The sequence below is a fragment of the Malus sylvestris genome, chromosome 16 (assembly GCF_916048215.2).
Source record: "Malus sylvestris chromosome 16, drMalSylv7.2, whole genome shotgun sequence".
Lineage (NCBI taxonomy): Eukaryota > Viridiplantae > Streptophyta > Magnoliopsida > Rosales > Rosaceae > Malus > Malus sylvestris.
In genome coordinates this window covers 29,193,634-29,265,722 of record NC_062275.1, presented here as the reverse complement: position 1 = coordinate 29,265,722, position 72,089 = coordinate 29,193,634, and the positions used below count along the sequence as shown (strand labels likewise).

Genomic DNA, 72,089 nt, shown 5'->3' with positions numbered 1-72,089 from the left:
TGAAGTCCTAGATTAGTTAGAAAGTGTGTTTGTTTATATTTTTAAGTGTTTTGGTACAAGTTAAAACCCAAATTCGTCCAAATTGGTGTTTTGTGTTCAAAACTGCCCAGAAAGTGGTTTTTAGGCAGTTTTGAGTGTTTGGTTGCTGTTTTGATTCTTTTGGTTCGTTTTAGTATTTTAACGTGAGTTTTGCATTCTTTGAGTCTAATCTAGTGCTTTAAACTTTGTTTTTACATTTCTAAGTCAGTTTTCAAGTGTTTAGCAATCCCTCCTAATCCCCGGTCTAGAACAATCCCTATTTACATACTTTGCTACAATTGATAAAAAGAGGGTTTGATTTTGTGTGTTAACTTATTTTTCACATCAAAATTCCTTCATTTTACCAAGAGACAGATACATTTGGTGACTTAGCGAGTAGCTAAATGAGGTAGGAGATGATGCAATGGGTGTCTGAATGGCCAAGATCTCATCACTTGGTAAAACTTGACTTCCACTTCCCACTTGTTGATAGAGGTTAACCATATGGGGGTTCCCTTGGTATGTCCTTGCTTCGGCGGAGGCGTGGTTGTAAACCTGTGCCATCACCTCAAAGTAAGTCTTCCAAGTGTTGGCATTGATCATGTACTTGAAGAAATAATCACGTAGGCCTTGAGGGTGGTCTTGTCATTTGCCTCAGCGTAGCGAGAATACTCATGGCTGAAGCGACCAGCATACTCTCGTAGTGACTCGTCCGGCTTCTGGCGAATAGTGTATAAGTCATTTGTAGAATGCAAGCGACCGGTCTAGAAGATGTGTTGAGACACAAACAGTTTCCTCAGTTCCTCAAATGAGTCTACTATCTCAGGTGGAAGACGGCAATACTGCTAGAGAAGGTGGAGGGGAAGAGAAGACATCGCTCTTCATCGATATGCATCTGATATGCCATGGTGGACTCAAAGAGATTAAGGTGTTTAATTGGGTCCTCCCTTCCAGTATATAGTTGTAAACCAAGCTTTTGTTTTGTCTTTGCTTGAAGGGGGTGTCGATGATCCTCCTTGTGAGAGGGCCAGGCCTGGGTTGGTTCCAGTCAGGTATCTCGGCCTGACGTTTGGCCTTCAACTTGTTTACTTCTTCAAGGAGCTGTAGGACAAGGGGGTCCTGAGTGGAGCCATGTACCACTGGAATTTTCTTTCGTAAGTCTTCATCACCTTTTGGAAGTAGGAAAGTTTGAGTAAGGGCGTGTGGTTTTTTCTTAAACTCGCTGTATTGACTTTTAGGGCAAGTCTGTCTGGAATACATCAGAGTCCCCTGTACCTTCATGTTCCTCTAGGACCTGTTGTTCCATCCTTAGATTGGCAGCGGGCCTGGGTTGTGGGAGGAGACCGAGTCTTTCAGAAACCTTTGGGTCATTGATCTTTGAGCATATGTGGAGGGGATTCTCTCGACGTTGCTTTAGGAAGTCTCGGCAATCACAATAAACGGCTTTCGATCCTTCCAACCCTTCTGCAAGGAGGTGTCTTCCTCCACTTCTCCTGTTTCGGGTCGAAGCATCTGGGTTGAGAGAAGTCTCATGTTGATCAATGTTTTGATGATTAGCTCGCTCCTTATCAAGGATACCCATGTCAAAGGGAGGTGACCCTCCGTGCTGGGGGGTACCTAGATAATGGTTGATGTCCACAGGGGCAACGAGCTCACGTATTTAAGTGCGCCTAGTTTCGTGGAGCGTCTCAAAGAGTTTCTTATACTGCTCCTGGAGGACCTCGTTCTTCATTGCTATCTTGTTGTTCTAAGCTTCTAGCTCATCGACTTTAGCTTGAAGAATAACCTTTTTTCCTTCCTTCTTTCATTGCTTCGCACTAGGTGCAAGAAGGGTGTCATTCTGTGTGCTGTGGCTTCCTTCGCTCCCTATGTTGGAAAGGGATGCCTGGTCAAAAGAGAGTGTACGAATGGTGGAAACCAACTTAACAAAGCTAAAGAGAGTGGGAATAAGTGTCGTTCCCACAGACGGCGCCAAATGTTGATGCACAAAATCAGTAAGGACTTTGGTACAACAGAAAGTGTTAAGTTTGTGACATTCACTAGATTGCTCCGGTCACTAGTATGGATAAGTATGTAAATGATAGAGACAGGGAAGCAAACACAAGATGTACGTGGTTCACCCAGATTGACTACATCCACGGAGTAGAGGAGTTCTCATTAATTGTGAAGGGTTTACACAAGTACATAGGTTCAAGCTCTCCTTTAGTGAGTACTAGTGAATGATTTAGTACAAATGACATTAGGAAATATTGTGAGAGAATGATCTCTATTTATAGAAGAGAGTTTCTAGTTTCACTGACATTGACACGTGTCGTGTTGTGATTGGCTTCTGATGTTGACACGTGTTGCGCTATGATTGGCTTCTGATGTCAACACATGTTACGTTGTGATTGGCCTCCTAGTTGGAGGGAAACTCTTCTGGGTCCTTGACGGTATAACGTTGACCAGTGCTCAGTAGTTTAGGGATTGGTCAAGTATGGTACAAACATATTGTTTCAGAAAGGGGAATTGAGGTTAATAAATCGAAAATAGATCTTGTACGCTACTTACCCTCTCCTACTTCGGTTAGAGAGGTTTTTTCTTTTCTTGGACATGCAGGATTCTATAGGCAATTCATCAAGGATTATTTAAAGATCTCCAACCCCCTATGCCGTCTCCTTCAAAAGGATGTCCCATTCAAATTCAACGAGGAATGTGAGAAAGCTTTCAAACACCTCAAGGAGATGCTCACTTCGACCCCCATCATTGTTCCACCAGATTGAAGCCTTCCTTTTAAGCTTATGTGCGATGCTTCCGATTATCAATTAGGGGCTGTTTTAGGACAAAGGAAGGACAAGCAACCACACGTCATATATTATGCCTCTCGGACCTTGAATGACACTCAATTGAATTATTCCAAAATGGAAAAAGAACTTCTTGCTGTTGTTTTTGCTTTAGATAAGTTTCGTTCTTATTTACTTGGTACTAAAGTTATAATCTATTCTGATCATGCAGCGTTGAAGTACTTACTTACGAATAAGGAGGCCAAACCAAGGCTTATTCGCTGGATGCTTCTTCTCCAAGAGTTCGATATCGAAATCCGGGACAAGAAAGGAAGTGAAAACATGGTGGCTGACCACTTAAGCCGTATGGTGCATGAAGAAGATGTCCATGCCATGCCTATCCCAGAGACTTTCCCAGATGAGCAGTTGCTGTTCATTGAGGTAAGTATGCCATGGTATGTTGATTTAGTGAATTATTTGGTGTCTAAACAAGTTCCAAGCACTCTAAACAAGCACCAACGTGATAAACTTAAGAAAGAGGCACGTTTTTATGTGTGGGATGATCCTTACTTATGGAAATATTGCCTTGATCAAATCATTCGTAGGTGTGTGCATGATTCTGAATTTAAATCGATTTTAACTTTTTGTCACACTTATGCATGTGGAGGTCACTTTGGCACTCAAAGAACTACACGTAAAGTACTTGAATGTGGTTTTTATTGGCCTACTATCTTTAAGGATGCTAGAAATTTTTGTATCACATGTGATCGTTGTCAAAGAACCGGAAACATTGGTTCAAGAGACCAAATGCTGCAAGCCCCTATATTTTGTGTCGAAATTTTTTATGTTTCGGCCATTGATTTCATGGGTCCTTTTCCTTCATCTCATGGTTTTGTTTATATTTTACTTGCGGTTGATTATGTTTCGAAATGGGTGGAAGCAAAACCCACCCTTACTAATGATTCCAAAGTGGTTGCAGATTTTGTGAAAACTAACATATTTGCTAGATTTGGAATGCCAAGAGTTCTTATAAGTGATGGGGGTTCCCATTTTTGCAATCGAACCATTGAGGCCCTGTTCAAGAAGTATAACGTTACACATAAGGTGACAACACCTTATCATCCTCAAACAAGTGGGCAAGCCGAGGTTTCTAATCGAGAGATCAAACAGATTTTAGAGAATACCGTTGGGCCAAATCAGAAAGATTGGAGCTTGCACTTGAATGATGCATTGTGGGCATATTGTACGGCCTACAAAACACCAATTGGGATGTCCCAATTTCGGGTCATCTATGGGAAACTATGCCATCTCTCGGTTGAATTGGAGTACAAAGCACATTGGGCCGTCAAAACTTTCAATTTGGACTTAGGTGCGGCTAGAAGTACTAGGAAGCTTCAATTGAATGAACTTGAAAAGATTCGGAACGAGGCATACGAGAATGCTCTCATCTGCAAAGAGAAGTCAAAGGCATTCCATGACAAGATGATTCGTGGCCAGACGTTTGTCATAGGGCAGAAAGTGTTACTCTTCAATTCCCGCCTTCGATTGTTTCCTGGTAAGTTACGTTCTAAGTGGATGGGCCCTTTTGTTGTTACTAATATCTTTCCTCATGGTGCAGTCCAGATTCAAAGTTTTAAGACCGGAAAAAACTTCAAGGTGAATGGACATCGTTTGAAGCCATGTTACGAGCACTTTGAGGAGCATGCAGTGGAGGACATACCCCTCTAGGCTGTGGGCCCCAATGAAGCTTAAATGGAGGTATCATCCGGCTGGAAGACGTTAAAGCAAGCACTTCTTGGGAAGCAACCCATGCGAATAAAGAAGAACTAGGACCTCCGGCATCATAACCAGATTTGCGTTCTTAAACTCTACTCTTTATTGCTTTTACTTTGCCATGTTTGTCATGTTTGTTAATTGTGTTTTTTGCTTGCTTATGTGTGCAATTATGTTAAAACATTGAGGACAATGTTTGGTTTAAGCGTGGGGGGGAGGGGTAAACAAAGTGTTTTTATTGCAAATTCGTGGGTTTTTATCACCTAGCACCACTAGAGTTGTTTTTCACTGTTTTTAAGTGTTTTAGTGTGTTTTGAAAGAAAAATCCGAAAATTTGAAAAAAAATAGAAAAAGTTTTGAAAAACCCAAAAATAGTCGTTTTAGAGCGTTTTTGTGTGTTTGTGTCTTAGGATACCTTCCAACACAATGATGAGGATTTGGTTTTTAATTGCATGACTGTTGAAGAAAGTTACAAACATGGGTGGAAGTTTGATATGCTCTTTGGTTTATGCTTGGTTGTAGTTGTCATTAACGAATTCATATGTAATCACAAAAGAAAAAAATCAGTTTTTGTAACATGCTTGAAGGAAGGAACTCAAACTAACGCTACAACCCTAAGAGACTTGAGCCTAAATGTTATTTTGAGAGTTATTAATATGTGATTTCTTGTTTTCTAAAGTCGTTGCATGATCTCATTATTCTTTGCTTGGTTACTACTTAGAATGCGTTTTATCACTTTAGTTCCAAATACTAGAACTCATGCCCATTTTATTCAAAGCTTAAAATTGAGTGCATAACATATAACAAGATGAAGTTGTTTAGTAGTTACCACCATAGCCAAAAAGCCTTCATCCCATGCATTTGTTTTGTAGGTTTAACCCCTTTGAGCTTTATTTAGCCTATTTTCGTTGTTAGCCACATTATCCCTACCTAGCCTAGAATAGGACTATCCATACCCTTGTTCTTAAAGTATAGTGGAGCATGACTTAGAGGGAATCCCTTTTGATCAAACATATTGCAGAAATCAAGTGTGGGGGAAGGATATGTACATGGGTAGAAAGAAAAAAAAGAAAAAAAAAAGGAAAAAAAATGTGCAAAGAAGAAAAAAGTGGAAAAAGAAAACAGAAAGAAAAAAAATGAGTTGTGAAATAAGTGAGAATGAACTCACAAGTATTGGTTGTTGAAGAAAAGGGTCCAAAAAGTTTGAATATGACCCTAAGTTGTATGAAATCCCCTTAGTGGTTCAAGTTATTTACTGCATTCAAGAGTGAATTCTAAGTGTCAATTTCATTACTTTGCTTACTATTGCTTTAAGAACGTTTGTTTATCCTTAACCTTTCTTTGTTAGCCAATACCCTTAACCCAGTTACAACATTAGACTTTAATCTTGGTTGTTATGTGTTTCAATATGTGGAGCTTGGGATTGGTATGAGCATATGGTATCCCTGGATCTCGCGTCTAAGTAGTGGCATTCCATTCATGAGATCATACATATGTACATACATTGATAATTCCAGAAAGTGCTTTCTTTGATTATAACATATGTGAGTGTTAGTCTACATGTTTACATCAATCTTCTCACATATACCTAGTATAGGGAGTGTAGTCAGAAAATCTGTGCGAAAATAAAGTCTATATCCAGTGAGGAATTGAGGGAACTCTCTAAGGCATGTTACTGCCATCAAAACCATGTTTTAAATTGATTAAATGCGAGCTAGTAAGTGGTGATTGTGATTAAGTATGCGCTCAAGGGTGAGGATAACTAAAATCTATGGGAGTAGTGATTTTTAACATGTCATGTTTCATTGGAAATCCCTGAGGCCAACGTTGGAAGGTTTATGTTATGTTTTGTTTGTTTTGTTTGTTTTGTTTTGCTCAAGGACTAGCAAAAGCTAAGTGTGGGGGAATTTGATAGGAGCATATTTATGCGACTTAGTTAGCTTGTTTTCATGCATTTATGTTGGCAGTTCTTACTTATTATAGTGTTTTAAGCTATTTTCGTGTGTTTTAAGCATTTTGGAGCAGTTTTGAGCATCAAATGGATAACATACGTGGGGAGCACTTTGGAGGGACGTTTTTGAAGTTCAAAAGGCTAGGAATATGATAAGGAGATGAAGAAAATAAATTCAAGTTTTGGAAGATAAGGAATCAGCTCAAAAGAGGAAACATTATCCAAAAACTTATCCAACCTTATCTTATCCAAACAAACCTTATCTTATCTTATCCTTGCCTAATCTAGCTTTATCCTATCTTATCTTATCTAAATCAGTTTGTGCCTTAAATCCAGCTGGAAGAAGACCTAAAAACCTGATTTCTAGAAGGCCTATCCTTTCCCTATATTCATGCCGCACCCTTGTGTTCTAAAATCCCTAAATTGGTGCCGTGACCACCCTTTCTAGAAGGCCCTATAAATCTGGCGTTTTTCCTTATTATAGAAGCCTTAGAATCTGCTGGAAACCTTAATCCTTTTCCTTTTGGATTTCTGCCAAACCCCAGTTTTATTCCTCAAGGATTGTGCAATCCAAATCCTTAGGGATTATGCCATGTATTTCAGCCTATAATTACACATCCCTGCCGCATAAATCAAACCACCCACGCCCTTATACATTCAGATATAATTGAAAGATTTCAGAGAGTTTTAAAGGTGCACTTGCATGGAGGAAGGAGAAGGAGAAGCTTGTGCCGTGGCTTGCAATCCAAAGGAGAGTTCGAAATCTGCCATTGGAATTGCTGGGGCGTTCTTGGTTCTTTCTATCCTTAGATTTGTTTCAATGTTGCTTTTAATTTGGTTTCATGTTTTTAAAGACATGAGGAACTAATCTCTTTTTAGTTGGAGGTGAATTCGAAGCCATGATTATATGTTTTATATGAATTGATTACATCCAGTTATTGTTTCTAAAGTCGTGAATGTGATTTGCTTATCTGAGTTATTAAAACTTATTTATGTATGTTAATTGAGGATGCATACTTAGTTTGCATACATAAATTTGACGCTAGAGTATAAGAGAGTTTCACCTAATCGTTATGACTTATATTCACAAGTAGTAAAGGTTGCTAATCACAATCGTGTTAAGTAAAATCCTTGGCAGGAGTATAATGCTTTTCATTGTTACGAATGCCTCGTCAATGCTTATGATTTCCAAAGAACTTAAAGACCTTTGATATGTTTTCTATCAAGCTTTTCATAGTTAGGGAACTTGAGAAGGATAATTTGGTTGTGATGCGTATCCCGTCCAATTCAATGAAATAAAGGAAATCTGATGGTTAATTTGTGCTATCACAGTTAACTTGGGATTTTGTCATTCATGGTTTAAGGGAAAAAGATTGGAAATTGGTTTGTATGCGTATGTCATGTGTGGAGAAGTATCATCTGGCAAAGTTTTCATCATTCGAATCACTTAATTCACTTTGTTTTGCAATCTATTTTGTTTAGTTAATTTTTGTCCAAATCAATCCCCCTTCTAATTAAGTGTCTTAGATTAGTTAAAAAGGTGTTTCAATCTGTCCAAATTAGTGTTTTGAGTCTCACTAGTTTTAAATTCGTCCAAAGAGTCCTTAGAATCTGTTTTGAGTCTTTTTGATTATTTTGTGCTGTTTTGAGTTAGTTTAGTTTGTTTTGAGTCATATAAGTCTATTTAAGAGTCTTATAGTTTAGTTTTCTGTTTTTAAGATTAATTTTGTGTTTTTAAGTCAGTTTTTAGTAGATTAGCATCCTTATTTAATCCCCGGTCTAGAACAATCCCTACTTACATCTTTGCTACAATTGTCATCAATAGGGTTTAATTTGTGTGTCAAGTTAATTTTCACATCATGACCAGCGACATTCACTACTTATAAATATAAGTTTGTAACGAATATGTGAAACTCCCTTATATCCTAGCATCAAATTCCTGCATGCAAACTAAGTAGGCCTCCTTAATCAACATACACAAATAAGTTCTGAATGAAACAGTTAAGTAAATTGCATTCACGATTCACAAAATTATAACTGGAAGTAATCAACTCATATCTCATATATAATCATGGTTTCAAAGTCTCCTCTAGCTAAAATGAGTTTAGCCTCTCATGTTCACAGGAAAACAAAGAGAATTTAAATAAAACATTGAGAACTAAGATAGATTACACCTAAAAACGTCCAGCAATCCAACTTGAATAGCCAATACGTCCAAGGCTACTCCTTCTTCTTCTTTGTTGCGGCACAAGGTGGCAGTGGTGGTTGAAGTGATGAATTATGGTGAAGGATGGCTGAAAGTATGAATGGTAGTGAATGGATCTCTTGATGGATGCGGCACACACTTAAATATATAGCAAAGTATGTCAAAACCATAGGGAATTAAGGCTAGGGTGCGGCAGAAAATAAAGGGAAAGAAAGAATAAAGTTTTAATTATTGTAGAAGGATTTTAACTCTAAATCCACAAGAGAAAAGGCTAAGTCAAATCAGAATCCAAGGGAAAAGGGTAAGGGGATATGTGGCAAGGGTTTAGGAAAGAGGAAAGGGTATGTGCAACAAGGAAAAGGGAAGGAAAGTGGATGCCTTGCACGGCAAAGGAAAGGGAAAGGGAAAGGTGGTGTGGCATCCCTTTGTGGCTGGGATTAGGTATTCTAGAACCTTACATTAAGTGTCCTAATATCTTTGGGAACCCTCCTTGTGGCTGGAACTCAGTCGGATTAGGATTAGGAAAGGTTAAATCAAAATAAGGTAACTTGACTAATGTTTCCTCTATTCTTGCTAAGTTTCCTTGTCTTCTTTTGTCTTGAATTTATTTCCTTCATCTCTTTGCTCATTCCTAACCTCCTTTGGTCTTCAATTTTGTACATCCTTCTTGCTCCAAGCATGTGCAATCCATTCCAAGCCCAAAAATGCTCCAAAAGGCACCAAAATGCACTTTCTTGCTACTTTAGCCCTTTGAACCTACAAACATACGAAAATAGCTTAAAATACTAAAATAACTAGGAACTAATAACATAAATGCAAGAAAATAAGTTAACTAAGTCGCATAAATATATTCCTATCAACATAAGAGAAGTAAGATTCACCATTTGAGCTTGAAGATTAGCAATTGCCATGTCTTGCTTCTCTAGTACCTGAAATCAAAGAAATAAAACTAAATCAAATATCAAAAGAAAAATAAACATAAAATGTTGAAGTTCCTTTCGAGTGTAAATATAAGGATAGTATAGTGGCACAAGTAAGGGTGTCGAACCATATGTTGGAAATGTGCCCTAAAACCAATCATATGATGATACTTTACGGACATTTCACATGTTAAACTAATCTAGTTTAATATCAAGGGCAAACATTATTGTTTGAGCCGTCTCATATAAATGTTATATGCTTAAACGATAAGTCCAAGGAATATGTGATTGGGAGAATGCAATCTAAAGAAGTTAGATTCATGAGACCATTCTTTCGTAAACACATCCTAAACGTTCCTGATCATAGGATTGCCAATTAGGCATTGACAGTCCGTTAAGATCAGTACGTGTTGTGTCTTCTCTCAGGGAGAGGGACTAGTCTCGAAACATTGGTGTGAGTGACATCAAGACAAGTACGTAGGTGCTCAATAGAGAATGAGTTCACTGAACACGATCAACGAAGAGTTCTCATATTCATGTCACATGAGAACTCATGGTTGGGATAATGCAAAGTAGTCATTTGACCTGAGGCATCACGTTTGTCTTGTGGTTAAGTCCTTGATCTTTGATTATGTCAAAGTCACCCCATTCGCGGGTGTCCACGGCATCATTGGGGTTAAGCCACTTAGCTATGGAGGCAAGTGAATGCGCAACAAGGGATCTCTAACCTTCAAACCGTTTGGGGGAGAATACTCTATGATATGATTTAGAATCTCTGGCCAGAGTATGAATGAGATTTAGGAAAGTCGTTCCAAATCACATTCAAGGTAATCATATGAGCACACGAATTACATTGGATAGTAGACATGAATAAACTATCAAACCAAACAATGTGGTTAAGAGTATTATATTAGAGAAAGACCGTATTGCATTTGTAATCCTAAACTGAATAGGTTCTCTACCTCTTCTGATTAGCTTGGGTAACCATGATATGCTGCTAGGTGTCACTCTTGGTTTGTGGAAGCCCTAAACGTGTATAATCACTAAAGGGAGAATTGAAAGTAAGTTTCAATTCACAATTGATTTGAAAGAGTTCTAATCGCCCACTGCCTCGCTAAAAGGAACCTAATGGATCGTACACCGTGTAAGGTGGAGATTGAAGAAACAATGGAAATGAGTAAGAATAATTAAATGGTTTAATTATTTATGGCAAGGATTAATTAATATGTTAATTAATCAAACGAATAAGTTCGTTAAAGACCTCGGGATAGTTTTGGACCTTAAGGCCCAATGGGCTTCGAACGTCAAGCCCATTGACTTAAGTTGTATGACAATTTAATGAATAAAGATTCACAAAGGCCCAAAAGCCCAAATCCCTTATATGGCCGGCCATGTGTGTTGAATTAGGGTTTTTGGTTCTTTAGGTCATTTAAAGAAGTGACTATATAAAGAACTTTATAGACTAAAATTCATTATGGGTTCTTTTGGAGAAAATTGGAGAGAACATGTCTCTCCTTTTCTCTCTAGGAGGCCGGCCCCCTTGGAGGGTGTATCTAGCAATCCCACTACTCCAAGGTCACTCATTTCTACTTAAATCTAACCTTGGTGTGGAGACTTAGAGGTTCTCTATTTTGAGAACTTGGAGAACCATATTCTTCCATCCAAATCCATGCATCTAAGAAGCAAGGAATGAAGGCCCTCTCTTTGGGTGATTAGCCTTTGCTTATGCAAAGAGGAATCTACAAAGGTATAATTTCTCAACTCAATCCTTTTGAGTTGAGTCTTGGTTCACCAATCTACTAGGCTTTGAATTTCATGGGTAATGTTTTGTTTTTGAATGCACGCAAGCATGATTCCGCCTTTTAATTGTTAAATGCATGCTATAGATGTTATTCAAATGAACATGTTTTCACAAAATCATCCTTCAAGTGGTATCAGAGCCTAGGTCTAGTAGTTGGTGAATCCTTTTGGGTTTTGTAGTTCATAGTTTGTGATTTAAAAGTTGTAATTGTTACAAGCTTTATTCTTGCTTCTTTGAATGTAAATTTTGCTAGAAAATTTGCCATCTCAAATGTTGTAGATGTAGTTCTTATGAGCATGAATATTGGAGCTAAAATTTGGTGCCATGTTTTTGGGAATTTTTGGCCAAATCCAAAGGGTGGATTTTTGGGTTCTTGTTTGACTTGTTAAAAGTGTTTTCAAGTAACTTTTGGAACCCCTATGTACCCTAGTTTGGTTATATGTTATTTCCCTAAAGTTTGAATGGTTTTGGGATGTTTTTGGAGTAAAAATGTTCATGGAAATGTTTTGGGTTATTCATGAATGTTCTTCATTGTTCTTGACATTTTTGCCAAGAACAAAAAGTTTGATGTTTTGATTCAAAGTTTTGGTTAATTTCATAAAGTCTTTGTTTTAAGTTGGTTGGTGTGACTTTTCCATCATCAAAAACATTTATTTGAAAAGGTGATGGAAATGTTGTAAGAGTGTTTAATTTATGTACATAATTGTTTTTCTTTCTTACACACATGTTCACACCAACCAATTTCAACTTGCAAGGCTTTATGACTTAGTTGAAAAAATTTCCAAATTTTGTGGCTTCAATTTTTCCCTCCCTCTCTCCTAAAACCGGCCCTCCCTCAAGTGGGAGTACTTTTGGGGCTTTTATGCAATTACATAAAGTTTTGATACTTTTGTGTATTTGCACTTTGGCCCAAAAGTTTACGTTTTTACGTATAGGTCCAAAAACGCTAAAGGACAAATTGTTTTGCACCTTTAATGAAGTTTTTGCATTATTAAAATTTTGGGTTCTAGTTGTAATTACATGAAGTAGTGGACTTTTGTGTTTTTACAAAGTGACCCCAAAAGTTTTGCAATATAGCCCAAAAGTTGAGGTTAATTGCTTTATAGCCCAAAAGGTTGTGGTTGTTGCATGATGGTCCAAATTAGGTTGAGAACAAAATTGTTTTGTCTCCTTAAATGAGAATTGGATTTTCATTTCATTTAGCTCCATTTAAATCAATCTTATGGATACAAAAACCAAATGAAAATGTTGCATTCAATTTAATTAGTTAAAGTGTTAATTAATTAAAGGGTGATTATGAACCTAAGCCTACGATAATTGAGCTATGTGAAAGGCCGTTTGAAATTTGTTTGAACCATGGGAATGTGTAGATTAGATTTTGGTTGTAATTTGATTTGATCAAATGTTGTAAAAGAGCATAAGCTCTTCTTTACTTTAAAGTAATTTGTTTTATGCAAATGTTGTAATGAGCATAAGCTCACCTTTACTTTGAAGTACTTCTTTCTTGCTTTATTTGATATGCATGAAAATGAAGTAGTTGGGTCCAACGTCCTAAGACAACACGCCTTAATGTGATTAAACGCGTAACTAAAATCAATCACCATCCCTAGACCGAGATTCAACACTAGGCTCGTGTTGAATCTAAACAAAGGTTCATAATCATCCTAAGGCCCTAAGGCAACTATATAGTCCATCAATGAATGCAAACCTTATGTTAGTAGTATCATATACTCTTGCTTTAAAAACCGTTTTATAAGCATAGTGGGAGTATTATATACAACTAAAAACAATCATATGGACCAATAGTTGTAATAGGACCAAAATTGTTTTAATAAAGATTAAAATGTATGTTTATATGTGATGAGACCTAAAACCCTCAACCAAACCATTATTAAGTTGATAAGCGTGAGAGTGCTTTGAACACTCTTTCGTGGCCTTCCACCGTGGTAGGCTCCAATCGTTTATGACTTGTACACCGCCTTCACCCTATCATGGGGGAGTGCAAAGTGCATGCTTATACTCAGGAGGAGTCTATATACATACTTGATGAGGTGAGTGTAGGCAACGAGGATGGCCAACATCATAACATTGTGAAGCTATTCTTGAACCCCTTCATGAACTAAGCATGGTAGGAATGACTTAACTAAGTGCAATGGAGCCAACATCATATCATTGTGAGGTAACATTCTCTAGAGGCCAAATTGATGGGTACTTGCAAGAGATGCAAATGAGTAAGCTGTTGATGATATGTTTTAATCCTTCCCAATGCTAAAACATATTGAGTATAATAGCACAAGTAAGGGTGTCGAATCCACAGGGACTAATTGGACCTATACAATCACTTGTTTTGCAAGAACCATATTAAATGACTTAAACTAAGCAACTTAGACAGATTTGTTGTTGTAACTTAAAAACTCACAAGAATGATGACAACACAAGTAAAGGAATCGACAAGTAATAAAATGGAATAATACCAATGGAGATGGAACTAGGGATTCGGTTTCACCATAGCTAAATCAATCCCATGTTTGTTAAATCAGTTTATGCTCATTCATTTACCTATTTCTTGAGTTTGTTTCACTTAGATATGATCAACCATATGATGTGTGGATTTGATCAAATCATCCTAGTCAAGAACCAAATTGTGATGTGCAACTTTGGTTCTCAACCAAGGATGTTTTATACATAAGAAACTTTCACAAAACCAAAGGGGACACACGGCAGGATGTTTGCCAAACATCTCCTTCAATCACTCCCAAATCTGCCAAAATTATGCATGATGTGTGCTTCTAATTTTGGCTACACAACCTGTGGTTAATTCAAGTGGTGATCAAGCATTAAAATCAACACACAAAGTCACAATAAAATCAGAGAATGAAACAAGAAATAGAAGGATCAAATGAGCATTATGAATTAACTACATGGGTTTCTTGCTAGGCTACATCGAATCCCTAAGAAGAGATTAGTTACATTTCATGTTTACAAACGTTTTAACATAGAAATACATAACATGAATGAACATGGAATTGAGAAGAAGAAACCCTTGAAGCAAAACTGATGTTGAAATCCTTCAAGAATGGCCTTCGGTCTTGATTCTACAATTGTGATGTAACATGAAAGATGAGCAGTTTGTGGATGGGTGGTTTGTGCGAATGGGAGAGAAGATGGACAGAAAGTGGAATTGCTAAGTGTGTGAATGGTGTGACCGAGAGAGCTCCCCAAGAAGTGAGATTGCATGGACTTTTTAAAAATGAAGTCTCTTGGGAGAACATGCGGATGATAGTAGAATAATGGAGCTGCCAATCAGAAATGATGATGGAATGAGGTGATTTCTGGACTAGCAAGGCACGGCACAAGGGAACCCAAGCATGCTTGTGCTTATTTAATTTGAAGATGCATGTGCAATGGCTGCAAGGTTGCAGTGGACAAGCTGGAATTGTTCCCACATGCTGGAAAAGGGAATGAATGTGCACGGCATGGCTTTGCTTTGAGGTGTACAAGTGGCTGAATGGATTAGATTAATAGAAACACATGTGTTGCTGCAAAAGAGGGCTGGAAATGCAAAGAGATGCACGGCATGGCTGTGAACATGCATGTGGCTGCATGTTTTGGAGATGTGGATGTGGCATAATGTGAATTAAGTAATGGAAGTGCATGTTCTTGCTGCCAAAAGGAGCTGGAATTGCAAGGGAATGCACGGCACAAGGTGTGTGTAACCCCTAATTTAATTCCAATGCTCTTGCTATGTTTGAAACCGAATGCACCACCTTACATTTCCACATGTGTTCCTGAAATTCCAGCAGCCAAAGTAGGTCTATATTCTTCATTTGTGACTTCAAATTACTCCTCAAAAACCTTCTTCACGCTAGGGATGATGATCAGCTACCAAAAGGGTTGATTTTACTTCATTTGCAATCCAATTGATCCTAAAACACACTTGGCTGCACACTAACACCAAATAATGTAAAAACACAACTAGTTTGATCCAAAACATCACAAAACTACCAAATAAGGATGATATAAATGTACATAAAATGTATACATCAAATACCCCCAAACCTGGTATTTGCTAGTCCTCGAGCAAACTTAAAACTAAAACACACACAACACACACAACATTCATGTATGTTGGTTAAAACATGCTTTACACCAAATAATAAGAACCAAAGGAAACTTTGTTATACAATCAAACTCAAAAGCTTCCTACTCCAAAGAATCATATCAATTGTGATGTATAAAAATATTTCTCCATGTCTTACAACTTCAAGGCCACCATACCCAAATGCTTAAGAGAGAAATCGCCTCAACTCTACTCCTCACAGTTTCCACTCAACTTCTTTCTCAGATCCTAAGGTTTAGTCTCTCCACAACATATATGAGTGAAATTATGTAAAAGAAATCAAAATTCTCACATATGAAATCTGAAATGGAAGCACAATTTCTGATTAGATCTCATGAAATGAATCAAATGCTAAGAATATAGATAACCCACACACTTATCATCACTCATGAATATATACTCAATGATCAGCTAGGTCTTTCTCAAGATTGTAATGTAAGGCTTAGGTTAAAGGTTAAGAAAGAAGGGATATGAAATACTAGAGCTTGGGGCATACCAAAGTGTCCTTGAGGATCATGCTCTTCACTTGCATTTGCTTTCTTTCTTCTTTTGTTTTTGGCGTCCAGGCCCTAAACCTTATAATGAGGAAATTTGGAACTTGTATCCACTTTGATCTTCTTTTTTTTTATGTAACTTTTATTTTTAGAAACAACTTCCACAAAGGTGCCCTTGGTACACGCCACAATCTTGATTTATCATTTTTATCTTTCATCAAATTAGTATTCCCCAAACTATAAGGTATGGCTTGTATTGAGCTAGAATGGGTAAAGTATGGTGCGGGTGAATGAAAGAATTAGGCTAAAGTGTTTGGCTGCAACAAGGGTGAATGGAGCACACAAAAGGATAGGATTTAAGCCTTTTAGTAGTTAAAACATGCATAGCCTAACATCATTTCATTGAGTTCATTCATGAATGATACTAAACACATGGTATCTGCAAAGTAGAGTAATTCTTAGCATCCAAACAAAATAGAAATAATGAGATCATTTAAAGTGAAATTGAAAGAAAAGATAGGAGTTGAAACACTTTAAACCCTCACAACGACGCAATTAGGCTCAAAATAACTCACTAGGGTAGTCTCCACTATTCTTCTTCACGAATTTGAGTATGGTACCTCTATCATCATATCTTCAAGAGTTACATCTTTATACAAGACACAAGATACAAAACTTTTTCATAGCAACCCAAAAGTTTGTTTGCAAACATAGTCCTCATAAGCATTCGTATTAGTAAGCAAAAGCACACTTAACCAAAACAACACAAAAACAAACCTTCCATCCCATAATACCCCCAAACCTATTGTAAGCATTGTCCTCGATGCTTAAAATTGGTTGCAATTCAAGTAGGTAAATAATATGGAATGGTAACAACATAAACACAACATGAAGATAGAATACAAACCACACTAGGTTGCCTCCTAGCAAGTGCTTTATTTAATGTCTAGGCAAGACATGGAAGTTTGTTCATGGTGTTGTAAACTCAAGAAAATCGACAATTTGATATACTTGCTCTTCCTCCAATTTTTCCAAATATGGTTTCAATCTCTGTCCATTGACTTTGAAAGAGGTGCCATTTTTCATGTTCTCTATCTCCACAGCTCCGTGGGGAAATGTTTGCAACACTTTGAATGGTCCTACCCACCTAGACTTCAATTTACCTGGAAAAAGTTTCAAACGTGAGTCATACAAAAGTACTTTCATACCTTGGTGAAACTCCTTCCTTAGGATGGCTTTGTCATGATAGAGCTTAGTCTTTTCCTTGTAAATTTTGGCATTCTCGTATGCCTCATTTCTGAGCTCTTCCAACTCATTAAGTTGGAGCTTCCTTGCTATTCCAGCATCCTTGTAATCAAAGTTGAACTTCTTAATGGCCCAATATGCTCGGTGTTCAAGCTCCATTGGCAAATGACAAGCTTTCCCAAACACAAGGCGATAAGGACTCATGCCAATGGGAGTCTTGTACGCTGTTCTATATGCCCATAGTGCATCATTCAACCTCAATGACCAATCCTTCCTGCTAGGGCTCACAGTCTTCATCAAAATGTTCTTGATCTCCCTATTGCTAATTTCCACTTGTCCTGAAGTTTGAGGATGGTACGGGGTTGCCACTTTGTGGTTGATGTTGTACTTCTTCATCAATGATTCAAAGGGTTTGTTGCAGAAATGGCTACCACCATCACTAATAATAGCTCTTGGCGTTCCAAACCTACAAAAAATCACATCTTTAAGAAAGTGCAAAACAACCTTATGATCATTAGTTCTTGCAGCAATGGCTTCAACCCATTTGGACACATAATCTACTGCCACTAATATGTATAAGTAGCCAAAAGATGATGGAAATGGTCCCATGAAATCGATTCCCCAAACATCGAAGAGCTCTACCACCAAAATGTTGTTCAATGGCATCTCATTTCTTCGGCTAATGTTCCCCATCTTCTGGCACCTATCACAATTAGAACAAAAATCAAAAGCATCTTTGAATAAAGTAGGCCAAAAGAAACCAGATTGTAAAACTTTAAGAGATGTCTTTTTGGCACCAAAATGTCCTCCACATGCCAAAGTATGACTGAACGTTAGAATGCTTTGTTGCTCACTCTCTGGGACACACCTCCTAATGATTTGGTCAGGGCAATATTTAAACAAATATGGTTCGTCCCAAACGTAGTGCTTTACCATGGCAAGGAACTTTTTTCTTTCCTGAAAAGAAATGTCATTTCTCATTACACCACAAGCAAGATAATTAACGAAATCAGCATACCATGGTTCTTTTTCTTGAACAACCAGGAGTTGTTCATCTGGAAATGATTCATTTAGAGGCAAAGTTGGTCCAACTCCATGGTTCTCATCAAGTCGTGACAAATGGTCAGCCACAACATTATCACTTCCCTTTTTATCTCGAACCTCCAAATCAAACTCTTGTAGTAAGAGTATCCATCTAATTAAGCGTGGTTTAGCATCCTTCTTTGTCATCAAATACCTAAGGGCTGCATGATCAGAAAACACAATAACTTTAGATCCCACAAGGTATGACCGAAACTTCTCTAAAGCAAAAACAATAGCAAGCAACTCCTTTTCAGTTGTGGAATAGTTAAGTTGAGCATCATTTAGAGTCCGGCTTGCATAGTAGATCACGTGTGGAAGCTTGTTCACCCTTTGCCCTAAAACTGCACCAATAGCATAGTCAGAGGCATCACACATTAATTCAAAAGGTAAAGACCAATCTGGTGCCATAATGATAGGGGCCGAGGTTAATTCTTGCTTCAAAGTATTGAATGCATCCATACAAGCTGTATCAAAATGAAATGCAACATCTTTAGCTAACAGATTGCATAATGGACGAGTGATCATTGAAAAGTTCTTAATGAAACGTCGATAAAAACCCGCATGTCCCAAGAAACTTCTCACTCCCTTCACGGTTGTGGGAGCTGCCATATTGGTGATGATGTCAATTTTGGCTTTGTCTACCTCCATTCCTTTGCTAGAGATTACATGTCCCAACACAATTCCTTGTTTTACCATGAATTGGCATTTTTCCCAATTGAGAACCAAATTTGTTTCCTGACATCTTTGAAGTACTAAAGAGAGATGGTTAAGACATTCATCAAAAGAAGAACCAAACACTGAAAAGTCATCCATAAATACCTCAATGAATCTTTCTACCATGTCAGAAAAGATTGCTAACATGCATCTTTGGAATGTTGCTGGAGCATTGCAAAGTCCAAACGGCATTCTCCTATATGCAAATGTGCCAAAGGGGCAAGTAAATGTAGTTTTCTCTTGATCCTCTGGAGCAATTGCAATTTGATTGTAACCTGAGTAACCATCCAGAAAACAATAGTGTGAGTAACCTGCCAATCTCTCAAGCATTTGATCTATAAAAGGCATAGGAAAGTAATCTTTTCTAGTGCTAGAATTCAACTTCCTGTAGTCGGTGCAAACACGCCAACTAGCCGTGGGCTTTGTGGGCACAAGTTCTTTGTTTTCATTCTTCATCACTGTGATTCCCACCTTCTTGGGTACCACCTGAATAGCACTCACCCATTTGCTATCAGAAATGGGATATATGATTCCCACATCTAACAACTTCAACACTTCATTCCTCACAACTTCCTTCATGTGTGGATTGAGTCTTCTTTGTGGTTCACGGGTTGTCTTTGATCCATCCTCCAAAAGAATCCTATGCATGCACATGGTAGGGCTTATTCCCTTGATATCTGCAATAGACCACCCAATAGCTGATTTTGGACTCTTTTAACACCCTCATTAGTTTATCTTCTTCATTTGGATTCAGGTCAGAAGCTATGATAACAGGAAGAGTTTCAAATTCAGCTAGATATGCATATTTAAGATGTGGTGGAAGTGGTTTAAGTTCAAGTTTTGGTGCCTTAACAATGGAAGGTATTAAATGTGACCTAGATGATTCTAAATGCTCAACAAGAGGTGAAACATTTAAAGGATACGGTGCCAATGCTTCCAAGGTAGCTACCACTTCCATGAGTGCATCTTCTACATCAAACTCATCTTGAGATTGAGTCAAAACAGTTTGTAATGGTTCATTAGATTGTGCCTGCAAGAACTTAGAGAAAACAATTGAATCAAGCACATCAATGGCATAGCACTCAAGAGATGAAGAAGGATGAGAAAGAGACTCAAACACTTTAAATTGCACGGTCTCTCCTAGCACTGTCATAGTGAGGAGTCCATTTTGCACATCAATGATGGTCTTGGCCGTGGCCATGAATGGTCTTCCAAGCAAAATAGGCAACTCTCGGTCATGTATAGGCGCTTCTTCCATGTCCAACACTACAAAATCCGCAGGCAAGATTAGTTTATCAATTTGAACTAGAATATCCTCTACTATACCTCTTGGATACTTCACGGATCTGTCCGCAAGTTGTAATGAAATGGTGGTGGCCTTCAATTCCCCCAAACCTAGTTGAAGATACACAGAATAAGGCATTAAGTTGATGCTAGCACCCAAATCAAGCATTGCCTTTTCAACTTTATTTTCTCCTATGGTAATGTTGATAGAGAAACTTCCTGGATCCTTGAGCTTTGGTGGGAGTTTTCTTTGCAACACTGCACTTACATTCTCAGACACCACTACCTTCTCATGTGGTCCATACTTCCTTTTGTAGTTGTTTAACTCTTTGAAGAATTTCCCATAAGCTGGCATGTTCCTAATGACATCAAGCAAAGGTAAGTTAACATTCACTTTACTTAGAATATCAAAAATGTCTTTAAATGACTTATCCTGCTTGCTCTTGGCAAGTCTTCCAGGGAATGGTATTGGTGGAGTGTAAGGCTTCTCGGCCTTGTGAAGATTTGGTGCTTCAAATGAGGAATTGGCATGGCTTGGTTCCTCATTTGGTTTCTCATTTTCTCCTTGAGTAACCCCTGCATTCACATGATCAAATTCATTAGTAACTTCATTGCCAACTCTATTATTGATAACCTTACCATTTCTAAGTGTAGTGATTGCTTTGGCTTTCTCTTGGTTCCTTTGGAGTATCACGGGTTGGCTTGGAAACTTTCCAACCTCTCTTTGGTTCAAGGCATCAGCAATCTGTCCCAATTGTGTCTCCATTTTGTTTAAAGCCGCCGAATGTTGTTGGAAAGTGCTATTTGTGGCTTGTTGGAATTGCCAGGTGTTTTGAGCTAACAACTTAACCGTATCCTCAAGTGTAGGGGCAGGTTTTGGTTGGAAGTTTTGGAAATTGTTGTTCTTCCATGAAAGGTTGGGATGATCTCTCCACCTTGGGTTATACGTGTTTGAATACACATCATTCCTTGGCCTTTGATTGTAAGAATTCATGAGGTTCACTTGCTCTTGGACAAATTCGGGGTAGGCTTCCCTAGATGGACATTGATGAGTAAGGTGGTTTGGTATGTTGCAAATGGCACACACCTCATTTGCTTTTGGTACCATGTTGAGCACGGCTTCAAGCTTCTTTTCTAGGTTAGCTACCTGCAATGAAAGTTCATGATTAGAGCTTGTTTCATATATTCCAACTTTCTTACCCCTTAAATCTTTGTGTTGAGCACTAGATCCCAACATCTCATAAATGTTGTATGACTCTTGAGCATTCTTTTTCTTCAAAGCTCCACCTGCTGCATTATCCACAGTTGATTGACAAGTTTGGGTTAGTCCATCATAAAAAATTTGCATTTGTAAGTGAAGAGGTAACCCATGGTGTGGACATTGCAACAAGAGGCCTTTAAAACGCTCCCAACACTCATTGAAAGGTTCTCCATCATCTTGTTTGAAGTTGAAGATTTGTCCCCTTAATGTGGCTGTCTTTTGGGTGGAAAAGAACTTCTCCAAGAACTTCTTAGCCACGGCATCCCAAGTGATGAGGGAACCCGGTGCTAGAGTCATCAACCAACTCTTGGCCCTATCTTTCAATGTGTAAGGAAACACTCTCATCCTCAAATTTGCTTCACTTACTCCCTGCAAAGGTAAACCACTTACAACGTTATAAAATTCCTTAACATGAGCTAAAGGATCTTCATTAGGTAAGCCATAAAAAGAGGGAAGCATATGGAAATGTGAAGATTTAAGATCATAGTTTCTAGCTTCGGTGGGCAGCAAGATGCATGAAGGAGAATTTGGTATGATTGGTTGAGCAAAGTCTTCCAAAGCTCGAAGCTCATCTTGGTTGTCCGCCATCTCTTCTTCTCTTTCCCAATTAATGTGCTCAGATCCTAAACTTGTTGAACTAGATGAGTTCCCTTCCTCTTCTTCACGGAAATTGGATGAACTTGTTGGCACAAAGTTGTCAAAAGTGTTGCTCTTTAACCGTTCAATTCTTTGGCCTAACTCAACAAGTCTATTTGACATAAACTACCTGAAAACAAAATAAAACAAGTTTGAATATAAATTAGTACTCTTCTTAAAATGAAAATAACAAGGGTTCATAACTAAACAAGCAATTACAAGGGACTGAAATCAGTCCCCGGCAACGGCGCCATTTTTGTTGATGATATGTTTTAATCCTTCCCAATGCTAAAACATATTGAGTATAATAGCACAAGTAAGGGTGTCGAATCCACAGGGACTAATTGGACCTATACAATCACTTGTTTTGCAAGAACCATATTAAATGACTTAAACTAAGCAACTTAGACAGATTTGTTGTTGTAACTTAAAAACTCACAAGAATGATGACAACACAAGTAAAGGAATCGACAAGTAATAAAATGGAATAATACCAATGGAGATGGAACTAGGGATTCGGTTTCACCATAGCTAAATCAATCCCATGTTTGTTAAATCAGTTTATGCTCATTCATTTACCTATTTCTTGAGTTTGTTTCACTTAGATATGATCAACCATATGATGTGTGGATTTGATCAAATCATCCTAGTCAAGAACCAAATTGTGATGTGCAACTTTGGTTCTCAAACAAGGATGTTTTATACATAAGAAACTTTCACAAAACCAAAGGGGACACACGGCAGGATGTTTGCCAAACATCTCCTTCAATCACTCCCAAATCTGCCAAAATTATGCATGATGTGTGCTTCTAATTTTGGCTACACAACCTGTGGTTAATTCAAGTGGTGATCAAGCATTAAAATCAACACACAAAGTCACAATAAAATCAGAGAATGAAACAAGAAATAGAAGGATCAAATGAGCATTATGAATTAACTACATGGGTTTCTTGCTAGGCTACATCGAATCCCTAAGAAGAGATTAGTTACATTTCATGTTTACAAACGTTTTAACATAGAAATACATAACATGAATGAACATGGAATTGAGAAGAAGAAACCCTTGAAGCAAAACTGATGTTGAAATCCTTCAAGAATGGCCTTCGGTCTTGATTCTACAATTGTGATGTAACATGAAAGATGAGCAGTTTGTGGATGGGTGGTTTGTGCGAATGGGAGAGAAGATGGACAGAAAGTGGAATTGCTAAGTGTGTGAATGGTGTGACCGAGAGAGCTCCCCAAGAAGTGAGATTGCATGGACTTTTTAAAAATGAAGTCTCTTGGGAGAACATGCGGATGATAGTAGAATAATGGAGCTGCCAATCAGAAATGATGATGGAATGAGGTGATTTCTGGACTAGCAAGGCACGGCACAAGGGAACCCAAGCATGCTTGTGCTTATTTAATTTGAAGATGCATGTGCAATGGCTGCAAGGTTGCAGTGGACAAGCTGGAATTGTTCCCACATGCTGGAAAAGGGAATGAATGTGCACGGCATGGCTTTGCTTTGAGGTGTACAAGTGGCTGAATGGATTAGATTAATAGAAACACATGTGTTGCTGCAAAAGAGGGCTGGAAATGCAAAGAGATGCACGGCATGGCTGTGAACATGCATGTGGCTGCATGTTTTGGAGATGTGGATGTGGCATAATGTGAATTAAGTAATGGAAGTGCATGTTCTTACTGCCAAAAGGAGCTGGAATTGCAAGGGAATGCACGGCACAAGGTGTGTGTAACCCCTAATTTAATTCCAATGCTCTTGCTATGTTTGAAACCGAATGCACCACCTTACATTTCCACATGTGTTCCTGAAATTCCAGCAGCCAAAGTAGCTCTATATTCTTCATTTGTGACTTCAAATTACTCCTCAAAAACCTTCTTCACGCTAGGGATGATGATCAGCTACCAAAAGGGTTGATTTTACTTCATTTGCAATCCAATTGATCCTAAAACACACTTGGCTGCACACTAACACCAAATAATGTAAAAACACAACTAGTTTGATCCAAAACATCACAAAACTACCAAATAAGGATGATATAAATGTACATAAAATGTATACATCATAAGCGTACTCTCTCATTATTATTAATGCTAGCCAACATCATATCATTGTGAGGTGGGCTTGGTAATAGTGAGTCTCCCATACCCTACTAAGAGTTTCATCCAAAACTCTCGAATTCCAATGAGGGATATGGAATTTGCCAAAAATAGTGGGTGGTGCTATTTGATTTAAAGACCCGAATCAAATGGCTTAAAATCAATCAATTTATATTCGTTATGTATTTGTTTACCAATATATTTGCAAACGCTATCCAACACTTGACAAAGAAAAGCCGAATGCTTTAGTTTCCGAACTTGGTACCACAATCCCAAAGATTGTCTTAAAAGGATTGCATATGTACCTAAGTAGTCTCATCCTCACAATCTTCCTATTGATAATGTATCATTGGAAGAACATGTTAGATAAAGTCTATCATAAAGAGGACAACGCTTTTAATGTCATAATTCTTCAATTACAATTTATTGTATGAAGAAATAAGAGTTGCTTTGAACAACCCTTAATCAATGCAAACATTAGTGCTTGTTTCTTTGTTACATGAACAAGGAACTTTAGAAGAAAGCACAAAGGCATGGACACTTAATGTGCCATGATTCTTCACTTGCAAATTGTTGTATGAAGAAATGAGAATTGCCTTGAACAACTCTTGAAAGTTTGTAATTATGTTTAGAACATAATGGTTGGTTGACAAAAATAGTCCATTAACATGGACTTATGATGATTTTGAATCATTGAATGTTGAAGTGATAAACCACTTAACGAGACGGAAACTAGGCTAGGACTTCACCTTTATGTCCCTATCCTAATAGTTCACTAAGTTTATTGTAAACTATGTACTGAACAATAAACACATACTCTCCAAAATGTTTGATGTGTATAACACAATTGAAATAAGTTTCAAGAGAGATAGTGGGAGTTTAGGGACCATGACTATTGTAGTCAAAGGTGAAAGTCAAATAAAGAAGATAAAAATAACTCCAAGGGAACAAACTTTCTTTATGAAAGGATGGACATTGGAAGGGGTATTTGCAAGAAATGTCTTGCAAGTGTCAAGAACACACCTTTCGAAGGTGTTGTAAATTGTTCTTGAATAGTTCAAAACAGTTGGTTCTTCTACTTGAATGCTTGATTCCGTATTAGTAACTATGTTTTACAATCGTTGTAAAAGTGTGACTAATAAAAAGTAGAAGATATATGAGAGAAGAAAAATGTGCTTCACATTCGGAACGTGAATAAAATAAAGATCTCTGCGAAAGCAGATAGTACTTACTTCCTCATATGAACTACCAAAGAAATTGGAAAAACCAAAGATTGTCTTTACATTCCAATTTTAAGGAATTTAATTCCGTCACTATAGTAGAGATGGATGAATGTTTTGTTTGACAAAACATTGTTCTTTATTAATCAACGATTGGATTATAGTAATCTAATTGATTGTCTCTATAGTAGAGATGATATGGTAGTGTTAACTGTTTAGAATACAATGATGCTTAAAACCCAAAAGGTTGCAAGATAGTGACTAATCCCAACTGAGTTGTGATACCTCTAAAAACATAAATTACGATTTGGTCATAGATGGATGCTCTGGATCGTTAGATCCAGATCCAATACCTTCTTGTTAAAATTGTATAGAGGCAAAATGTTTTGAATCTTTATTCTTTTGGAAAGAATAAAGAATCACAAAGTTGTTGAGGTTAATTCACTTAGATGTTAGTGGCACTTGTCCACAACATAAAACTACTCATGTTGTATGACATTCACCGAAGATCACTCTCGGTTGGACTATAGTTTATTTTGAATAAACACAAGTCCGAATACTTTGCAAAATGTTTCAAAGAATTCAAGAAATGTAAGTTGATGAGTAAGACGTCTAAAGTATTTACCTCCTTAGATTTGATCCAAGGAAAAGAAACACTTTAGATGAGTCTCCTTGAAAGATATCAAGGAAAGAAGCATCATAAGATAATAAATTTCTCCATTAAGGAGAAGAACGAACTCGAATAAGATTTAGTTCGTTGGATATTATCAATTACCCATATATAGGATATATACTTCTAAGACAATATGATTGTCAATTAGAAGATCTTCCAAAATTTTCATGACTCCATAAGATGTAGTTGGAAAGAAAGATAAAACTTAATCGTGTTAAGATTTGGGGTTGTGTGCTAATAAGCAATATTTGTTTGATAACAATCTTGTGGGATATCCTTAAATTAACTTTTGGATATCTCTTCTATAAACCAATTAACAAATTTTGTTTTATTGGGTAGTTCATTGTAATCCTACAATGTGATTTGCCTAAAAGCAAATGAACGAGAGATAGAACTCAAAGAATGGGTTCTTTGAGAGACAAGAAAGTAATCAACAAATATAAACAACCTAGTTCCTATACCAAAAGCTCCAAGGTAGTCGAGAAAGATTTATAAACCGTCTCAGTTGAATGGTTTGAACTTTATGACTATGTCATAAAGTTACACCTCTTAATTCGAAAGAAATAAGAATGAAAATCCTTATGACTACATTGAGTGTATATATATGATATATACTCAAGGAAATGGTAAAGTACCATTTGACCCGAAATAATGAAACCTTCATAAGCTAATTGGTAGCTTAAGGTAACTACAATCAAAAGGATGGTTGACTTTGAAGAAACCATTTTTGACGTAGTCTTGGTTTCAATTAATTCGAAGATAGCTAGCTACAACTAAATGGTGATTCAATGTTTGGACATAATATGGGTTTCCGAAACCATTATTAAGATAGTCTTGATAATATATGTCTAATACTATAAATTACAAGACATGTAAGTTGTAGAGATCCATCCATCATGAATCTAAGCAAGCTAGTGGGAGCTATGAGCATCTTATGAGAAAATGATCAAATCGTTTGATTTCTCATAAAGATGTAAATGAATCTTTTGTTTACTAGGTTTACAAAAGATTAGTGGGAGTTAATCATGTTCCTAAAATTTAAATATATATGATATATTAATTTTGGAAATGAAAAGAATACTTCTTCGTTAAAGTTATGACTTTAAAACATTATATGAAGATAGAATGTATATGGGAGTTAATCATGTTCCTAAAATTTAAATATATATGATATATTAATTTTGGAAATGAAAAGAATACTTCTTCTTTAAAGTTATGACTTTGAAACATTATATGAAGATAGAATGTATATGGGAGATATAGTCTATATACATGGGATGGAAATCTATAATGATATATTTCATGATATAATTGGATTATATCAATCCCTAATAATAGACAATAGATGCTAGGAAGTTTCTCATATGATGATAAACTTCAATTAGAAGGACAGCTCTAGTGAGACTAAGAAGTTGCTCTTCTCAAAGGGAACGTACCTTTTGACTCCCAAAGAAATTATGCGTAAATAGAATCCTTTATGCATACGCATAAAGGTGATTTATGTATTTCATATTGTATGAAAAACATTGATATGAGTTGTACCTAGAACGGTACAAGACGATATCAGTGCAAGCCCAGGATCAGAACCATGGCAACTGTCAAGTGAGTCCTTAAGTATTTAAGAAATACTAAAGGATAGATTCCTCAAAGAATGAGGAAGAATTAAAGTAACGTAAAGGAAGCGTAAATGTATTAGATTATGAATCTAATCCATCATTGGATGTTTCTTCATTATGAATGAAGAGACAATCAGATATCTCTTTATTATGACTAAAGAGATATTTGGATGGAAACATTAAAAGTAATGACTTTAGTATGTTCCATTATGAATGCAAAATATATTGCCATATAGAAGCTTACAACAATGTTGTTTGGATGGGAAAGTTCATTTATGAACTCTCTATTCGGTTCCAACCAGAAAGTGTATCTAGTGTACTGACACTATGACACTAATGGGGCGATAGCTCAAGCCAGGGAATCAAGGTCTCGTCAAGGTCTGAACTCATATGAGAGACTGAACCACATGATTAAGAATCATGTATAATGGTGATGTCGTTATTCTCAAGGTTGCTTCTATGGATAACATATAGATATCCATTGTCTAGGCCTACTATTCAGCCATTTATGAAATGACTACAGAAGAGGTATCATCACTGATGACTAAGCTGATTGGCTCTAGTGCAAGTGGGAGATTGTTGGAAATGTGCCCTAAAACCAATCATATGATGATACTTTACGAACATTTCACATGTTAAACTAATCTAGTTTAATATCAAGGGCAAACATTATTGTTTGAGCCGTCTCATATAAATGTTATATGCTTAAACGATAAGTCCAAGGAATATGTGATTGGGAGAATGCAATCTAAAGAAGTTAGATTCATGAGACCATTCTTTCGTAGACACATCCTAAACATTCCTAATCATAGGATTGCCAATTGGGCATTGACAGTCCGTTAAGATCAGTACGTGTTATGTCTTCTCTCAGGGAGAGTGACTAGTCTCGAGTCATTGGTGTGTGTGACATCAAGACAAGTACGTAGGTGCTCAATAGAGAATGAGTTCACTGAACACGATCAACGAAGAGTTCTCATATTCATGTCACATGAGAACTCATGGTTGGGATAATGCAAAGTAGTCCTTTAACCTGAGGCATCACGTTTGTCTTATGGTTAAGTCCTTGATCTTTGATTATGTCAAAGTCACCCCATTCGCGGGTGTCCACGGCATCGTTGGGGTTAAGCCACTTAGCTATGGAGGCAAGTGAATGCGCAACAAGGGATCTCTAACCTTCAAACCGTTTGGGGGAGAATACTCTATGATATGATTTAGAATCTCTGGCCAGAGTATGAATGAGATTTAGGAAAGTCGTTCCAAATCACATTCAAGGTAATCATATGAGCACACGAATTACATTGGATAGTAGACATGAATAAACTATCAAACCAAACAATGTGGTCAAGAGTATTATATTAGAGAAAGACCGTATTGCATTTGTAATCCTAAACTGAATAGGTTCTCTACCTCTTCTGATTAGCTTGGGTAACCATGATATACTGCTAGGTGTCACTCTTGGTTTGTGGAAGCCCTAAACGTGTATAATCACTAAAGGGAGAATTGAAAGTAAGTTTCAATTCACAATCGATTTGAAAGAGTTCTAATCGCCCACTGCCTCGCTAAAAGGAACCTAATGGATCGTACACCGTGTAAGGTGGAGATTGAAGAAACAATGGAAATGAGTAAGAATAATTAAATGGTTTAATTATTTATGGCAAGGATTAATTAATATGTTAATTAATCAAACGAATAAGTTCGTTATAGACCTCGGGATAGTTTTGGACCTTAAGGCCCAATGGGCTTCGAACGTCAAGCCCATTGACTTAAGTTGTATGACAATTTAATGAATAAAGATTCACAAAGGCCCAAAAGCCCAAATCCCTTATATGGCCGGCCATGTGTGTTGAATTAGGGTTTTTGGTTCTTTAGGTCATTTAAAGAAGTGACTATATAAAGAACTTTATAGCCTAAAATTCATTATGGGTTCTTTTGGGGAAAATTGGAGAGAACATGTCTCTCCTTTTCTCTCTAGGAGGCCGGCCCCCTTGGAGGGTGTATCTAGCAATCCCACTTCTCCAAGGTCACTCATTTCTACTTAAATCTAACCTTGGTGTGGAGACTTAGAGGTTCTCTATTTTGAGAACTTGGAGAACCATATTCTTCCATCCAAATCCATGGATCTAAGAAACAAGGAATGAAGGCCATCTCTTTGGGTGATTAGCCTTTGCTTATGCAAAGAGGAATCTACAAAGGTATAATTTCTCAACTCAATCCTTTTGAGTTGAGTCTTGGTTCACCAATCTACTAGGCTTTGAATTTCATGGATAATGTTTTGTTTTTGAATAAGCATGATTCCGCCTTTTAATTGTTAAATGCATGCTATAGATGTTATTCAAATGAACATGTTTTCACAAAATCATCCTTCACCATAGGGACTGAGACACAACTTAGTAAAACCTTTGATTCTTACAAATTAGCATAAGTTAAAGACTCCTATGACTTAAAATGGGGGGTTTGAGTAATTTTAGAAAAGAAATAAAGACATAAAGAAAATGGAAAAATTAGAACTATCTAAAAATAAACCTAAGACATGAAATAGGTTAGAAATGTTTTTAGAACATAAATCTGACTTCAAATGAACAAAGGCCTTCCCCTAAACATTCCTGAATCAGTGATATGATCTTTTAACTTATCCTTTTCAAATGCACAACTAAGAAGTTCACATATCTAGCATGGCATATAACTAGATTGTATGAATCCTCTCTTACTTTGCATGTTAGATGTATGGCATATACATAAAACTTATATTTTTAGGTGCAACCTAGCATGGCATATACTCAAATTTTGCACCTAAAAACTCATTAAGAACGAAGAGGATTATGAACATCACATGCACCCTAGAACATGACATTTATCCTAGAACTTCATGGAATCAATTTACATGATTAGTTTTGAACCTAACCACATTTTGCTAATGAATGAAATAAGATATGGCAATCATCCTTATCATTCTCAACAGAAAGCAAACATAAACAAGGTAGCTAAGCTTGGAAATATGTGCTTGAAATGATTGAAACAAAAAACTGATTCTAGCTTGCAAATGAAATTGATAAACTAAAACTACATCATAATATTAATTCAATCATGTTTAGGGCTTCAAAGCAGCCCTAAGTATCCATAAAAACAGAATACATAAAAAGTCAGGAAAGCTAGAACCTAGAAACTGCTCAAGGTTGAAGACTCCTGCTCTCTCTCCAAATTCTCTTCCTTTTGTTGAGTATTTGTCTCCTATTAAAAGGCTTAGGAGTTTTCTAACATCTGACACATTTACATCCTTGAATTGACCCTCATTTATAACTCATAACAACCAGCTTTTAGTATTGGAGTAATTGAAAGCTAGCTGTTATCAGAATTTGTAACTGAACAGCTTTTGTTTATTCTGTCGTAACTTCTTGTTGAAACCTCCAAATCACAAGCTGTAAAAGCCATCATATGTGGCCCATTTTCTAACTCGTTCTTAGCACTTAAGGGCAAAGCTCGCAAGTTGGCTGTTCTGCAAGGGCCTTTTTTGGCGAATCCTGGGTCATTTGTGGGCTATGGTCTGGTCATGGGTTTTATTAGGAACACTGTTAACAAATGAATTAAATAAATTCACAATTTGTAAAGATGAATAAACAGGCTTATATAAAAAGACGATATAAGGATTCCGAAAGAAGCTATACTAACTGAAAAAATTGCATTTGTGATAAATTCATACCAATCCACTGAATTCTTTTTATTTTGATGTAAAAGATTTATGGATGAACTTAACAATTTGGATAATATATCCAAATCTGTTCCTTCCTGATTGAAGAAAGGAATCCTATGACTCTAACGAACAACGTAAATAAAACTAATACAAGCATCGGAAATAACATAATATTGTCTGACTCATGGTAACCTCAACAAGTGGGAGTCTCTGCACTTTCCCTATCATACGATTCTGCCAAACTATTCCATTTCAACCGTAACTACCATAACTACTTAAATAGGTCTACGACCACTAAAGAAATATACTAAGTAGAGAACGAAGCCAACGAACTACCTTATTTCCCCTAGAGTTGTTTGTTTTCCGCCTTTTGGTCAGATCGAGGTGGATTTGGTTTACCTTATGGTGGAATGTTGTGATTTAATTACTTCTCTAGGTCACATCCCTCACATATGGAAGTCATGATCAAGCAATTGTTTTTGGTTTCATTCTTTCATTCTTCTTTGCGATGGTTGCAAGTTTCACTCCCCCGTGGTTGATTCGCAAGCAAGCTAATCTCCTAGTTTGATTTCTCGTTGTTAAGTAGTTTGGTTTGGCCTGTAGGTGTTGTTACCTATAGCATTTATTGGATTCATGGAGTTCGATATCATCACCATCTCTATTGCATTAACTAAGGCGTACTCCGGGTATACATATTCTCGGATGTTATGGCCAAATCCTGAACCAAATGAACTCTCCTACGAAAACACATATTTCTTCGCACTTTAAGCCCCGGAAAGATACGTAAGAAACCATAAAAAGCATTCCCCGGAAGCGCCGAGTGGCCATAGAACAGCTTTCCTTGTCCGAGACATCCCCTGTGAATGAGTTACATGAGCATCTCTTCCGGGCTGAAGTGGTTGGCAATATCAGGCTAAGTCTCCGACTCGGTTCAACCTATATGATATAGAAGATCCTAAAATCCGTATGTTTCTAGAGATCTGAAAGAAGCGCTAGGAAATATTCTACTAAATGCACACCTCTCGTGGCAGGGCCAGGTCCTAGTCCTAGATCAGATTATGTCGGCTGGACCAACCAGATTTCCGACAAGTCTTTCTGTTTTAATCATTATGGATAACCAATTCATTTTAAAATATAGTTGGGAGACTTTACCCAAGAAATGGGTAAAAAAAATGGAAAGATCATTATCCCGTAGTTGCATTTCTCTCCTGGTTATTAAGTAATAAGCCCTATTTGATCTAGTAAGGGAGGTAAAGGTCACAAAGAAACGACTAGGAGTGGAAGATGCTAGACACCGGAAGGACTTTGAAAAGGACTGAAATGAGGAGCTATAGACGGGCCAAAAAGGAAAAGGTGCTAAGCAAAGTAACTAGTTAGTTGATTTAAAAGACATTCCTCTAGCCAGTCAGGAAAGCAATAGAGGTAAGATCAAAGCAGATGTATGAGGAGCGATATCGAGTGGATTCCCGGGTTTAAGATTGGAGGTCATTTTTTTATTTCAATCATCACCGAGCAGCAAGCTCCACGCTTCTCAGTAAACTTCTAGTCGTACCTTGTCCACCAACCTGCACTGTTCGGGAGGTTATCCGTGCTCTTCTCACCGAGATGAAGGTACCTAATAATGGTAAGAAGTTGTCTTAACTGCATGTTATTTGATTAATCGTATGCCCGTTCTAAGTGGTAAATCTCCTATTCAAGTGTTGAAACCTGACTCACCCATGCTTTCCTATTTTTCTTGGTGTTTTCGGTTGTGTTTGCTTTGTTCATGACTTGAGCCCAATTAGAAACAAGCTTGATTATAAGTATTTCAAATGTGTCTCTGTTGGGTATTCTAGCTCTTAGAAGGGCTACAAGTGTTATCACCCCAAAACACAAATAAAAGATTTGTGTCCCTACATGTCATCACTTTATTTTTAAATCTTTCTTATTTCTTTTCTCTTAAAATTGTAGTACTCTTTCAGATCCCTACTTTCCTCAAGGGAAGTATGGAGGTCTCTATTATGGTTGGGAGTTCAAAGTGAACCTTGGGCCATTACCGATCCCTATCACATTCGAAAAAAAACAATGCGGGAGAAACCAAGGGCTTGCTGTATACTTTTGCGCCTTGGATTCCCCATTCTACTAGTAGGGAACAATTGCCATTCCAAGTTCCCAGAAAGGGGGACTACCCGAGCTAATGATAGAGGCAAGAACACTTTCCGACCAAGTCCTATTAATTGATCATAATGATATCGTGGAAATGCTGCACGGACCCATATATATAGGAATGGAAACAGAATCACCTTGATACTAAACTAGATAGAGCGGGGGATCTTCTTGAAAATGGGAAGATCTAGGATAGGCGGCCAACCTCCTGGAGAGAGTGACTAGCAGGCCAGCTGGGCCGTGAGCGTGGTGGGAACGGGCTCCCCAAAAGCCAGCCCCGGGCCAGGGTCAGTATAGAATGAAGGGTACGGCCCTTTCTGAAAGGGGCTCGCTTCTTCAAGCTCTGCACAACCTATACAAGGTGTTGCTCGCTTTCTCTCAACCACTAGTGGCTTATGTAGTGGTCGGCATTCCTACGCGCTCCTCTTTGCCCTCATCCAAGGGTCACCTTTAGATATTGTCATGACACTTTGGTTACGAAGGTTACCAGGGTCTGGGTTTATGGATGGATTCAGTCAGCGAAGGTCCCCCAAACTCAATGAATATCAACAACATGTCGTGACCGATTAGGCTTATCGATTAGTAGATTGCCCTTGAAAGCATACTTTTTGTCGATTTTAGAATGTCGCAAGAGCGTAAGAGACGTGCCCGAAGGGCAGTGGAAGCTGTGCGGTTCCAGGTGCCGTCGCTAGATTGAGATCTGCAAGGTGGCGAGGACTTCGACTGCCTTGTATCGGGTGCGGAGAAGAGGGTGGTAGGCTTAGTAGGGAGCTAGGAAGGCAGCTAAGCCTACTAATTGAAGTAGAGTCTCCCTACTATTGGAAGTCGTATTCTCTCTCAAAAAAAATATTCCATTCCTCGGTCGAGCCTCATTGCCCAAGAAGAAGGGCTAGCTTGAATCTTTCCTTAACCGAAGTTTGCAACTAAAAGAGAATGATCAATTCACTAGTTCTGAATCCCTCGTGAAGACTGAACCTCAGGATGGAAACCTGCACGAGGGGAATCGACAAGGTGCCTCCCAGACGGATCGAATCACTCTCTCTACTTCTACAATTGGTAGGTCACCGGGTTATTCAAATAAGTTGTGTTTTCTGTGGTTTTCCCATGTTACAACTTCCATACCAATTCAGTCGATCCGGAATGGATCAGTTAAACATTCTATTAAGGAGCCCGGTTGGGCTTCAAACTATCCATTCTAGGCTCTTAAGATATTCAAAATAAGATGATTTCTTCAAGCCCTTACTTTCATCCTGAAATACAATACAAACACCAAAATACCTTGTGATGCATAGAGATTTTAAGTCCAAAACCTAAGTAAAAGAGGGCATAAAAGTATGACTTTATGCACTCAATAGAAAACAGAGTGATTAGCAATTTTACTAATCCCCGGCAATGGTGCCAAAATTTGATGTGGTAGAAACTAGCACATAAATTAAACCCTATAAATTATGCAATTGTAGTACGAGTAAGTAGGGATCGTTCTATTCCGGGGATTACAAGGGATGCTAATCAACACAAACTAAACTTATAAGATGAAAAACTAAGTTAAACTAACATTAAATCAATGAGGGGGGAGATTTTGGACGAATTTAATTAAAACAAAAGTAAAAGGCAGCAAGTAAATTAAGTTGTGAATGAAATATGGATGAAAGGATAGCTAAAGGATTATTCTCCACACATGAAACATATGCATTCAAATCGATTTCCAACTATTCTTCCTATAAACCATGAATGACAATGCCCCAAATTAACTGTGAACAACACTAATTAATTCTCAGATTTTCCTAAGTTCATTGAATTGGACTCAGCGACGTAACCAAATTATTCTTCTCAAGTTCCCTAACTATGAAAAACATGATAGAGATACATCTCAAAGATCATTAAGTTATGTGAAAATCATAAGCATTGACAAAGCATTTGTAACTATGAAAAGCATGATACTCTTACCAAGAATTTACTTAACTCAATCATGACTAGTGACTTTTACTACTTGCAAATATAAGTTCATAACAATTAGGTGAAATTCCCTTATATTCTAGCATCAAATCCCTGCATGCAAACTAAGTGTGCATCCTTAATAAACATATAAGAATAAGTTCTCTAATAAGCAGATAAGTAAATCGCATTCATGTTTTATGGAACAATAACTAGATGTAATCAATTTATATAAAACATATGATCATGGCTTCAAATTCACCTTTAGCTAAAAAGAAACTTAATTACACATGTTCATCATAACTAAAAAGCAATCTAAAATAAACATTGAAACTTAAAACAAAGAGAGAAAGAACTCTAAAACCTTTAGCAACTTCAATGGATGAATGGTAGGCGCGGCACACCCTAATTCTTTGCAGGAATTTCATATATATAGGGGAAGTGCCTGAATCCAAGGAGGAAAGGGTTTTGGGGTTTTTGAGTTATTTTAGGACTCTAAAAATCAGGTAGAAAGTGTTGGAATGTGATTAGGATTCCTCCTTGCAGCAGGACATAAGATAAGATAATGTTGAATAAGATAGGATAAGATAAGATAATGTTCCTCTCCAATTAGGATTCCTCTTTCTTGTGTAATGTTCCTCTCCAATTAAGATTCTTCTTTCTTGTGTAATTTCTCCAGATTTTAGCACATGTCTAGCACCATTTAAACACCAAAAATGTTCAGCCCATATGCTATCCACGCATGCCATCCAATCCAAGTCCAAAACTGCTCCAAATTGCTCCATTTAGCTATTTATTGTCATCTTTACCAACTGGACCTACAATAATACGAAAATAACATAAATGACCAAAATAAATGGAAATTAACGAGTAAATGCAAAGAAATAAGATAACAAAGTCACATAAATATGCTCTTATCAAGAGACAAAACCATTTTGTTATCATCATAATTTGGGCCAAAAATGCAATGACCTCAACTATTTGACCACAATGCGAAAACAAAAAGCTTTTAGGGTCACTTTGTAAAAACACAAAAGTCCACAATTTCATGTAATTACAACTAGAATCCAGAAATTTCAACAATTAAAAAACTTCATTAAAGGAGCAAAACAATTTGTCCTTTAGTGATTTTGGGTCTTTACATAAAAAATGTAAACTTTTGGGCCAAAGTGTAAATACACAAAAGTATCAAAACTTTATGTAATTGCATAAAAGCCCCAAAAGTACCCCCACTATGGGGTGGCCAGTTTTAGATAGTGTAAAGGGATGGTTGGTTTTGGTGAAAATTCAAAATTTTATAAAGTGTTGAAAAAGTGAAAGGTAAGTGTTGAATAGTTGATTCGCATGGTTGAATAGTTTGATTGGTATGGGTTGTAAGATGTAGGTAAGGTGTAGAATTTATCAAACAATAAAAAAAACACCAATCATCCATCACCAATCAATAACAAACCAAAACTTTATGAAAAACATCAAACACATTGTATCAAAACACCAAACATTTTACTCTTCGTATGAACATCAAGAACAAAGTAAGAACATTGAAGAACACACATGAAAACTCATAAGAGCTCCATGAATGTTTTCACTCAATTTTAATTCAAAATTTACACTACTCAAAAGAGGGTTAACATCCTAGGGTACTTAGGGAGTTCCTAATGTCACTTTAAAACACTTTTAATAAGACAAATATGAACCCAAAAATCCACCCTTTGGATTTGGCCAAATTTCCCCACATACATGGCACCAAAATTTTAGTTTCAATATTCATGCTTAAATGAACTACATATCCAACATTTGATATGCTAAAATTTCAAGCAAAATTTATATTCAAAAAGAAAGAACAAAGCTTGTAACATTTCCAACATTTAAATCACAAACCATAAAAAACATAAAACCCAAAAGGATTCACCATACACTAGACCTAGGCTCTAATACCACTTGAAGGAAAAATTTGTCCTAGCTAAGAACATGTGAGAACATTTGAACACATAAGCAAACTAATAACACTTTAAAGTAGGCATGCATTAAAAAACAATTCTAAAACCCATGACTTTCAAAGCCTAGTGAATGGTGAGCCAAAAGACTCTTTAACAACTTAAAGAGAAGAGAGAGTTTGAGTTTCTTTACCCTTGAAGCTCATCCTTGTTTACACAAGGGATTCACCCAACTGGAGGGCCTTCAAGTCACCTCCTTTGCTCCTTGGATGTTTGCTTCTTTGATTCTCCTTTGCTCCTTGAGGATTTGAGGAGAGGAACCCCACAAATGCAAGCTCTAATGATAGGAGCATATTTATGCGACTTAGTTAGCTTGTTTTCTTACACTTTTATAGTTAGTTTGTGGTTATTATAGTGTTTTAAGCTATTTTCGTGTGTTTGTAGGTCCAAATAACAAAGTTGGCAAGAAAGTGCATTTTGGAGCATTTTGAAGCAGTTTTGGGCACTAAATGGATAGCACATTCATGGGCCAAGATGGATGGACGAATTTGGAGTTTAAAAGGCTAGGAATCTGATAAGAAGATGAAGAAATTAAATTCAAGACAAAGAAGATAAGGAATAAGCTCAAAAGAGGAAACATTATCCACAACTTTATCCAACCTTATCTTATCCAAACCAACCTTATCTTATCTTATCCTATCCTAATCTTATCATGTCTTAATCCTAGCTGCAAGGGGACCTAAATATATATTTCTAGAACCTATTTCTAGAAGATTTCCCTTCTAGAAGTCCCAAATCAGCCACAAAACACATTTTGTCTAGAAACCCTACAAAAGTGGCGCCTATTTCCCTTCTAGAAGGCTTTTGCCTTGCCTTCCAAGCTATTCTCTTTTCCCTCCAATGTGTGCCGCACCCTCTAGGCCTTTTCCTTTGTAGATTCTGATCTATTAGGCCATATTCCTTGTGGATTTGGGTTATACAAATCCTTTTCTGAAATTAATTGGGCTAAACCTTTTCCTTAGTGGATTTAACTCCTTGTGCCGAACCCTAGGGCCCTAATTCTCCTAGTGTGCTGATTTCTAACCCTAATCTGATTCACCTTAGGGTTTTGTTGAGCCTATATATACATATTTTCAGCACAAATTCGTCACAACCCTTCATACCACTTAGAAATACCTTTGCCGCAACCCTAACCACCATTCTACATCACAAAACACCATCCTACATCCATATACATCTCTGCCGCACCTTTTGGAGAAGAAGGAGAGCTTTGCCGTGCATTCCATTGATGAATGATGACCTTGTGCGCAAGCCATCTGCATCCTTAGGAGTTTTAAGAGTTCTTTCTTCCCTCATTTCAGTTTCGATGTCTATTTCAATTTGCTTTTCAATTGATATGAACATGTGGAACTAAATTCTTATTAGTTAGTGGTGAATTCAAAGCCATGGATATATGTTAATATGAATTGATTCCTTTCAGTTATTGTTTCGTAAAATATGAATGTGATTTACTTATCTATTTGATTGATAACTTATTCTTGTGTGTTAATTAAGGAGGCCTACTTAGTTTGCATGTTTGAATCTGACGCTAAATTATAAGGGACTTTCACCTAATCGTTAGGAACTTATAATTACAAGTAGTGGAGATTGTTAGTCACAATCGTGTTAAGTAGATTCTTGGCAAAGGTATCATGCAGTTCATAGTTATAATTGCCTTGTCAATGCTTATGATTTCCATGGAATTTAATGATCTTTGAATGTATCTCTATCATGCTGTTCATATAGGGAACTTGAGAAGAATAATTTGGGTTGTTGCATGCATTCATCCAATTCAATGAATTTAGGGAAATCTGATAGTTAATTTGTGCATTCACGATTAATTTTGGGCATTGTCGTTCATGGTTTAAAGAAACAATACTGGAAATTGATTTATGTTGCATATGTTCATGTGTGGAGAAGGATCCTCTAACTAGCTTTTCACCCTTGAATTCATCTTAATTTCATTTTAGTTTACTTTGATTTGCAATTTGTTTAGTTTTAATTCAATTTCGTCAGAAATCAAACCCCCTTTTCTGTTTTATGTTATTAGGTTAGAATCTGTCCTAATTAGGTTCTTTAGAGTGTTTTGAGTCAATATAGGTTAGGATTAGTCCATAAACATTGTTTGGGTCTTAGTTTAGTCTTAAATTAGTCCAATTTCATCTCTAGAATCTGTTTTGAGTCTAATTGTTAGTATTGTACTGTTTTGAGTCTTTTAAGTGTTTTATGAGTTAGTTAAGTTACAATCTGTTTTCTTTTAATCTTTTGAGTCAAAGTAAGTTTCAATTTCGTCCAAATCACTTCTTAGGTCTAGAATTGAGTCAATTTCATTTAGGTCAGTTTAGAGTCTATAGAGTCTATTCTTGTGTTTTTAAGTCTAGTTTAGTGTTTTAGAGTTTAATTTGAGTAGAATAGCAGCCCTAGTTAATCCCCGGTTTAGAACGATCCCTACTTACATCTTTGCTACAATTGTCATCAATAGGGTTTAATTTGTGTGTCAAGTAATTTTCACATCATCTAACCTCTGGATTCAACTTCTTCGAGGACGCAGCATGCGAAGAAGAATACTAAGTTGAGGTAGCCATAACCTCAGCAATCTTGACTCTTAAGAGTGAGGAATTAATGTTAAGGTTGTCAATCGCAGAAACAAGCTTCAACAAGTCTTCCTTGAGCAACGTAAGGTCCTCCAATAGGCACTTTGAAAACCTCTTCTCATGTGGCTCTCGATATCTACGCCCGTGTTGAAGGAAAAGACAATTGAGACAAAACTCATGAGCGTTGAAGGATGACGATGACAAAGTCACAACGACGAAAAGAAATCATCCACAAAGCTTGAGCAGCATAGTAAAGAAGGTAGCTACAAGACGATCCTTCAAAGCATGCTACAGTGGCAAAGAAAACCAAAATACTACGTAATCATACTACACAACCCCGCAACGATTACTTAAGTAGTTTCTTGCACTGCACGACAACACCACCACCAAGGGAAAACCACGACCAAAAGACACTACACAGCGTAACCTCACTGTAGTCTTTTGCACAGCACCAGATGGTAAAAAGTGACGCACTGTAATAAGCTCCATGCAGCAATTACACATGGCAGCAAGCAGCGATAGGGCACATGATGTGAAAATTAACTTGACACACAAATTAAACCCTATGGATGACAATTGTAGTATATGAGCAAATAGGGATCGTTCTAACCGGGGATTAACTAGGGATGCTAATCAATGTAAAACTGACTCAAGAACATAAAAATATAATGTAGAACACTAAACTAGACTCAATTTATGCAAAACTAGGGTTTAAAACACCTAAACAAACTAAAAACTCAAAACAGCAACTCAAAGGCCCAAAACTGCCTTAAAACCACTTTCTGGGCAGTTTTGAGTACCTAACACTAGTTTGGACGAATTTGGACTATGACTTGACTCAAAACACTTAAAAACACAACTAAATGGATTTCTAACTAATCTAACACTTTAAAATAAATGGGGGAATGATTTTGACGAAATTAAAACTTTAAAACTCAAACTTTAAAAACAAATGTAAAGCAAAACAGATTGTGATTAAATAGAATGGTGAGAAGCTAGATAGAGGGTTCCTTATCCACACATGAACATATGCATACAACTCAATCTCCAATTACTCTTTCAACAAACCATGAATGACAATGCCCCAAATTAACTAGATTGCACCAATTAATTCTCAGATTTCCCTAGATTCATTGAATTGAATGGAATACGCATTACAACCAAATTATTCTTATCAAGAACCCTAACTATGGAATACGCATGATAGAGACACATATCAAAGATCATTAAGTTCAATGGACATCATAAGCATTGACGAGGCATTCATAACTATGGGATACGCATGTTACTCTTGCCTAGGATTTACTTAACGCAATCGTGACTAGCGACTTTCACTACTTATGAATACAAGTTAATAACGATTAGGTGAAATTCCCTTATATCCTAGCATCAAGTTTAGGCATGCAAATTAAGTGTCGACCCTCAACCCACATACATAAACAAGTTATCAATCAAATAGATAAGTAAATCACATTCACAATTTCTGAAATCATAATTGGAAGAAATCAAATCATATAAAACATATGTCCATGGCTTCAAATTCACCTCTAACTAAAAAGAAATTAGTTCCACATGTCTAACATAATTGAAAGGCAAGTTAAATTAAACATGAAAACAGAAACAAAGAAAGAAAGAACTCCAAACACTCCACTAATGGCAGATTGCATGTGCAAGGCTTCTCCTTCCTTTGGACTGCACGGCACTCCTTCTTTCTCCTCCTTTAGTGGCTGCACAAGGTGGTGATGGTGGTGGGAAGGCACGGCTGTGGTGGATGGATGGTTATGGAAGAGGGTAGAAGGGTTAAAAGGACTAAGGAGGCACCGCAAGGACTTAGAACTAGGGAGAATGGGATTGGTGGTTGCGGCAAGGGTTTAGAATGATTTTCTGGAATGAATGGATGATATGGGAGGTGGTGTTTCGGCCAAAAGGTTTAACAAGTATATATAGGCACCCAAAAACCCTAGTAAATCAGGTTAGGGTTTTTAGAAGCCCAAATCCATCATAAATTAGGTTAAATAATCAGATTTTTAATGGGAATGAGGCCTAGGGTGCGGCTGGTTTGCTAGGGTTTAATATGAGCCTTCTAGAATGCCTTGCAAGGCAAGGCAATCAAAGATTCTAGAACCCTAGGTGCGGCAAAGGCTTAGAAGTCAGAAATATGCAATGGGCTAGGGTTTAGGTGCGGCATTAAGTGAGGATCCAAGATGAATTGGGCTAGGAAGGTGCGGCCTTGTCCAAGAGGTAAGGATGGGTCATCTAGAAGCCCAACGCCAAGAATAGAAACTCTCACAAATGGAAACCTTCGAGAATAGAAACTTCCAACTTTAGAAACTTTGGTTTCTAATTCTGAATTCTTTGTTCTTCACTTTCATTTCTTCATTTCTTAAGCTCCCTTGACCTTCAAACTCGTCCATTCCTTGTGCTCCAAGCATGTACTTTTCAATCCAAGCTCACTTTTGCTCTAAAATGCTCCATTTTGCCATCTTTTATGTATTATGCCCCTTTGAACCTGAAAACACATGAAAGTAGCTCAAAAGACTACTTTAACGAAGAAAACATAACGAAAATGCATAAGAACTAGCTAACTAAGGCGCATAAATATGCTCCTATCAAATTCCCCCACACTTAGCTTTTGCTAGTCCTCGAGCAAAACAAAGAAACAGAAGAAAACAAAATGAAACAAAACAAACAAGAACAACCTAAACCTTCCAACATTTGCCTCAGGGATTTCCAATGCACATGACAAATTAAAAATCATCATTCCCACAGATTTTAGCCATCTTTACACTTAAGCACACACTTAATCATAGTCACCACGTACTAGTTCACATTTAACCAATTAAAACATGATTTTGAACTTAGTAACATGCCTTAGAGAATTTGCTCAATTCCTCACTAGATATGCACTTAATTTTCACACAGATTTTCTGACTACACACCCTATACTAGTTATATGTGAGAAGATTGATGTAAATATAAAAACGAATGCTCACATATGTTATAACAAGGAAAGCTTTCTCTGAATTTAATAAGCATGTATATGATCTCATGAAAGGAATGCTACTACTTAGACGTGAGAACCAGTGACACCATATGCTCATACCACTCCCAAACTCCACAAATTGAAATACACAACACTCAAGATAGAAGTTAAGGGTTGTAACGGGGCTTGGGGTATTGGCTAACAAAGAAAGGTGAAGGGTAACGTTCTTAAAACAATAGTAAGCAAAGCAATGAAATTGACTCTTCGAATTCACTTTTGAATGCAAAAATCAACTTTTAAACTCAAAGAGGAAATTCATGCAACACTTGGGGTCAAATTCAATGTTTTGGACCCCTTCTTCAACAACCAACACCTTAGAGCTCATTTCCATGCTCTTTCAACTCTTTTTCACACTTTTCACAACTTTTTTTTTTTTCTTCTTTTTTTTTTTTTCTACGAATTTTTTTCTTTTTCTTTTCTAACCTATGCCTCATTTAAGACTTTGGCACACAATACACAAGGCTCACTTTCCCCCACACTTGTTTTCTGCACACCCTTGATCAAAAGGAATTCATTTTAAGTCATGCTTACTATGCTTTAAGAACAAGGGTATGGATGGTCCTAATCTAGGCTAGGTAAGGATAATGTGGGTTAACAAACAATATAGGCTAAACAAGGCTCAACGGGGCTAAAACCTACAAAAACAAATGTATGGAATGAAGGCTTTTTGGCTATGGTGGTAACTACTAAACAACTTCATCTTGAATACGTGTTATGCAATTCAATGAAATGTTTTGAATGAAATTGGCATGAGTTCTAGCATTTGGAACTAAAGTGATGAAACGCCTTCTAAGTAATAACCAAGCAAAGAATAATGAGATCATGCAACGACTTTAGAAAACAAGAATGCACAGATTTTAACTCTCCAAATAATGTTTAGGCTCAAGTCTCACAAGGTTGTAGCGTTAGTTTGAGTTCCTTCCTTCAAACATGTTACAAAAACTAATTTTTTTTCTTTATGATTACATGTGAATTCATAAGTTATAACCACAACCAAGCATAAACCAAGAGTAAATCAAACTTTCATCCATGTTTATAACTCTCTTTAACAGTCATGCAATTAAAAACCGAATCCTCATCATTGTGTTGGAAGGTACCCTAAGACACAAACAAACACACAAAAACAACTTAAAAACGACTCTTTTTGGGTTTTGTAAAACAATTTTTCAAATTTTTATGGGATTTTCGGATTTTTGAATCAAAACACATTAAAACACACCAAAACAGCCTAAAAACAGCAAGAAACAACATTGGAAGTTATGAGTGAGAAAACCCTATGAATTTGCATCAAAACACTTTGGTTACCCCCCCACACTTAAATCAAACATTGTCCTCAATGTTTCAAGCATAGACTCACACAAAAACACATAAACAAACAAACCAACACTAACAAACTAAACATGGCAGAAACGAAAGAAACAACAAAGAGAAGGGTTTAGAAACGCAAATCTGGAATTGGAGTGCTCTCTAGGTCTTCCTTTGTCAAATGCATGGGTTGCCTCCCACGAAGCGCTTGCTTTAACGTCTTCCAGCCGGACGGTACCTCCGTTTAAGCTTGACTAGGTGCCACGGCATGGAGGGGTACCTCCTCCACGACATGTTCCTCAAACATCTCGTAATAGGGCTTCAATCGATGCCCATTCACCTTGAATTCTTGCTGCGTCCTTGCACTCTTGATTTGCACTGCACCATGAGGGAAAACATTAGTGACAATAAAAGGACCAACCCATTTGGAACGCAATTTACCCGGAAACAACCGAAGGCGAGAATTGAACAACAACACTTTCTGCCCAATATAGAACGTCTTGGCACGAATCATCTTGTCATGGAATGCCTTCGTTTTCTCCTTGTAAATCCGGGCATTCTCATATGCTTCATGTCGGATTTCCTCAAGCTCACACAATTGGAGCTTCCTATGTAAACCTGCGGCATCAAGGTCCAAATTAAACGTTTTGACGGCCCAATGTGCACGATGCTCTAACTCGACGGGAAGATGGCATGGCTTCCCATAGATGAGCCGAAAAGGTGACATCCCAATGGGGGTTTTGTAGGCAGTGCGATACGCCCACAATGCATCGTTTAAGCGCAAACTCCAATCCTTCCTTGTAGGCCCCACGGTCTTCTCAAGAATCTGCTTGATTTCCCTATTCGAAACTTCGGCTTGCCCGCTCGTTTGAGGATGATAAGGTGTGGCCACCTTATGCGTGACATTGTATTTCTTGAGCAACGCCTCGATGGTTCGATTACAAAAATGAGAACCGCCATCACTGATTAGCACTCGTGGCATTCCGAACCTTGCAAAAATGTTAGTTTTCACAAAATCTGCAACCACTCGAGAATCATTAGTTCGGGTGGCTTTTGCTTCCACCCGTTTCGACACATAATCCACAGCAAGCAATATATAAAGAAACCCATGTGACGAAGGAAAGGGACCCATAAAATCAATACCCCAAACATCAAAGATTTCAACACTAAAAATGGGGGTTTGCGGCATTTGTTGCTTAGGACCAATATTGCCCGTTCTTTGGCATCTATCACAAGACATGCAAAATGTTCTAGCATCCCTAAAGATGGTAGGCCAATCGAAACCACATTCTAACACCTTAAGTGCTGTTCTTTGAGTGCCAAAGTGTCCCCCACAAGCATAAGTGTGACAAAAGGTTAGAATAGCATTAAACTCAGAATCGTGCACACACCTACGTATAACTTGGTCAGGGCAATATTTCCATAAATACGGGTCATCCCACACATAAAACCGTGCCTCTTTCTTCAATTTATCACCTTGGTGTTTAAATAATTCACTAGGAACATGTTTAGACACCAAATAATTCACCAAATCAGCATACCACGGTTCACTTACCTTGACGGACATCAGTTGCTCATCTGGGAATGTCTCTATGATAGGCACGGCATCCTCCTCATGCACCATACGGCTCAAGTGGTCAGCCACCACGTTTTCACTTCCCTTCTTGTCCCGGATTTCGATATCGAACTCTTGGAGAAGAAGCATCCAACGAATGAGTCGTGGTTTGGCCTCCTTCTTGGTGAACAAATACTTCAATGCTGCATGGTCAGTATAAATAATAACTTTAGTACCAAGCAAATAAGAACGGAATTTATCTAAAGCAAATACAACAACAAGAAGTTCTTTCTCAGTGGTAGAATAATTCAATTGTGCATCATTTAAAGTCCGAGAGGCATAATAGATAGCATGCGGCCTCTTGTCCTTCCTTTGCCCCAAAACAGCTCCTAATGCATAATCAGAAGCATCGCACATAAGCTCAAAAGGAAGGCTCCAATCCGGTGGAACTATGATAGGGGCCGAAGTTAGCATGTCCTTGAGGTGATTGAACGCCTTCTCACACTCCTCGTTGAAGTCAAATGCCACATCTTTCTGGAGGAGACGGCAAAGAGGGTTTGAGATCTTGGAGAAGTCCTTGATAAATCGCCTATAAAATCCTGCATGACCAAGAAACGAACGAACCTCTCGAACCGAAGTAGGAGAGGGTAAGTAGCGTACAAGATCTATTTTCGATTTATCCACTTCAATTCCTCTTTCTGAAACAATATGCCCTAGAACTATGCCTTGTCTAACCATAAAGTGACATTTTTCCCAATTAAGCACAAGGTTAGTTTCTACACATCGTTTCAGAATTATTGTGAGATTTTCCAAACATCCATCAAATGAATCACCAAACACACTGAAATCATCCATAAATACCTCAATAATCTTTTCCACAAAATCTGAAAAGATACTTACCATACACCTTTGAAATGTGGCCGGAGCATTGCATAACCCAAAAGGCATGCGACGATAAACAAAGGTACCAAAGGGGCATGTGAAAGTTGTCTTTTCTTGGTCATCCGGCGCTATGACAATCTGATTATATCCAGAATAACCATCAAGGAAACAATAAAAAGAATGACCGGCTAACCTTTCAAGCATTTGATCAATGAACGGCAAAGGGAAGTGGTCCTTCCTTGTGGTGGTGTTGAGCTTCCTATAATCAATGCACACTCGCCAACCTGTTTGGATACGGGTTGGCACAAGCTCATTCTCGGCATTCTTCACCACGGTCACTCCGGACTTCTTTAGAACACATTGCACCGGTGACACCCAACGACTATCAAAGATCGGATAAATCACTCCATAATCAAGAAGTTTGATAATCTCCTTTTTCACAACTTCCATCATTGGAGGGTTGAGACGGCGCTGAGCCTCTCGAGTTGGTTTAGCCCCCTCCTCTAGAAGTATGCGATGCATGTACGCAGTCGGGCTAATTCCCCTAATATCGGCCAAAGTCCACCCAATGGCCGTCTTGTGCTCTTTCAACACTCGGATCAACTTCTCCTCCTCTAGGGCCGTGAGTGATGAGGAGACAATGACGGGCAATGTCTCGTTGTCTCCCAGAAAGACGTACTTTAAATGATCGGGCAACGGTTTAAGCTCAAGTACGGGTGCCTGAATCACTGAGGGTAACAACTTATTAGTGGAAACTGGAATTAAAATTGGGTTAGAAGGCTTACCATGGTGTTGAGGTAGTGACTCAAGGGCAGCCACTATCTCGGCCTCCTCCTCACTTCTAGGCACGGCAAAACCAGATGGTTGCCCCATTCCTTGTGCAATTGTCGTTTCAAGTGTATCCCTCTCCAAACAATCGAGAAAATCCTACGCCAAATCATCAATTATATCAATAGAAAAGCAAGAATGATCGTCCTTAGGAAATTTAATACTTTCAGAAAGATTAAAATCAATGACTTCCCCATCAAATTCCATCGTTAAAGTTCCTTTAAACACATCTATCTTGGTGCGGGCTGTTTTCATGAAGGGCCTCCCTAATAGAATCGGCAATGGGGTGGAATGGGGTGAATCCTCCATGTCAACCACGTAGAAATCCGCTGGAAAAATCAAGTTACCAACCTGCACCAACACATCTTCCAAAACACCCTTTGGATATGCATTAGAACGATCGGCTAATTGAATTATCACACCATCATTTTTAAGCTCACCTAAGTTCATAGATGCATAAATAGAGTATGGCATAACATTAATCGAAGCCCCTAAGTCTAACATGCATTGTTCAAACTTAGTATTACCAATAACGCATGGAATTGTAAAACTACCCGGATCTTTGCATTTAGGGGGTAATTTCCTTTGTAACACAGCAGAGACATTTTCACTTACCTGGACCACCTCTTTATTCGAAATCCTTCTCCTTGTTGTACAAAGTTCTTTTAAAAACTTAGCATACCTCGGGACTTGCTTAATCGCATCAAGGAGCGGGATATTGACTTGAACTTTCCGAAAGGTCTCTAGAATGTCCTTCTCTGCTTCTTCCTTCTTTGATTGCCTAAACCTGCCAGGAAAGGGCACATTTAGTGGAATAGAACTAGAAAAAGTCGCATTGGGACTTACCTTGGTGGTTGGGGACGGTTTAGGAGGACTAGGTGGTGGCGGCAAGGTTTGGTCATCCTTGGCCGTGGGCTTTGCTCCCTGTGCTTCCTCTTTCAGCAACTTGTCCTCCTCGTCTTGACTTGATTTGGATGTATTTGAGTCCGCTCCAACCTGTTTACCACTTCTCAACATAATGGCCTTAGCGGTTTCAAATCCTCCCTTCGGGTTCACAACGATTGAACTAGGCAATCTGCCTTGCTCTCTAATTTGCCCCATAAACTCGGCAATTTGACCCATTTGCTTCTCCAAATTATCCACCCGTTTGTCTTGGATTTGTCTCTCCTTATTTTGAGTTTGTACTTCCTGCGTCAAAGTAGTAAGTAACTTAACAACTTGATCATTATCCAAAGACATACCTGAGGTTGGTGGGACAGATTGCACTTGGTTTTGATTGGGGACGAATGGCTTTGTATAAAAGCCCGGTGGTGGCTGCCTAAAGCCTCCTTGTTGTTGGGGTTGTTGAGGATCCCGCCATTTGAAATTTGGATGGTCCCTCCACCCTGGATTGTAGGTGTTTGAGTATGGATCATGGCGTGGTTGATTTTGGCTCCCAAAACCCACGGCATTGGCAGATTCCCAACCCCCATTCTCAATCAATTGAGGGCATTGATCGTTGGCATGTTCTTGCATAGAGCACACACCACACACACTTGGTCCATGAATCTTCATTCCCTCTGCCAACTGAGAAACAATAGAAGTAAGGTTAGCTAATTGGGATTGAATTTCGGGCATAGAACTTACCTCATTCACTTGTGGCCGTGGGGGGTCTCTTTGTCCAACACCTTCGTATTGTTGTGCATTATGTGCTCGGTTGGCAATTAGAACTTTCGCAGCCCCCGGAGTTTTATCCACCAACGCACCTCCCGCCGAGGCATCAAGCATTTGGCGTTCCATGGGAAGGAGTCCTTCGTAGAAGTATTGAATGAGCAGCTCCTCCTTCATTTGATGCTGTGGACAAGAAGCAACAAGTGATTTAAAACGTTCATAATAAGAAGGAAACGATTCACCTGGGTTTTGTTGGATGCCACTAATCCGTTTCCTCAAGAGAATGACTCTTGAAGTTGGGAAAAACTTCTCCAAGAAAGCTCTTTTCATACTATCCCAAGATGTAACCGTTCCGGGTGCTAACTCGTAAAGCCAATCTTTCGCCTTTTCCAAAAGTGAGAATGGAAAGGCCTTCATCATCAGAATACTCCCGTCAACATTGATGGGTGTCATGCTCGAACAAACAACCTCGAACTCCTTGAGATGCTTGTTGGGATCTTCCATGGAAAGCCCATGGTATTTCGGAATGTGGTGCAACAAGCTTGACTTCAACTCGAATTCGTCGGTCTTGCCTTGGGCAGCCGCGGGGTATTGAATGCATAATGGTGCGGCATTGGTCAACCCCGAGGCCGAAAGCTCTTTAATGGTCCGATTGTCCGCGGCCATAACTTCTTCTTCCACTTCTTCAAACTCAGATTCGGCCTCTGAACTTGAACTAGGTTCACTAGGTTCGGGATGCCTCCTCTTTCTTCTCAAATCACGTTCAAAATCGTCGTTAAAGTCCAAGATATTTGCATGCACAGTTTGAGAACTCCGCGTCATGCACTAGTACCTAAACCAAGAAAACAAAACAAAATCAGAAAACTAGGTAAATTAAATCAAGACACACGGCAAAAACACAAGGGATTAGCAATTTTGCTAATCCCCGGCAACGGCGCCAAAATTTGATGTGAAAATTAACTTGACACACAAATTAAACCCTATGGATGACAATTGTAGTATATGAGCAAATAGGGATCGTTCTAACCGGGGATTAACTAGGGATGCTAATCAATGTAAAACTGACTCAAGAACATAAAAATATAATGTAGAACACTAAACTAGACTCAATTAATGCAAAACTAGGGTTTAAAACACCTAAACAAACTAAAAACTCAAAACAGCAACTCAAAGGCCCAAAACTGCCTTAAAACCACTTTCTGGGCAGTTTTGAGTACCTAACACTAGTTTGGACGAATTTGGACTATGACTTGACTCAAAACACTTAAAAACACAACTAAATGGATTTCTAACTAATCTAACACTTTAAAATAAATGGGGGAATGATTTTGACGAAATTAAAACTTTAAAACTCAAACTTTAAAAACAAATGTAAAGCAAAACAGATTGTGATTAAATAGAATGGTGAGAAGCTAGTTAGAGGGTTCCTTATCCACACATGAACATATGCATACAACTCAATCTCCAATTACTCTTTCAACAAACCATGAATGACAATGCCCCAAATTAACTAGATTGCACCAATTAATTCTCAGATTTCCCTAGATTCATTGAATTGAATGGAATACGCATTACAACCAAATTATTCTTATCAAGAACCCTAACTATGGAATACGCATGATAGAGACACATATCAAAGATCATTAAGTTCAATGGACATCATAAGCATTGACGAGGCATTCATAACTATGGGATACGCATGTTACTCTTGCCTAGGATTTACTTAACGCAATCGTGACTAGCGACTTTCACTACTTATGAATACAAGTTAATAACGATTAGGTGAAATTCCCTTATATCCTAGCATCAAGTTTAGGCATGCAAATTAAGTGTCGACCCTCAACCCACATACATAAACAAGTTATCAATCAAATAGATAAGTAAATCACATTCACAATTTCTGAAATCATAATTGGAAGAAATCAAATCATATAAAACATATGTCCATGGCTTCAAATTCACCTCTAACTAAAAAGAAATTAGTTCCACATGTCTAACATAATTGAAAGGCAAGTTAAATTAAACATGAAAACAGAAACAAAGAAAGAAAGAACTCCAAACACTCCACTAATGGCAGATTGCATGTGCAAGGCTTCTCCTTCCTTTGGACTGCACGGCACTCCTTCTTTCTCCTCCTTTAGTGGCTGCACAAGGTGGTGATGGTGGTGGGAAGGCACGGCTGTGGTGGATGGATGGTTATGGAAGAGGGTAGAAGGGTTAAAAGGACTAGGGAGGCACCGCAAGGACTTAGAACTAGGGAGAATGGGATTGGTGGTTGCGGCAAGGGTTTAGAATGATTTTCTGGAATGAATGGATGATATGGGAGGTGGTGTTTCGGCCAAAAGGTTTAACAAGTATATATAGGCACCCAAAAACCCTAGTAAATCAGGTTAGGGTTTTTAGAAGCCCAAATCCATCATAAATTAGGTTAAACAATCAAATTTTTAATGGGAATGAGGCCTAGGGTGCGGCTGGTTTGCTAGGGTTTAATATGAGCCTTCTAAAATGCCTTGCAAGGCAAGGCAATCAAAGATTCTAGAACCCTAGGTGCGGCAAAGGCTTAGAAGTCAGAAATATGCAATGGGCTAGGGTTTAGGTGCGGCATTAAGTGAGGATCCAAGATGAATTGGGCTAGGAAGGTGCGGCCTTGTCCAAGAGGTAAGGATGGGTCATCTAGAAGCCCAACGCCAAGAATAGAAACTCTCACAAATGGAAACCTTCGAGAATAGAAACTTCCAACTTTAGAAACTTTGGTTTCTAATTCTGAATTCTTTGTTCTTCACTTTCATTTCTTCATTTCTTAAGCTCCCTTAACCTTCAAACTCGTCCATTCCTTGTGCTCCAAGCATGTACTTTTCAATCCAAGCTCACTTTTGCTCTAAAATGCTCCATTTTGCCATCTTTTATGTATTATGCCCCTTTGAACCTGAAAACACATGAAAGTAGCTCAAAAGACTACTTTAACGAAGAAAACATAACGAAAATGCATAAGAACTAGCTAACTAAGGCGCATAAATATTCTCCTATCAGCACAGCATAGCAGCAAGCACAGTGGAAATTACACACACCCAATTGTCCTATAAATAAAGGTCAATTGCTTCCTAATACTATTGGGAGAATACATACCAAATAGAAAAAGGAAAATCAAAAGAAGGAAGGACATCCCAAACAAAAGAAGGAAGCAAATTCCAAGCAAAAAAAAGGCAAGCTAATTACGGCACAAGGAAAAAAAACATGCTATTTTTGCAACAAAATCAACGAAGAAAAGAAATAAGGAAAGGGCTTTAAAATTTCCAAAAACATCAAAGAAAAGTACCTTTCCTTGCCAAAATACAAAAGGGAATCCCTCCAAAGCAACGATAAGTCTTCAAGTTTCCCAAACCAAGAGGGAAAACACCCCCTTGGCCGAAAAAAATATAAAATGGAAAGGAAAAAATGCAAATCCTACTCACCCAAGGACAAGCATTACAGCTTTCCAACACTTTGAAGGAAATCACCCTCATTACCAAATTGAAGGGACTCCTACCTAAGGAAGGAAAAACATTTTTTACCACAACCACAAGGGAAAAAAAAATCAAGCCTCAAAATACACCAAATGTATTTTGCCAAAAATTATGGAAAATCAATATGCACAATAAGTATGTGCTGATTTATCCATTTCCAAAATTTCATTTCTTTCAAGATTAAGCCTCTACAGCCTTTCAAGAAAAGTTTCATTGCTTTCAAGATCAAGCCTCTATGGCCCTTGAAGAAAAATTTCATTTCTTTTAAGATCAAGCATCTACAGCCCTTGAAGAAAATTTTCATTTCTTTCAAGATCAAGCATTTACGGCCTTTAAAGAAAGTTTTCATTTATTCAAGACCAAGCCTCAACGACCCTTGAAGAAATTCATCATGTCAATTCAAGAAATACGCCTCTACGACTCTTGAAGAAGCAAGCTAATTCAAGATCAAGTCTCAATGACCCTTGAGTTAGAACATTCACATTGCAGGACTCCAAACACACGTTTCCTATATGTGACAAGCACATGCTTACAATGTTCCTTGAAGTGGGGGCATTTGTAGACATGTAAATTTCATTGCATACAAATGATGCATCACAAAGCTCCATGTGGCATATGACTCATCACTAATAGATAAGTCATTAAAGACATGTGGCACAAATCAAGCAAAGGAAGCACAAAACGTTCCCAAAAGTCGGCAAAAAGGGAGAAAATCGCTCTTAAAATCGGCAAGGGGTCCAAGTTGCTCTCAAAACTAGAAAGAAAACTAAAGCATCTTCATAAAACAAGCAAGAATTGAAGATTGCTCACAAAATAGGTAACAAGCCCTATAATTCGACCAAGGTAAGGGAAAGTGGCTGAAATTAAGACACAAAACATGCCTAAATTCTCTCATCGACGAATCAAGGCACAAATCAAATCCAAATCCATCCAAAGGAAAGCTTTGAGAAGTCTATAAATACAAGGTCCTCAGACAAGCATAAAGGTGGACAATTTCTACATTGAAGCCAAAATTCTTACCAAAGGAGAACCTCTGCAAAATCTTTGAAGACTAATACGCTACCAAAGCTCTCTTTAAAGAACGTACAACCAAAGCCGAAGCTTTCTTTGGACCAAAGCCGAAGCATTCCCTTGAAGATTCAACAAGCACTTGTTTCGATTCCTTGAAGACTTTGTTGCAAGCTTAAAACTTGTAACGATGTTCGATTCAACATCAAGTCGCTGAAGGGAAATAATGAGATTTCTATGGGATTTCTAGTGCCTAGCATGCATATACAATTCTAAATTTATATACATAAGCAACGGAAGCATATTATCACATATTATCAAAGCTATAGTCATGCAAATCCCCGTCAAGAAGCATAGGTTCATATATGATGCATCAAACAAAAAATTGAAGAACAAAGGGAAGGTTGAGTTTTATACCTCTTGATCTATACTTTAGACCAAGGATGGACCACCTGCAAGCTCTTTGTTCTTGGAACTCCTTTGGTTCTCCTCTAATCTTAAAAGTAGAAGACCTCTAAAGATCCACATCTACTAGTGTAGTGAGATGGATGTTGGAATAACCAAAAGGAGAATAGATGATTAGCTATTTCCCCTCTTGGTGGCCGGCTATGTGTGTGTGGAGAGAGAGAGAGAGAGACTTGTTTTTCTCTAGTTGAAAAAAAAACGCACAAAAGCCCTAATGAAACTTTTTCATTCAACTCTCTTTATAAAGGTAAAAGAAGTAAGTCAACCAATTGACTCTTTTTCTCTCTTCTTTCCTCATCTTTGGCCGGCCCCTTAGTGTAGGTTTGGACTTTGGGTTTTTATCATTTCAAGTCATCCTATGCTTGAATTAAAAGCCCTATGGGTTTGGGCCTAATAAGCCCGAATGAACCTAAACTTTTCTTTAAGCCCGAAACAATCTTTCATCGCTTCTATGATTTCTTTAGACTTTCTAATTCATCATAGCACTTAATTAATCCAATTAATTAATTCCATCATCCTTTAGTTGTCTCACCACAAGAGTGTATCGGTGTACAATCGTTTTAGATTCTAATTAGCGAGGTAGTGAGGTGATTGGTACCAATCCAATTGATTAGTATTTATCCAATCACTCAGTGAATTAAAACTTACTTTTAATTCTCCTTCTTCTTTGATGACTACTTATTTAATCATCTAGAAGAACCCATAAGCCATGAGTGGCATCTAACCATATATCATGGCTATCTAAGCTAATGTAGAATTTGGTCGGAGAACCTATTCAGTTGGAATTACAATGTAATTCGATCCTTCTATTGAAGTTCCTTTCAAGTGCAAATATAAGGATAGTATAGCGGCACAAGTAAGGGTATCGAACCATAAGGACTACAAAACAACTTAGTAAAACCTTTGACTCTTACAAATTAGCATTAGTTAAAGACTCCTATGACTTAAAATGGGGGGTTTGAGTAATTTTGGAAAAGAAATAAAGACAGAAAGAAAAGGGAAAAATTAGAACTATCTAAAAACAAACCTAAGACATGGAATAGGTTAGAAACATTTTTAGGACATAAATCTGACTTCAAATAAATAAAGGCCTTCCCCTAAACATTCCTGAATCAGTGATATGATATTTTAACTTATCCCTTTCAAATGCACAACTAAGATGTTCACATATCTAGCATGACATATAAGTAGATTGTATGAATCCTCTCTTAATTTGCATGTTAGATGCATGGCATATATATAAAACTTATATTTGTAGGTGCAACCTAGCATGGCATATACTCATATTTAGCACCTAGAAACTCATTAAGAATGAAGAGGATTATGAACATCACATGAACCCTAGAACATGGCATTTATCCTAGCACTTCATGGAATCAATTTACATGATTAGTTCTGAACCTAACCACATGTTGCTAATGAATGAAAGAAGATATGGCAGTCATCCTTATCATTCTCAACAGAAACCAAACATAAACAAGGTAGCTAAGGTTGAAAATATGTGCTTGAAATAATTGAGACATAAAATTGATTCTAGCTTGCAAATGAAATTGATAAACTAAAATTGCATCATAACATTAATTCAATCATGTCTAGGGCTTCAAAGCAGCCTAAGTATCCATCAAAATGGTATTTATTCAAATCTCTCTCATCAAATCCTTATTCAAAAGGTAACTCCCAAATTTCCTATTTAATTTAGGATTAATTGCCATATTAATTGCAAGATATTATTTCACATAATATTTTGCAATTACTCACACAATTTCACCATATATGGCCGGCCATTATTCTCCAAATAGGGCCGGATATTATTTCACATAATATTTTGCAATTACTCACACAATTTCACCATATATGGCTAGCCACTATTCTCCAAATAGGGTCGGCCACTCCCCTATAAATAGTCATATTATCCCACTATAAAGCTAAGCCATTTGCTACCCACAAACTCCTAAACACATTCTTTTCAGAATTCTAACTTTGGCATCAGAGATTCTTCGGCTAAAGCCCCCCCCCCCAATTCATCATGGGCACGTGAGGCTTTTGGCTTTAATCATAGGTGTTATTATTTTGCAGGTGCATTTTCGTCAAAAGAGAAGACGGCTGAAATTTGCATCCACAGTTACCTTCGCCGACGAACTTATTTTCCGTCACGCAAAAGGTGGCATAATACTTTCTAATTTTTCCCCGTTGCGTGAAAACTTTGCTTGACGAAGGTTACTTGCTTGTCGAATGATTTTCGCCGAGCAAAAGTCTCTGAAAAATCAAAAACGGTGACCATGTTTGCCTGACTAAATGTTTTATTTCGCCCGATGAGAATTGATTCGTTGGACAAACATTCGTCATGCAAATGGTAATTTCTGTTTGTGAGTTGTCATAGCAAATTACATACCGGCGTGTGCTTGAGAGAGAGAGAGAGAGGGTGGGAGAGAGATCATCCTATTGATTAAGACAAGATTGGTTGCATACTTTTTAGATTTTAATAAATATGATGGCAATGGAACATAACATATAAGTCAGGGGTGGGACAAGGTAGAAGATACGAGATACAGCCGTTTCAAGACGGCCAAAACAACCAACCTCCACAGCCGGCAATCTCTGAATTGGCACAGCTCATCACACTCTTCCAATCCGGCTTTTTCTCTCTCTCTCACTCTCACTCTCTCTCTCTCTCTCTCCGCATGCTTATTCACATCCCTTTATAAGCCTCTTACTTGGAGGACTTAGTCATATCAATCTCTCAAACTTAACTAATTATCTCACAATTAGAATTCCTTCTTCATCTTTTTCTTCTCGTACTATTCTTTTTTGGTCGACTGAACGATCGAGACGTACAATACTAGTTTCATGGCAAAGTTATCTCATCAAAACCAGAAACTCAATGCAAACAATAACACTAATGCTACTGCAGCTAATAACACTACTGTCACAAAGGTCAAACGAACAAGGAGAAGTGTCCCAAGGGACTCCCCTCCTCAACGTAGCTCAATTTATCGTGGGGTCACCAGGTGATTAATTAACTGCCTGCGCAATCAACCAATTAATCATATTTGCATATATGTTTAATTACTGGATGAATTCCTTTTGCTTAATTATTGACCTTTTCCCCTAAATGGCATGGGTATGCTGCGTGCTTGATTATCAATTCAGGCACAGATGGACTGGCCGATACGAGGCTCATTTGTGGGATAAGAATTGCTGGAATGAAACACAAAACAAGAAGGGTCGCCAAGGTATTTACAATCTCATCTCCATAAATTTAATTTAACTTTTCATCGACGTACGTCGACTTTTATACTTTATATATGCATGCTTGATTTATTGATGTGGTTTCTTATACCATTTCGTCTTTCGATCTTGGTTTTGTTTGTCTTGGCGCTTTTGAATGCTTGGAATGGAATTGCACTCAAATGCAGTCTACCTTGGTAGGTTTTATTTAATTTAATTGCTACTACGTACTTAATTTAGGTGCAATTTTTTTATATGTAATATCGTTAAAGATCATTTTGATTGATATATATATTATATTGATCCATTCCATCCTTTTTCAGGCGCCTATGATGATGAGGAAGCTGCAGCACATGCTTATGACTTAGCAGCTCTTAAGTACTGGGGTCAAGATACCATTCTTAACTTTCCGGTAAATTAATTTTCTCAATTATATATTTTTTAGTGATCTTACATAATAGTAATCAAGGGAGAAACTAAGAAATAACCCCACTTGCGATTGCTGTAGGTATCGACATATCCAAAAGAACTGAAAGAAATGGAAGGTCAATCAAGAGAGGAATATATTGGATCATTGAGAAGGTAATTAAGCTTCTACATCTAAAGTTAGTAGACTCGAGGATCATAAACAACTGTTGATTAATGAGGTATTATTTTCTTTATCATATTTGCAGGAAGAGCAGTGGTTTTTCTCGGGGAGTTTCGAAGTATAGAGGTGTTGCAAGGTATAAATCAAGGCTATTTACTTGAACGATTTTGTATAATCCGATACACATAGCATATAGTACTATACTAAACTGAATTTTTTTTGTTTTATATTTCGGTAAACATATTATAGACTGAATTTTGATTTTCCTTGCTCTTATTTTATTAATGAATAGACATCATCACAACGGACGATGGGAAGCTCGAATTGGACGAGTCTTTGGAAACAAGTACCTCTATCTCGGGACATATGGTACGTTCAGCAGCAAGGAAGAAAATTAACATTTTTTGTTTCTTTGATCACAGATAATGAACCTTTTTATTCACCAATATAAATAAGCATATGCAACAAATTAAGCCGATCGGAAAATTACATATTTGTATTATATCTGACGGTTAGATGATAATTGTATTAAATATATGTAAGTATTGTAGTCATTCCTTATATTTGTTAAGCACACCTCGCAAATCTAGATTAAAAAAAACATATTTGCACATGCGTAACGAGAGTCTAATCTTTTAGGACAAAGGGTTAGGATTATGTTTGGAAAGAGGGATTTGAATTACCGACAATTAGCTAGAAATCAACTACAAGTTGAAGCATGTATTTTCTAATTCATATATGGTATGCCAGTCTTTTATGTGTGTAAATATATGATCTTCTTAATTTTTGAAATTCAAGTACGATATCCATTGAATAAGGGAAATACGTACAACTAGAGGATAGGGTGCTAGTAATGGGCCTTGATAAAAAATTTGTCAGAATTCCAACCCGATCAAAGGGAAAAAGAGTGTCATGCACCAATGACTTAACGATTAATACTCTCCTCCAATAGAAGAGCGTTCTACTTAATTACATAAGAACTTTCTTTTTTATTGAGACTTACATACACGAAACTAAACATGAATAACACTAGCATTAAAAGTTGAATAGTATGATCAAATCTAACATTGGCCTTGTATCATAAATGTTACCCCAGCTACCCAAGAAGAAGCCGCAACAGCATATGATATGGCGGCTATAGAGTACCGTGGGCTCAATGCCGTCACAAACTTTGACCTCAGCCGTTACATCAAATGGCTAAAACCTAATGGTCCTAACAACAGCGAAAATTCCGGTCAGCCTAACACTACTATTGAGGCTAAATTGCCCAATGTCGCCCGAAACCCTATCGATCATGATCGTGGACTTAGCTTCTTTCACAACCTTGCATATAGTCCGGCAGAAACCATGACCACGGCTCAGCCTAGACCAACCACTGCCACATCAGCCCTAGGGCTCCTTCTTCAGTCGTCAAAGTTCAAGGAGATGATGGAAATGACAACAGCCACCGATTTGTCATCGCAGCCGGAGTTGAGCACACCACAGTGCACATTTCCCGATGACATACAGACTTACTTTGACTGCCAAGATTCTAGCAGCTACGCTGAGGGAGACGACGTTATTTTCAGTGAGCTCAATTCATTCATGACACCCATGTTCCAGTGTGACTTCACCACTTAAAGGAGCATGTTTTCATGGTTTAATTTACTCTCTTTTATTTTGCAATTGACTTAAGTAGGTTCTTTCATTTCATTTTATTTTCTTCGTGAATACGCATGGAAGGGTCAACATCCATGTCTAGAACAAAGATGCACAAAAGAAAAATTCTATTATAAGGTGAAATTTCACTACTGATCACCATCATCATATGGGAGCAAGAGTAGGCTAATTATTCTTTTGTTCATTCAATTTCTATTTAAGTGTAAAGAAAGAATAAAATTGTTTCTCATTTTTTTAATATCAATAATAAGTAGCATTCTCTTTACTTGGTGTTTCGTTTCCTATTTTTCCTATTTTTTCAATAAAGTGTGTAGAAAATTTGGCGATGGAAGCTACTTATGTTGAATTATAAATGTATTTGCTGATTTACGAGATGGTTTAATTTGAGCCATTAGTTCATAGATGGCATCTTAGATTAGATTGTAGTAAGTCATAGCTCATAATAAGTGTAAGCATCTTATGTAATTAGTTAAGGATGAATGGCTGAGATGAGTTTGTAATGATGTATGAGTGAGTGATATTATTCCTCACTCTCTAACAATAATATTATTCCTCACACTTTGTGAGAGTATCGAATCCAAGAAACATTCCATTTTCTTTGTGAAATTTCTCTCCAAAATATTCTTCTGGAAATCTTGTGATTATTCTGTTGAAGTAAATTCTCAGGTCACAATAATCTCCATTGATAAACACAGCTTGAAAATACATTCTAACATGGCCTCAGAGCCAGGTTCAATCATTTGAAAACCGAGCATGAATCTGTGTAACGAAGAACTCGAGCTGCATCAAGCTTTGTTGCTGCAAATTTGAAGTGAGAAATCTCTGAGAAACTCTATAACAAGTCTCATATGGCTGGATCAAGTGGTGCTGATATTTGAGCACCAGTGTTCAATGGAGAAAATTCGATTTCTAGCAAATCAGAATGAAGATGATATTCTGGTCACATGAACTCTAGGATATAGGCAAAAAAATGCTTTATCACTCTAGAGAAGAAGGAAGAGGAACTCTCGAAGACCTGTCACATCCCAGCCTGGGCCCCCACCATATCCCAAGCTCGACTCCGTCGTAGCACGATATTGTCCCCTTTGGGCCCCGACCACGCCCTCACAGTTTTGTTTCTGGGAACTCACACAAGAACTTTCCAGTGGGTTACCCATCATGGGATTGCTCTCGTGCGAACTCGCTTAACTTCGAAATTCTGATGGAACCCGAAACTAGTGAGCTCCAAAAAGGCCTCGTGCTAGGTAGAGATGGGAATATACATATAAGGCTTACAGGATCCACTTCCATGGGCGATGTGGGATGTCACAATCCACCCCCCTTAGGGGCCTGACACACCCCGACCCGGAATGTTCACTAGGACCTCGAATCGAGCTGTGCTAACCGACACCTGGAAGGTGATGAAGCCATAAAGTATGGTGATGTGGAAAAAGTGAATAAATTTAAACCTAAAAGTGCCTAAGTACATGAGTGCGCGGTGAACGGGTATGGACCCATTTTACACGTGATTACAGAGCATAAGTAAAGTATAGTAACGTAAGATAAGGCTTATACCATCATAGGAAGCCACCTGTACTTGGATATGCCAAGAATCCTTGTCGAAACATAAACTTTGCTACTAGAACCTGGAGGGGCGCAAAACAGAAAACGTGAGTGGGCAAAAACAAAGATTTTTAAAACCGTTTCACTTATCAAAGATAATAACCCCTCGCCGTAAAACCTGTATGATTTCCCATAAAATAGCATGCATATCTATCTCAAAACCATACTCAAAATAGCAAATCCATGAATATGCCATGCCAAATATCTTAGCAAAGAAATAAGTAAGCGAGGTGAAATAAATCAATAAAAGATGGTATGTCAGCCGGAGTCACGTTAAGTGACCTGTAGGGCTGAGCCTATAGCTCCTCTACTAGTTCCCTACACACAAGTCGGAACCACCTAAAGTGGTCTGTACGACAGGCTGGGTGTAAATAAATATGCTCAAGTGCTACGATCACGTAAAGGTTGTGTGAAGTATCGCAAGTTACCTACGAGTCGGAACCACTTAATGTGGTATGTATGATAGGCTGGCACCTGCCTTAGATCCAAGGTGAGCGTGTGGTGCGGGTGGTGAATGATCACGTGAAGGCTAGGCCTGTTCCTCGGATGGACCACTAACACCGGGGTGCAAGATAATGAGCTATAAATGCATCTTAACACAATCATACTCACTACCATCAACCTTTACTCACCTGAAGCTTACCTGAGCATCAAGCAACCATATATATAACCATACTAATGCATAATCAAACATAGAGAGCATTTGACATGGCATTTGAAAATATAAAACCATTTAAATAAGTTTTCTGGGAAAAAAGACAAGTACATATTTATATACTAAAAACCAAAGGCCCAGTCACATGGAGTTCACGCTACAACTCCCTAGCACACACATAGAGGCGTCATGAATGATCGGCACCTAGAACAATTATCAAACCACATCTCAGAATTCTTATCGATAGAATACATAATTTACCTAAAACATACCTACGATTCGATCCAGAAAATCTACATCACGGATTTCCTATCTGTTACTTTCAAAGATACATAATATGCTTCTAGAACAACATCCTAAAGTTGCATTACGATCCAACGGTTGGATCTCCGCCAATTGCAAATTCAAGTAGCGGTTAACGTTTTATTTTATCAACTTACAAATCCAATTCGGGAAGATCCGTGCGTCGGATTCCTAATCCGTAAGTTTCTATGATCCTCAAATATTATGTACTATAACATATTAAAGTTTGGTGATGATCCAACGGTCGGATCGTTGATTCACATTTTTCCCAAGTAACGTATCGTAATGAATTTAGGTTCAACGATCAACCTACGTTATACGAATATCAAAACTGAATTCAAGACATCTAATTTAGCCTAAAAGTAGCATCGATGGTCCCCCGGCCACGCGCCGCCACGACTTGCTAGAAAAATCAACTATTTCTAAAAATTACCAAATTTTGCAAAATTGTAGGTCTCATTGAGTAGAGTAAACTTTATACATGTGACTAAGGCCAATTTGGCCGAGAAAAGCTCCAATTTTACTGCCTCTGCACAGCTGAAACATTCAAGGATATGTCGTCATGAATATCCAAAAGATCAACGTCATCCAAGAATGTAAAGCGATGATTAAATGAGACAACAGTTCGGTTGTCAGAAACTTTATTTATTTCCAAATTTCCAAACTAAACTAACTTTCCCAGGCCGAAAAGTGGAGTAGGATACTATAGGCGAAAAATTACTAACAAAGTGTCGATAAAATCAACAAGATCAAGGATATCTCGAATTCACAACACTTTGTGAGAATATCAACTTTCATTCATTACAACGTTTTTTGGGAAAAGAAAATAATCTCGTCCATTGAGATCACGTCTCCCAAGAAGAGTATTGATTTAATCAAAGTTTACAATCGATGAATCTGATATATAGCTGGCTAACAAAGCTTAAAGAATTTGGTCTCGCTATCGAGGTAGATAAGAAAATCACCGATAAGACCACTACGAATTCGTCAGACCATGGAGGCAAACTCGAATTTATAAAGGTCAGTCAACTAGACCATTAGTTCAAAGTAGGATTTAAATGGTTTCTAATTGTCACCCGATCAAGTTACCAAAGTTTAGGTACAACCTAGGGTTCAATCTTTCACTTTCGTGAATAGGTTTGAAGTTCCCTAAGTAAATGTTTGATTGGGTAATTCCCTGATCGGTAAGTTTTAATGACTAAGTTCTCTTAATGATGTAAGACTCGTTTGAAGAGTCAAAAGGAAAACTGATATAGAAGGTAATCAAATGGACGCAAAAAAACTAGTGTAATATGAAAAAAGTAGATCGATGATAATATCTCAAGTAAGGCTTTGGAATGTGACGCCTGAATGTACATCCTCAAAACATACCATAATATTCCCTTTTACCACGCCACGTACTAATAGGTCTTCACAGTTTCCTCGATACTCAGCGCACTCTAACAGTGAGAAATTAACTCGTACTTCGATTCTCCTATCTACTTGTGGAAGTGATCGAGAATGTGGCTAGTCGAAGAGATTTTGTTTACTTAGATAGGTGATATGGTTAACATACCTGTAAGTTTACCGTCTTAATACAAGGTTTGCTGTTAAGTTTCCACGATTTAGTTTCTCCGGCTCAAGTAGTCACTGTTAATCAGCCTATCAGTTGCGCCGCTAATTAATGCATATACAATAATTTTAATATTGTTCGCTACCCAGGCACTGTAAATCATCGTTCTGGCACCAGGGTATCACTTCCAAATACTAGCATGTGTTTGGAATCAGAGCATAAGTTGGGCAGTATTACATTCATTACACGCGTGATGTAAACATTCTTGATTCTTGAACCTAATTTCTGAATCTTGCCACCTCATCGAATACGAAAAATAGGTTAGCTTTTCCTAAGTTTTAGGTAGTTTTGTCGACTTGTTGACATTTTAGAAGATTACTTAGGCAAACGTTTTTAGACTTAAAGTAAAGAACTTCCCTGACAAGGAAAGATATAGAATTGAGACTAGCTGATGTACCTAAAGCAGGGTTAAGGTATTGATATCGGTGTGTCACTAGGGATCTATAAACCAATTCCATTACTACTTATTAGCCATCATTATTAAATCTTTTGAGGTTGGAAATCAAAAATAGTTTTGGTTCCTTGGCAGTGTCCGTTTGTTTACCACCTACTAGAATTCTTATGAAGTCTATTCTTGTCAAGACTCTAAAAATGTCTTGAGTGACAATGTGGTGCTAAAAGGGTAGCACTCAGTGGGAGAGCATCTTGAGACAATCATTTTTGGTCACTGATGACACTAATCTTTCTAAGTGTACTAGTGATCATTCTGGATCTTTAGGAGAAAGATCGACTTCCGTTAAGTTCGTCCTAAAGTAGATTGTTAGAAAATTATTTCTCTAGCCTTAGGACGTCCTAGCCAACGCTAGTTTCCGAGTTTTCTTTTGGTGCAGTACTCGTCATTTCGATAAGTATAGGCATAGGTGTATGAGTTGTTACACCTACAGTTAGCATATATTCCTGGAGTAGTAAGCATTTTCTCTAGAACTAATGAAACTACCTTACTGGGCCAATTTCTTACCAATCGTCCAAAACCAACTATTCGTGAGGGCTCTAACCTGTAATCAGCCTATGGTGGTGCTATTAATTGATGATACTGTTCGATATCCATGAACTGCCAACCGGTATTTAGGCGCTATGATTTCTGATACCAGACACATGTTAGTATCTGGAAGTGATACCCTGGTGCCAGAACGCCGATTTACAGATGGAAATATACATATAAGGCTTACAGGATCCACACCCTTAGGCGATGTGGGATGTTACATAGAGAGCAAGCTACTGAGAGAAAACATTGTCAAAGGTGCAAAGACGCTTGGCATTATTCAAGGGGCGGTTTCCTATCAGATTTTTTCAAGAATCGCCATACAAGAAATAACAAATATAGCATGGAATGTGTTAAAGCAAGAATTCATGGGAGATAAACAGATGAGATCTGTGAAACTCCAAGTCTTACACCGTGATTTTGATTATACTAGAATGGATGGAAATAAATCCTTCTCTGCATATCTAGTTAGATTATTTGATTTAATCAGTCAAATGAAGAGTTATGGTGAAGATTTAAGTAATCAAAGAGCTGTCCATAAATTGTTGATAAGTCTACCTAGGTCTTATGATAGTATTGCATCTATGAGAGAGAATATTAAGGATCTAGGCACTCTTGATGCTCAAGATGTGGTAGTTATCCTAAAGGGATATGAACAAAGGGTTGATAGGCATTTTGATAATCAAAGTGAGAAAGCTTTTGCTAGTCTCAGTATTGCTCCTAAGCAAAACAGGTACAATGGAAACAAAAACTTCAAGCCTCGAAAGAATTGGAAAACAAAAGGCAAGAAGTGGGATAATACACCTGCAAATCAATTTGGTAAAGTTGTTGGTACCTTTGATTCATCAAAGAACCCTTGCAAACATTGTGATAAGTTACATTTTGAGGAATGTTGGTTTAAGGATAAACCTAGATGCCATAATTGTAATAAACTAGGTCATATTTTCAAGGATTACCATGGCAAGAAAGCTACTCAGCATGTAAATTTTGCAAATCAAATTAATGAGACTCCTACAATGTTTTACGCATGTAATAAATCTATTGTGAAGAAATGTGAAGATATATGGTATGTAAATAGTGGCTTTAGTAACCATATGACAGGAAAAGATGACTTGTCGATTGACATTGACAAGAGTATCACTGCTAAAGTTAAAATGGGCACAAGGCAGCTTGTAGATATAACTAGCAAGGGACATTTGTTGGTCGAGACTAAGCAAGGCAAGAGATATGTCAGAGAAGTTATGTTGGTTTCCAGACTAAAGGAAAATTTGTTAAGTGTGGGACAAATCATGGAGAGTGATAGGAGCATATTTATGCGACTGAGTTAGCTTTTTCTCATGCATTTATGTTGTTATTTCTTAGTTAATTATGTATTTTAAGCTATTTTCATGTGTTTGTAGGTCCATAGGCCTTATGAAGCAATAAGATGCATTTTGGTGCATTTTGGAGCAGTTTTGGGCTTGGAATGAATAGCACATGCATGGAGCAAGGCGGATGGACAAAATTGAAGACTAAAGAGGCTAGGAATGTGTTAAAGAGAAAGAAGAATTAATGTAAATGTTGGAAATGTGCCCTAAAACCAATCATGTGATGATACTTTACGGACATTTCACATGTTAAACTAATCTAGTTTAATATAAAGGGCAAAGATTATTGTTTGAGCCGTCTCATATAAATGTTATATGCTTAAACGATAAAGTCCAAGGAATATGTGATTGGGAGAATGCGATCTAATGAAGTTAGATTCATGAGACCATTCTTTCGTAGACACATCCTAAATGTTCCTGATCATAGGATTGCCAATTGGGCATTGACAGTCCGTCAAGATCGGTACGTGCTATGTCTTCTCTCAGGGAGAGTGACTAGTCTCGAGTCATTGGTGTGTGTGACATCAAGACAAGTACGTAGGTGCTCAATAGAGAATGAGTTCACTGAACGCGATTAACGAAGAGTTCTGATAGGAGCACATTTATGCGACTTAGTTGGCTTGTTCTTGTGCATTTATGTCGTGTTTCCTTAGTTATTTTAATGTTTAAAGTCATTTTCGTGTGTTTTCAGATTTTATGGACAAAGTATGCAAGAAGATGCATTTTGGAGGCCTTTGGAGCATGTTTCGGGCTTGGAATGGATAGCAAATGCATGGGCCAAGTGGATGGACGAATTTGAGAACTAAAGAGGCCAAGAATGTGAAGAATTAGTGTCCAAAAGATAAAGAATTCAGCCCAAAAATGTCACTCCAAGTTGCACACTCCTTGCCATGCAAAACACATAGAATTCCCTTTGGATTCCCATGCCATGCTTGATCACTCTTGTCCCCTACATAATTTCTGATTTCATGCTTTAATTCATTTAATTATTTCACTCAATTGCTTGATACCTCTTGTTCCCTTCACCCATTAGATTTTAGACAACATTTACATCCATTACATGCACCAATTGATGCTCCATCATTCACATTTGGAATCCAATGCCATGTGCAACACATGTTGTTGCACCTTTGACCCATTTGTTGACACATTTCACCTCCCTTTCCATCTCTATGCAATGTACACAATCATTCATGCTCCCTAGCTACAACACCACTCCATTTTACCCTTCACACTTTGCATCATTACTTCATTTTCACCCTTGGACCATTGCACACCACACACACAAATTGCCATGCATTTCATCCTTAACCTAACCTGATTTTCTAAGGTTTTTGGGGCCTATAAATACATGTTTACACCCCTTGGCCAAAGAACAATCCCCCATATTCATCATTTTATCACAGAAATTCGTCCATACACACCCTAGGAAGCAAAACACCCCAAAAACACCATTCTAGTGCCTAGAAAACATAACAGCCACTCCACCTTCTTCCACCCTCTTTGCCTAGTTCTCCACCACCTTCCAACCATCAAACACTCTTCCACACTCACCCTAAACCCCTCCATATCATTCCCCATCCATTCTACACCATAAATCCACCCAAAAATCTGTCCACAAGCTTCATGCCGCAACAAGGAGGAAGGGAGATACATTGATGCACTTGCTTTCCAAGTTGGAGCATTTTAGGTGTTTTCTTTCCTTTGATTTTAATGTCTAATTTTATGTATCTTTGTATTGCAAGAATGAGGAACTAAACCCCCTTAGTTGGGGGGTGATTCGAAACCATGTACATGCTTGCAATATGATTTGATTACATTCAGTTGTTATTTCATAAGTTGCGGATTCAATTCGTTCATCTACTTGATTGATAACTTATTTGTGTATGTTGATTGAGAGTGCACGCTTAGTTTTCATGCATGGATATGATGCTAGATTATGAGGGAGTTTCACCTAATAGTTACAATCTTATAATCACAAGTAGTGAAGGTCGCTTGAAAACGATCGCGTTGAATGAATTCTTGGCACTAGTTTCATGCTCATCATAGTAACGAATGCCTCGTCAACACTTATAGTTCTCATTGTGCTTCATGATTCTTGATTGTATCTTTATTGTGCTCATCACGTAAGGAACCTTTGAGGAATGCTTTGAATTGTTGTATGCGTTTTTCCATCCAATTCATTAACTTAAGGAGAACTTGAAGGTTAATTTAAGCGTATCTAATTAACTTGGGGTGTTGAGTTTCATAATTTATTGAAAGAACAACTGAAAATCATTTTGTTTGCAAGTGTGTCATGTGTGGAGAAGAACCTCCTAACTAGCCTTTTATCCATCCTTTTCATCCAAAAACGTTTTACAATCTGTTTTGTTTTAAAGTTTCTGTTTTGTTTTCAATTTTCGTCCAAAACAAATCCCCCTTTATTTTGAAGTCTTAGATTAGTTAGAAAGTGTTTTGATTTGTGTTTCTAAGTGTTTTGATTCAATTTTTCATCCAACTTCGTCCAAGTTCTTGTTAGGTTCTCAAAACTGCCCAGAAAGTGGTTTTTAGGCAGTTTTGAGTCATTAGGTTGCTGTTTTGAGTTTTATGTTTGTTTAAGTATTTTAAAGTATAGTTTTGCATTCTTTGAGTCTAGTTTAGTGTTTTAAATTTTGTTTTTATGTTTTTAAGTCAGTTTCAAGTATTTAGCAATCCCTCCTAATCCCCGGCCTAGAACGATCCCTACTTACATACTTTACTACAATTGATAAAAAGAGGGTTTAATTTTGTGTGTTAACTTATTTTACGCATCAAGTTCTCATACTCATGTCACATGAGAACTCATGGTTGGGATAATGCAAAGTAGTCCTTTGACCTGAGGCATCACAGTTGTCTTGTGGTTAAGTCCTTGATCTTTGATTATGTCAAACGTCATTCCATTGGAGTGTCCACGGCATCATTGGGGTTAAGCCACTTAGCCATGGAGGCAAGTGAATGCGCAACAAGGGATCTCTAACCTTCAAACTGTTTGAGGGAGAATACTCTATGATATGATTTAGAATCTCTGGCCAGAGTATGAATGAGATTTAGGAATGCGTTCCAAATCACATTCAAGGAAATCATATAAGCGCACGAATCACATTGGATAGTAGACATGAATAAATAAACTATCAAACCAAACAATGTGGTCAAGAGTATTAGATTAGAGAAAGACCGTATTGCATTTGTAATCCAAACTGAATAGGTTTTCTCTACCTCTTCTGATTAGCTTGGGTAACCATGATATGCTGCAAGGTGTCACTCATGGTTTGTGGAAGCCCTAAACGTGTGTAATCACTAAAGGGAGAATTGAAAGTAAGTTTCAATTCACAATCGATTTAAAATGGTTTTAATCGCCCACTGCCTCGCTAAAAGGAACCTAATGGATCGCACACCGCGTAAGGTGGAGATTGAAGAAACAATGGAGATGAGTAAGAATGATTAAATGGTTTAATCATTTATTTATGGCAAGGATTAATTAATATGTTAATTAATCAAACGAATAAGTTCGTTAAAGACCTCGGGATAGTTTTGGACCTTAAGGCCCAATGGGCTTCGAACGTCAAGTCCATTAACTTAAGTTGTATGACAACTTAATGAATAATGATTCACAAAGGCCCAAACAACCCAAAAATACCCCAAGGCCGGCCATGATGCTAAGGGTAGTGAACTTGGACTTATTTACAAGTTTGCCACTCAAATGAATAAAGGTATAAATATGACTTTATAGCCTAAAATTCATAAGGGTTTCTTTTAGAGAAAATTGGTGAGAACTTGTTTCTCCATTTTCTCTCTAGGAGGCCGGCCCCTTGGGGGGTGCATCTTGCAATCCCACTACTCCAAGGTCACTCATTTCTTCTCCAATCTCTCCTTGGTGAAGAGACTTAGAGGTTCTCAATTTTGGGAACTTGGAGAAACCTATTCTTCCATCCAAATCCATAGATTTAAGATGCAAGGAATGAAGGCCCTCTATTTGGGTGATTAGCCTTTGCTTATGCAAAGAGGAATCTACAAAGGTACAATTTCAACTCACTTTGTTTTGAGTTGAGTTTTGGTTCACCAATCTACTAGGCTTTGAATTTCTTGGTTAATGTTTTGTTTTTAAGTGCATGCTAGCATGATTCCGCCTTTAATTGTTAATTGCATGCTATATCATGTTGCTTAAATGAACATGTTTTCACAAAATAATCCTTCAGTAAAAATGACAAAGGGCTTAGCCACAAAGGGGTGTCACTCCACCGTTCACCTTTCCATCATTGCCGAGCACCACCATTGCACTCCTTTTGGATTCCTATGTCGTGCATCATCATCCATGTTCCCTCCATTGACTCATTTGTTGCATCATTCCACCTCCCTTTCCTTTCTCTACCATGTGCACAATCATTCATGTTCCCTAGCTGCAACACCACTCCATTTTACCCCCATGCTTTGCATCATCACTTCACTTTCACCTTTGAATCATTTCAAACACCACTCATTACACTCAATTGCTACACCATTCCTTGTTCCCTCCATCATTTCAGATTTCATGCATCATTACATTGAATCATTGCACTCAATTGCTACATCATTCCTTGTTCCCTCCATCCCTCCATCATTTCAGATTCATGCATCATTACATTGAATCATTGCACTCAATTACTACACCATTCCTTGTTCCCTCCATCATTTCTTATTTCATGCATCATTGCACTCAATTGCTACACCACTCCATGTTCCCCTCCATTGCCATGCACTTCCTCTATAAAAGGAAGTGTGTGTAACATAAATTGAGTTCATAGTTTGTTAGATCATTCACTCCCATTTTCAACACAACCTTCATCCAAACACATCCATTCATCTTCACATCCATTCCTCCATACAAACAAACCTTCAAACACTCACCAACATCTTGTGCCGTAGCAAAGGAACGGAAGGAAAGTGCTTGGACGTGCTTGCTGTCCAACTTGGATCGTTGAAGTGTTTAGGTGTTTTCTTTCTTTTGTTTCTAATGTTTAAATTCATTTCCTTTCGTTTTGTTGTAAATATGAGTGGCTAAACCCCTTTTGGCTAGGGGTGATTTCAAAGCCATGATTATGTGTGCAATATAATTTGATAAATTCCAGTTATGAACTCTTGAATCATGAATGCAATTGGCTTAACTATTTGATTGATAACTTATTTGTATTTGTTAATTAAGGGTCGACACTTAATTGGCATGCATAAATCCGTTGCTAGAATATAAGGAAGTTTCACATAATTGTTACAAACTTATATTCACATGTAGTGAAGGTCGCTTATAAACGATCGCGTTAAGTTCAATTCCTACCATGAGTGTGACATGATGTCATAGTTGTAAGTGCTTTGTCAATGCTTATGATTTTCATTAAACGTAATGATCTTTGATTGTATCTGTATTATGATGTCATGTAGGGAACTTTAGAAGAATATTTTGGGTTGTCGAATGATGTCATCCAATCCAATAAAACAAGGAAAATCTGAGAGTTAACTAGTGATGTCACGGTTAATTTGGAGCATTTTCGTTCATAATTCAATGAAGTAGTAACTGGAAATTAAGTTATTTGCATACATGTCATGTGTGGAGAAAAAGCCTCTAGCTATCCCATCCATTATCTTATTTCTC

At 37.7% G+C, this 72,089-nt stretch overlaps 2 protein-coding genes and 1 pseudogene across 2 annotated transcripts; all 3 read left to right on the top strand.

Annotated features, from left to right (window-relative positions):
• Positions 1-4,049: 4,049 nt before the first annotated feature.
• LOC126609267 (uncharacterized) lies at positions 4,050-4,508 on the top strand. Its single transcript, XM_050277229.1, has 2 exons — positions 4,050-4,335; positions 4,399-4,508. The coding sequence occupies exons 1-2, from the start codon at positions 4,050-4,052 to the stop codon at positions 4,506-4,508; spliced, it is 396 nt and encodes a 131-aa protein (XP_050133186.1).
• A 17,227-nt stretch (positions 4,509-21,735) lies between these two features.
• LOC126609439 (small nucleolar RNA R71) lies at positions 21,736-21,846 on the top strand (annotated as a pseudogene).
• A 35,452-nt stretch (positions 21,847-57,298) lies between these two features.
• LOC126607357 (AP2-like ethylene-responsive transcription factor At1g16060) lies at positions 57,299-59,888 on the top strand. Its single transcript, XM_050274907.1, has 8 exons — positions 57,299-57,459; positions 57,602-57,684; positions 57,868-57,876; positions 58,003-58,091; positions 58,188-58,261; positions 58,354-58,404; positions 58,561-58,637; positions 59,365-59,888. Exons 1-8 carry the CDS (start codon positions 57,299-57,301, stop codon positions 59,886-59,888), a joined length of 1,068 nt encoding a protein of 355 aa, XP_050130864.1.
• The last annotated feature ends 12,201 nt before the right edge of the window (positions 59,889-72,089 follow it).

Coding starts and splice junctions, on each gene's coding strand:
- LOC126609267 (XM_050277229.1), top strand. CDS start 4,050: ATGTCCCAATTTCGGGTCATCTATGGGAAACTATGCCATCTCTCGGTT. Junction 4,336..4,398: donor CCGCCTTCGATTGTTTCCTG/GTAAGTTACGTT, acceptor CTCATGGTGCAG/TCCAGATTCAAAGTTTTAAG.
- LOC126607357 (XM_050274907.1), top strand. CDS start 57,299: ATGGCAAAGTTATCTCATCAAAACCAGAAACTCAATGCAAACAATAAC. Junction 57,460..57,601: donor ATTTATCGTGGGGTCACCAG/GTGATTAATTAA, acceptor TTATCAATTCAG/GCACAGATGGACTGGCCGAT. Junction 58,092..58,187: donor ATACCATTCTTAACTTTCCG/GTAAATTAATTT, acceptor CGATTGCTGTAG/GTATCGACATATCCAAAAGA.